This window comes from Sminthopsis crassicaudata, chromosome 5 (genome assembly GCF_048593235.1).
Source record: "Sminthopsis crassicaudata isolate SCR6 chromosome 5, ASM4859323v1, whole genome shotgun sequence".
Lineage (NCBI taxonomy): Eukaryota > Metazoa > Chordata > Mammalia > Dasyuromorphia > Dasyuridae > Sminthopsis > Sminthopsis crassicaudata.
Genome location: NC_133621.1, coordinates 68,538,222 through 68,610,310, shown reverse-complemented (window position 1 = coordinate 68,610,310; position 72,089 = coordinate 68,538,222).

Here is a 72,089-nt window from a genome sequence, read left to right as displayed (position 1 = left end):
CCCCAGATTAGATCCTGCTGCTTCTTTATCCCAGCCACAATTCCTAGTTGATCTATTTAAAGAGTTCTGGAAACATAGATATACTGATCCATTGTTAATAAAGCTGTGAATTTGTCTAATGCTCCTAGCAATCAATTTAGACTTAATAAGAGAGAAATTGCTAGATCATTCATACCCTTTGAGCTTCATTACTGGGCTTATCAAAAAGTCAATATCAGAAAAAAAAAACCCATATGTATCAAAATATCCATAATAATGCTATTGTTGGCAGCAAGAATGATATAAATAAATAAATAAATTACACATCCAATAATAGGGAAATAACTAAACACATTATAATATCTAAATCTAATGGAATATCATTACACTAAAAAGATCTAGAAGCATGAATAATTCAGAAAACTATAGGAAGACACATACAAATTGATATTCAAAGTGAAGAAAACAGAATCCAAAAATCCAAAAATCATAATAAATCCATAATATAAATGAAGACAACCAAATTAAAGGTAAAGCAAATGGACAACATGACTGAAATTAAACTTCAAAAAAAAAAAAACACTGTAAATTGTGAGTAGTGTTGTCTACTGCAATTACAATTAATTGTAACAATACATAATATAATTAATATATTACCTGATCTTAATTTTTTTTAAAGGAAGATCTTATAAGGAAGCTCATGGAGTTACAGCGGATTAAAATCTTTCATAGAGATCTTCTAGTCTGACATGCTTACTTTACAAATTAGAATACTAAAAATAAATCAAGAGAATTAAACCGAAGTCACACAGTCAAGTAACAGAGGCAAGATTTGAACACAGAATGAGGCAATATTTGCCCTCTGATTCCAGACTGAGAGCTCATTTCCATTGAAACATGCTGCTTTTCTGGTAGAAATTAGTGGTTGTATTAAAAACATACCATATCAAAAAAAATGTTAATAGGGAGATGACATTAATTTATATTTTTATTGAGAAAGTCTAAAGTGGAGAAGATTTAAACTACTTTGGCAAAAAGTCCCAGTAGTTAATACTATATTCTCTTATATTGTAAGTACTTTAAATATTTTTGTCCTTTATTGCAAACCATGGCTCATCTAAAACAAAAGCAATTCTACCATACTTATATAATTTTATCATTGGATATAAAATTATCTTAGAAGATTTTTTTTTGGTAGATAGTAGAAAAGGAAGCTGGTGGGGCAGCTAGGTGGCGAAGTGGATAGAGCACCAGCCTTGAGTTCAGGAGGACCCGAGTTCAAATCTGGTCTCAGACACTTAACACTTCCTAGCTGTGTGACCCTGGGCAAGTTACTTGACCCCCGCCTCAGAAAAAAAAGAAAAGAAAAAAGAAAAGGAGGCTAGGAAATGCAGAGAAGTGTAGCTCCAATGTTATGTGATGAAGATTATGAAGTATATTTATAATGGGGATTTTGCTTATATAAATACCTTGCAGGTCACAAAAGTCTAATACCACAAAACCTCCATATGATGTTATTTAAATTTCAAAGTGCTAGGCAATTTCATCAGATTTCTCCCATTCTCTATATCAATTAATACATAGGAAGTTGAGGGGGGTGGGAAAATCAAATTCACTTGGTCAACAATTTTTATTAATTGGCATTTTAGACTCTGTGTCTCTTTGTCATAAGTACAGGTTGTTGTTGTTTTGTCAAAGTAGATAAGTAGCTCTTATTAGGATCACAAATGGCTATCTATGACCAAAGCTTTGTCTATTTGTGTGTGTGTGTGTGTGTGTGTGTGTGTGTGTGTGTGTGTGTGTGTGTTGGAATTGGTCAGTCCAATATATAGCTCCTGTTCAAGGCTATAGGCAAAAAAATAACACAAATGAACTTTCAGAATCACAATATAGCAGAAACACCACCCCCACAATGGTAGAGGAGTAAAAACCTTCCATGAGAATATTAAGTGACTTTGGACGGCTGTCAAGCATGCCAAAGGAGGAAGCTTCATGCTTGTCAATTAAAAGCTCCTGTCCCATAACCAGCATGCAAAATTGGCCTCAAACTAAAGATAAAGCACATAATTGGACCTGAAAAGTGCCAGTTCTAAGAGAAGGATTAGGGGGAAGGAGGGAGGGAATCAGGAGAAAGCATTGCCAGTGAAAATCAAAATTGCCTTGGGCTCTCTGGCCTTTTGGAGGTTCAAAGTCAGGACTAAAGCAGATGTTGTTCTTTGTATTTTCCAGTTACCTCTTCCTTAAAGTAACTAGCTTGGCTAAAACCTCAGTGCTACCTCCAATTAAATCAAAGGGCCCCCATGGAAGAGAAAGGGGGACACACTAACTGGAACAATTATCATGAATGACCGTGGGTTATTATTGCTGTTGTTGGCTTTGTCATTATCATTGTTGTTCCTTTTCCTGTTGCAGTTCCTGTTATTATTACTGCTCTGGAAAGAACATAATTGACTGCCCTGTTGGATCTTTAAGCTATGGCCGACAGAATCCTGTGGAAGGTTGAACCTCATTCAATAGAGATTACTGCTTCAAAGACGGATTTTTTTTAAAGTATCCCAAACGTGATAGCCAACAATAAAAACAATCAAACATACAAGAAGAATTAAGTCTCACACAAGTCTCTTTGCCTTTAGGAAAACAAAACCAAGCAAATTAACAACAAAGAAAAATAAAATGTTTTTACTTTCTATCCTCTGAAGTTCTGTATTTGGATTTGTTTTCTTGGAGAGGAGTATTTAATAGGGTCTTACAAGCCCTAGGGCTTGCAGGGAAATTTCTAGCTCAGAGCAAACATGCAAATCCATCAAAAATCAGTTCTATAAATTGAATAGATCAGTCTTAATAGCAAGCATCCCTGAAAATGGAGTGGGATTAGGTTATAAAGCCCTATTTCTACATTACCCATCATACCTTGACATGAGATCACACAGCAGAGAGAGAGAGAGAGAGAAAAAAAGAGAAACAGAGAGAGAGAGAGAGAGAGAGAGAGAGAGAGAGAGAGAGACAGAGACAGAGACAGAGACAGAGACAGAGACAGAGACAGAGACAGAGACTGAGAGGGAGGGGAGAGAGAGAGAAAAAGAGAAAGAAAGAGAGAGAGAGAGAAAGAGAGAGAGAGACAGAGACAGAGAGAGGATAGAGAGACAGAGAGAGGAGACAGAGACAGGGAGAGACAGAGACAGAGACAGAGAGACAGAGACAGAGAGAGGATAGAGAGACAGAGACAGAGACAGAGAAAGACAGAGACAAAGTCAGAGAGAGAGACAGAGAGAGAGAGAGAGACAGAGAGAGGAGAGACAGAGACAGAGACAGAGGGAGACATAGAGAGACAGAGAGTCAGAGAGAGACAAAGAGAGAGAGACAGAGAGAGACAAAGGCAGAGAGAGACAGAGAGACAGAGAGAGAAAGAGTGAAAACCAGTGCTTGCTGTCTTCCTAACAGAGAAAACAAAGCTGCTTGTGTCATAAACTCCTATGGCAGTACATATGTGTGTGCGAGTATATGTATATGCATATGTACACATACATATACACATGCATACATATATGCATCTGTATAATATGGAATGTTTTGTTTAAATGAATAAAATACATACGATTACAAAAATTATATTGAATACAAAAAAAAAAAATTTAAAAGAGCAGAGACCTCCAGATTAAGAAACTCTAAAATGTCCCTCAGGAAGAAAAAGAGCTGAATGGGACACTACCCTGTCCTTCCTGCTACTTTTAGTCTAATCCCCTCTTACTTATTGTGTGGTACTGTCTAGAGCCTGTTCTTCAGCAGCTCCTAAAGGTTGTGGGCAAAATAATGAAGCTGAAGCATTCTAAGTTCTTTGTTCGATTTGGCCTCCAATATTGGAAGTACTGCCTGCTTTATAAGGGAGAAATTGGATTGAAATCAGGATGATTCAACCCTGTTTACAGAAAGCCATTCTTCCAAGACCTTGTATGATCCAAGTGAGAAAAGGCAACTTCATCATATACACAACACACACACACACACACACACACACACACACACACACACACACAGAGTTTAAATAGCTAGGAGGTAATGAATGAACTGTCAGAGGAAAATTACATTATTGCCAAGTGTATCTGAGAGGACTGGCTGCTAACTATGAGTGTTTGTGTTGTATGTATATATATGTATCCCATATGATCCCAAACAATCTTAACAGTCAATAAAATATAACCAGAGCTTTATCTGCATAATTTAAAGTATCAGGATTTGACATCCAGTAATTCTATTTTCTAGTATGGCTACTAAGTGCAAAACTTAGACATTGCCTCATTAACCCACAGAATAAGAGAGGTGGGCTGAGACTGCGTGTGTTCATATAAGACAGAGACAATTCAAACAGAAGCAAAATCTAAGGGGAAAAGACAGCTTTTGGCTTCTGGGTATGGTGTGATATTATTGTCATCTCTTTCATTTGAATTTACATGGACAATACTTAAGGGACTATTTAGAAAGAAAAATAGGCAGGGGGGGGAAAGAGTAGGGCCTGAAGATGCAACAGGCTTATTAACACCTTGTTAAAAATGAATCAGCTAGGATGGTGCTTGGGAGTTTCTTGGAAAGTGGTATTTCTTTCCCCCTTAAATTCACATAGACTTGATGTATTCACTGCTGTAGGTAATTCTCATGAAGAAACTCCCTTTCCATCAGTACTTGCTCTACTACCAACAGTCTAAGAGAGTTGCCTGGGATACTGGGAACTTAAATAATTAATATTAGGTGAATAAATATTCACCTAGCCAGTACGTGTCAGAGACAAGACGTCAACCTATGCCTTCTTGATCCTGAAAAATCAACACATTTCCTCTAAATCCATATCTTCCCTGAAAAGACTGGGTTTGAGAGACTCTTTTATAAAAACTTCATAAATCTCTGATATAATTCAAAAGCACTGCAACCCACTCTAATAAAAATTATCAGTCCTATAGATGTGTGCAATTCATGGCTAATGTCATGGGGGACATATCACACAAGAAACAGGGCTAAGCCACTTCTGCCCATTGAGAAAATTCTCAGTATCACAAAATGTATAATGGGATCCACTCCTGTAATCCTGTTCCCAGTCCCACAGTCTCAAGGCTTCTTTGTAAAATGTCATTTCCCCAGTTGAGCTATAATTGTTTCATTCTGGTGTGACAGACAGGAGATCAGAGCTGGAATCAGGGAGACCCTGGGTTCAAATTCTCTGAAACATATCTACTATCTAGGGCAAGTCATTTACTCTCTCTATGTCTCAATTTCCCCATTTGTAAAATGGGAAAGGTTTGGATTAGATGACCTCAAAGACATTTTTCCATCCATCCAGGCTAGGATACTGAACAGAAATCATACGTGACAATACCCATCTACCAGGACCTTGAACCCTAAGCTTGATTATAAAATTAGCTTAAAAATGTAGCTGAAAGTTATAGATTTAAAGTACACTGAAAAGCCTCTAAATTTCTCCCCCAATAGCCTTCTAAGACATTATCCATATCTACAATTTAATCTGAAATTTCTATAACTAGTGTCACTCCCTCAGGTTTGAAAGCAAAGGTAGGAACGCTATCATAAAAATTATTGTTAAAATTTTAGTGTTATCTAAAAGTTCAGGAAGATGCTCCCTTCAACACATGGGATAGATTCAAAATTAGCTTTAATTAATTATCAGCTTGGAAAGTACAGAAAACATTTTGAGACATGGCAGCAAGAAATCCTTGGTTGCTTGAGCTGATTCTTGAAGAAAGCTAAGGATTCCTAAAGATGAAAGTGAGAACAGAATTCATTGTAGGGATCAAGTATAATCTCTAGCATGGATATAGGACGGGGAATTAGTAGGGAAACTGCAAGTAATCCAATTTGATTGGAATATAGAGTACACAAAGAGATGAAATGTGTAATAAAGTCTGGAAATGAATCTAGATGTGAAGTGCTTTAAATGCAAAGTAGGAAAATTTGTTTTTTTCCTAGTGGCAATAGGGAGCTACTAGGATTTCTTGAGCTGGATAGTGACACACAGTGCTTTAAGAAAAATCAATTTAGGGGAAGGGATCCACATATGCAAAAATGTTTGTGGCAGCCCTTTTTGTAGTGGCTAGAAACTGGAAACTGAGTGGATGCCCATCAATTGGAGAATGGCTGAATAAATTGTGATATACGAATGATATGGAATATTATTGTTCTGTAAGAAATGACCAACAGGATGATTTCAGAAAGGCCTAGAGAGACTTACATGAACTGATGCTGAGTGAAGTGAACAGAGCCAGATCATATACATCAACTCGGATAGATGTGACTATCTTCAGCAATGAAATGATTCAAACCAGTTCCAGTTGTTCAGTAATGAAGAGAATCAGCTACACCCAGAGAGAGAACTATGGGAAATGAATATGGATCACAACATAGCATTTCCACTCTTTCTGTTATTGTTTGCTTGCATTTTGTTTTCCTTCTCAGGTTTTTTTTCTTTCTTTCTAGATCAATTTTTTTCTTGTGCAGCAAGATAACTATATAAATATGTACACATATATTGGATTTAACATATGCTTTAACAAGTTTAACATGTATAGGACTACCTGCTATCTAAGGGAGGGGGTCGGGGGAAGGAGGGGAAAAGTTGGAACAGAAAGTTTTGTAAGGGTCAGTGTTGAAAAATTACCCATGCATATGTTTTGTAAATTTAAAAAAAAAAGAAAAATCAAATTACTAGCTTAAATCTTTAGTAAAGAAATATGGTACTGCTTAGTAATAATACCCAAAAATGGACTGATATGTCAGTTTCAAGATATAGAATTGCTCACCACCTGAAATAGTTTACATTATTATTTGCATTCTTAAATGGCTTTTGCTGGATAATTGTTGACTTTTTGAAAGCAAGAGCCAACACCCTTCCCAAAGACTTTCTCCAAGAACCATCAATAGAATAATTCTCCTTTAGACATCTGTGACTCCAGCAATACTACCTAACTCAGCAAAGAATATTTCATCAAAATATACAACATTATGAAAAATTGAAGTGTGAGAGATTTGGTTGAGCCTCTCAGCTAGAGTAATGTCATCACATATCTACTCTGTGTGACGTGCTTTCATGGTTCTTATTTTTGGCCAAAAGAACAGCAATTTCAAAGCATCTTAGAACTGTGATTTCTCTCAAGTAAGTACTTTTGATTTTTGTCTGTCATTGTTCCTCTCTCTGATCATGTTACGGGCTCCTACCCTGGATGAGTAGCATCCCTGAGTCTTTTTTTCTTCTGTTTAATGAAACAATTCCAGTTGGAAAAATAAATCTGAAATAATATGCTTCTATATTTATAGGCCTATATGATTATGATATGCTAGAAATGTCATTATAATTGCACAAACAAGTTATTTCAACAATCTTCATAACTGAAGCTATTTATATACCATCAGAATGTATATAGAAAAGGAATTCATTCTGGAGGAGAGCTTGCAAATGTTTGTGCTGTATCTCAATATAGCACCTATAACCACCTCCATGATCTAGGGTATTCTGTGATTAAGTGTGTCCTTCCATTAAAGCATGGACCCCAATGAGTTTTTATTCAAAACAAAGGCCACAGCCATGGTATAAATAAAAGGGTGCATTTGAAGTAATTATGATTTGGCATTTACTGAATTTACTGAGCAAACACTCCCAGGGTGTAAGGTACTTAAAAAAAAAAAAAAAAGAGCTCAGCAGCTATCTTGCCCTCCTTCATGGCTAGAGACTGATTGCCCAGGGGGAGAGACCCTGCAGGCATAGAGGAGGAAAGTGACAGGAGAATAATGTTCAGGTCAGAAAAAAATATCCCTTATCCAAGATCATTTGTAGACCATTAAAACTGGAGGGAAATACAATCCGTTATGATGCTTCATGCTCACTTTTCGCATTTCATCTTGAGCAAGGGAAGAAAGCTGGCTGGGGCTGCTTATTTGTTATTGGTTTTCCGCTTTTTTATTTTTAGTCTCTTTCGTTTTATGGCTTTTATATAGCTTTGCTTAACAAAGCTGTAAATTCAGAGATGAAATAAATTTCACCGTGGTGCTTTAACCTCCATTGCTAGGATGCATTTGCAGAAACTTCAGCTCAGTTCTGGGATTTCAGAGTGGGCGGGGTTCGAAAAGGAAGGCAAGGAATTGGAACCCAAGTAATTCCTATAGAAATCCCAATTTGCTTCCAAATTATCAGTGCTTTCCCGTATTGGTAAATGCAACTTTCTTCTTGGGAGTTGATTATAGTTGACAGAACTGTCACGTGGAGGGCAATAGGTCAATAGCTTAACATCTCATCTGGGGAACATGATACGGCTTCACTCAGTGACAGTAATCCTGGGCAGGAATTGGTAGGTGATAATAATACCATATTTAACTTTCTCTGTTAACAAGAAATACTCATTTTTCTACCCCCCTTTTTGTATGCAGGCTCTGCTCTTGTCAAACCATTAAGCACTTATCCCTGCTGCTTTCTAGAGTGAGCCCAGAACCTGAATTCCCCTATAGTCATGTTTCCAGCATACACCGTTATCTCAGATCTACAGCAGGCACGTCTATGTGGGGAGGGGGAATTAATAGACTGCCATTATGAGGAGAGAGCAGGTCAGGGAATGGTGGCTGCTTGAGTTAATGTAGGGCACGGGGCTGAACAGCTATGACAATCTCTCAAGTGACCAGAAAGCAATCTGCAACCTCACCTCATGGAAGGTACAGAACCAGAGCAAAAAGATGCCTTAAAGGCAGAAGACGGAGATTTACACCCATAAATGGCTGTTTGCTCTCTGTGCTCCATCTGAGAAGCTGAGGAACGCAAACAACAACAACCTCTCCCCTAATTCTCCTCCCCTTAAAAAAAAAATCCAACTCCACTACATGTGTGCTGCAGGGATTACAGCCGTGGTTCCATTTGGAACGGATGAACACGTGTTAATCATTAGAATTTGAAACCAATCCCAGAGTATGTTGCATTATAGCTACATTTGTGAACACTGAAATCTTTGACAATGGGCATCAATGCTGAGATGAAGACAAAGCCACTCCCTGAACATCGCGGAGCCCAGGGATGAGCTTAGGAAGACAAGATGATGTCTCGGGGCGCCTTTAAGGAAAGACAGATGCATTTTCCTCTGAGCCAGCAAGATGCTCCCTGGCACGCAATGAACAGCCTTTGTAAGGCTTGGTGAGGGCTCTCCAGATGGATGCTGAGAATAAGACACCAAGCATAACAACATACTAGTTGGACAGCTACCTGACAAGCATTGGGAGACGCTTATAGAAAGGGCTCCTTCATTAAGCTAATAATACACCAGCTTATGTGGTTAACTGAAGCCAAGGGGCTGAAGATAATTTTACAAAAAGGAGAAATTTTAGCTGCCATGGCAACCTGGACAACTACAGATCTTCTGAATGTGACAAGATTCCAGTCTGAATTATACAAAGTCACCATAAGCCCAGAAAGCAAAGTGGATTTAATTAGTTGGTTAAGTCTGAGAGAGCATAGAATGGATGGCAGTATTGTATCCTTTATTCTCTTTCCAAACTATCAAAGTATCATTATGTTGATCATTTCCAAGGAAGAAAAAAATTTTTTTAGCTAGAGTACTTAATTGTAAAATAGAGGCTGTAATACTAAATGATAAAATTCAAATTTCCTCAAGGCTTAAAACTAGACCTGGGAACTTTGAATGTGTATTACATACACATCTTCTATTTCACTGACCACTTCTTTGTCTGGTTTTTATGTCGTATCCCCTATCCCCCCCCAAAAAAAAAAACCCTGCACTTTCCCAGTTATAAATTATAAGTTTGGCTCTTTTTAATTTTCAGAGACTGTTAAGGTACCCTCTTATAGAGGTACTCTGGTACCAGGCCATAGCAAATAATTTCCTGTTATACAAATTCCCTTCCACCATGTTTATAACCTTGGAGTTATATCATGAGATGACCTCAGCTCCCTGCTTTTCTTGGTAGTACCATTTTTAGTAACTTTTAGTATATTCCTGTGACCTCAGATGCACTATGCTTCAAAATGGGATAATTCACACAATCTCTACTTGTTTGAAAATCCTAATTAATACTTTCTAGATGTTTGAATGGGGAAGGGACAGGAGAAGAGACTGCCTCTCTCCTGTATGCAGGGCCGTTCCCCATTGGGTCACAGGGTTGAATAGATAACTTTCTTTGTTTGAACAGAGGATTTTCATAAAGAGCCATATAGATTAGGCTGAGGGAGGTGGCTTTTGGACCATTTTAAAAAGAGCACAGCGCACCTTCCAAACAGATTATAGTACCAGTAGAGCTTCCAAAGCTATGCTGAATCATGAAATGTAAGTCAGCAGCAGGCCACGGAATCACAGGATATGGTTGACCAGAAAGTAGACAGGACTTTTCCAATTCTGGCCTCTTGATCTCTTTCCCTATACCTTTTTCCTAGAGGACAATAAGAAGAGTCACCTGGTGCTGTCACTGCTGCCTTTCTGTTCCCCTTGAAATAGAACAACAGGTAGCCTCATATTGAGGTTCCTACCTTCCCAGGTATCCTTGAGAAATCTGGAGAGCCCAGTCTTGTTCTTTGTCCTAGAGTTGAACAATGTCAGTACCTTCTTCTCTGGTTTTAATCTCTTATCTCCCTTTTTGGGAAGGCCCCATCTTCTTAGATCCAGACATGCATACCTTGTTAGGCTGGGGAAAACTATTGATCTGTTAATAAATGTACGTATTAAATGTTAATCTAGAATTATTGCTAAAGATTTTATTTTCATTATAGAGAAGTGATTTTTGATAAATTGCTCTATTCCTTAAAGAACTAAGAATGACCCCACAGCTAATATTCTGATGGTTCCTATTAAATACATCTCTCTAGCACAAGATTATGTAATTTCTTCCCTTGGGGTCAAGGTCTGTCTTTTGCCTCTCTTTGTATTGCCAGTACTTAATATAGTGCCTGGCACATAGTAGGCAATTAATACATGTTTATAGATTGGGTTTTTTTGTGCGTGGAGAGATTCCATTTTGATTGATTGGTTGATTATTGATTAATCAATGGATGCATGGGACATAAAGACAAAAGTGAAGTTACTTCTTAAGGAGCTTCTATTCTATTAGGAGGAATAGCGTGTTTTGTATATGTACTATATATAGACATGTATATATGCATATATACACATATATATGGATGTATATATACATATCATATGGTATACACATACTATATAATATACTTTAAAATATACATATACATATGGTTATACTAGATAATCTCCAAAATTTTTCCCAATTCCAAAAGTCTAAAATATAGAAAACTCACCACTCTTCCTTCAGAAACAATCTGCCCTGCTTCCATTGCTCTGGCTCCCAGATACAGAGAAATTGGCTAATAAGCTGTCGGGTGGTAAAGAGATAGACTGTCCCCAGGGATAGCTTTGAGCCTATACTCTCATGAAAAACATCACATGTTCAGAATCTTCCACATCAAAGACTCTGGAGCTGTTATCATCAGACTTTGATCAAGCTTCCCACAGAGTTCATGGCACTAGAGTAGGTGCTATGTAGTTTATAATGATTAGGTTTAGAGGTGGTCCCAGCCCACAGGGACCTAACAAACTAGTGAAGAGGTGACCTAGATAAACACAGATAAAATATCACACGATACAATATTTTGTATATGCACTCTCTATGGATTAAAAATAGACTATCAATAAATATTTATAAACCTGGGGATTAAGTAGATGTTTGGGGATAAATTAAGGGATTTGAAGTAAGGAAGATTTCCTAGAAGAAATAAGTTTCAAGAAGCCTGATTATAATATAATTGGTACCAACTATCCAAAGCATTTTCTATAAATCATCTTACTCTTCACAATATTCTTGTGAATTAGGTACTAATGGAATTATCATTCTCACTATGAAACATAAGAGGTTGACTTATTTGTTTATGGTTGCACGGTATATATTGCTGGCAAGATCTGAATCATATTTCTTCTGATTTTTATTTCTCCTGCATCATGGAGTAGTGAATAGAGGACTGGAATGGGAAAACATGAGTTCAAATTCTGTCATAGGTATTTACTATATGACTCTGGGCAGATCTCTCAGCATCAGTTTCTCACATGAAAAGGAGTTGGATTTGTGGTGTGTAAGGTTCCTCCCACTCTGTATTGATGATCCTACCATGAAATCCTGATCACAGGGATATGACTTGTGATGTCCTTTGGCTAAAAGTGGCCAAATTTAAACTGACTCAGTAACTATTACTATCATTTCCAGTGACACCATTTAGTGATACAAGAAATGCAATCTAAGGACTATATATTAAAGCATAGAAAACTTTATTTTTCTGATCTTTAAAGCCACTGTGTAATGTAGGAGCCAAACATGTCCCAGTTACAAATGTGGTAGGAAAATGAAGGCCAATGATGAGTTTTTACAAACTCCCTTTTTAAAAATATTAAAATTTTGGCTAGTATGTACCTATTATTTTTATTAATTTGTTTCTCAACAATGTCCAGGAAGCACTGTTTTTTTTCTCTTTACCAAACTCACTGCTGACACCCTTCAAAATCCATAAATTAAATAAAATAAAATCCGAAGGACATCTATACAAAAAAGAAATCTACAGGAACACAAATGGAGATTGATTTTAGGTCAGCCATCCCAAACACCTCCTCTCATTAGATCTTTTCAGAAGCTAGTACATATTAAGTATTTGTGGTGTGTGTGTGGGGGGGTGTATGTAGGATAAAATGAGGTCTTTCATGATTTTTTAATAACTTAAAGCTTGAAAAAACCTAGGAGGTCTTCTGATACTATTTCCTTCCCAATACACAAAATATTTCCACCACATCCAAACAGATGATCATCCAATATGCTTGAATACTTCCAATTGAAAAAAAACAAACAAACAAAAAAAAAAAAAAAACTCACTACTTTAAAAAGCAGTCCACTGTTGGGGAACTTTACTTGTTATAATTTTTTAATCTATTCATTCAAATAAAGTCATCCTTATTTGATATAACAAAAGTATCCTTCTATCAAATACATTAAATCATCCTTCATCCTTTTAGCTATTAGTGAACTTGTGTTATCTAATCTTTCCTCTATCATCCTTGCTGAGTGGTTTCCATAGTTTATCTTTGTACAATAAACATTATCTAGTGCATCTGACTTTTATAAAAACTCTTTATCAGACGTGAATTGGTGAAGATTTCAAATAATTTTCCACAAACCTACATTACTCATTCTTCATTGTGCAAAAACATTCCAATGTGTAGATAATTGTGTGCAGAATTACAGAGGTGAACATGGACAAAGAAGCAATGAAAATTGACACATCATTATGCATTTTATGACGCATCCTCTATCTCAAGTGTTATATCCACAAGTTTTGTTTCCAAAGTAAAACCATCTTGATTTCCAGGCTAACTGCATAAAACAGATTGTCTTTGTGGGGAGAATTGTATAAACATTCATTTTATCTTATTATTTCTAATACATATCCTAAACGTTTCTCCATGTGCAATTGAGAAACATAAAATAGAATCAAAGACTTAGACGACCTTTGAGGTCTAGTTCAATCTATTACTGAGTGAAAACCTATCCTGAGAAATCCCTGGAAAAAGTTCATTTATCTTCTGCCTCAAAACTTCTAGTGATAAGAAAAGTTACTACTGCTTAAAGCATCCATTCCTTCCTCTTCTGCCCTTGCACAACTCTACTTATTAGAGATTTTTCCGTGCTTGAAATATGCCTCTTGTAACCCTCACTCATTGCTATCAGTTCCATCCCTCTGGGTCCAAAGAAAATAACTTTAATCTTTCTTCCACAAGACAGGTCTTCAAATACTTAAAACCAGCTGTCATATTCTCCCCAAGTCTCTTGTCCTATAGGCTCCACATCCCCAGGAATTTCAACTCCCTTTCATACAGAATAAACTTCCTCATCATTCTGCTCATCCTCCTTTGGACATGCTCCAATTCATTCATGCTGAAAGAATGAAGTTCCCTATTAAATGTGTTCTAATCAAAATAGAATCCAGTGGAACCACTACCTCCATTACTCTGGAAACCATGCTTTTACTGATTCAACTTAGATTGAATTAGCTTTTTATTATCATGTCATATTGTGAACTCATATTAAGTTTGTGACACTTTTTTGTAAAGGGCTGAAACTCTTGAGTTAATGCACTGAAGTTGGAACAATCCAGTACTTGAGGCTAATTACCGATTAGACAACATTCTATAAGAATATGCTTGGAAAATGGCCCCTTCCCACTATCCTGTGCTGGCCCAATCGTTTGGTGTATACAGAGAATTGTAGGAGGGACTAGGAGGTGGAGTAAGAAGACTAGCCAGAGTCACTTCTGGGTGGGAGAAGAGGTGAGGTCACGGAGACCTTAGCATCCATTCCTTTCACTCCTATTGCTAAAGACCAAGAATAAAGACTAAGTGCTTTTGTTTATCCTAACTCCGGCTAATTCTAAGGTATCCAGGGTGCTAACTCGGTCATCACATTTGGTGCCCAATGCAGGACCAAGGACCCTGAAGAAATCCTCAGGGACCAGGAAATAGGATGAGTATTTTAATAGACAAACAGGGAACTTACTTTGTTAAGAGCTAAACTAGTAACCTTTTCTAGATGAAATGGGGCAGATATTAGAAAAAGATTCTCCCCCAGCCCCAGCCCCACCCCCACCCCAGCCCCAAGGAGGCTCTATAAAAAGCATGTTTAAGATGAAAAAGGGACAAGGCTTAATTATAACTTGGTTGCAGATTTTTTAGACCCTTGGGTACATTAGAATGCATGTCCCCTTGGTTCTTAAAGGAAGAAGAAATAAGGCTAGATAATTGGAATCTGGTAGGAGATCAACTATGTGAATACTACAATGATAAAGGTCCTCATTCAATTTCTAAGGAAACATTTTATATATACAACATAATATAATTGGCCTTAAAGAATCCTGCAAGTTATAGAAAAAAGAAAAATTTTAAGAACAGCCAGATGAGGAAGTGTGAGGAAAAAGAGGAAGACAATGAACAGATTAATAGCAATATCACTAGGGGTCATGTAGAGTTAAGTGGGGATGAAGGGCATGGTGAAGGGCATGGTGATTCTCACTCTGACCAGGCAGCTTCAGCCCGGCCTAAACCAGAACTGGTTCTTGACACACCCCCATCAACTTCTAGGACTAAGAAAGGAGGAGTGGGAGGGGCAGTGATGTCACCAGCACCTCCCCCCCCAGCAATCACCTCCTCCTATGACTAGATTGCAAAAGGCACTAATTGAAGCCATAGAAGGGCAGGATTTAGCTGATATGAAAATAGGAATGTATCCTGAGATTCAACAGTTTAACTCTTCAGGTCAAGAAAGGAGAAGATACACTCCTTTTGATATAGACATTCTCAAAGACCTGAAAAAGGCCTGCATTCTTTATGGGGTTACATCAGCTTATGTTAAGATGTTATTACAGAATTTGGCTTATGAATCTTAACCTTTAGGGACTGGAAATCTAAAGCAAGGACATGCTTAGAACCTGGACAAAACTCGTTGTGGCTTTCTGAATATAATGAGCTCTGTAGGATACAAGCCTAACAAAACAGTTATAGTGGAGTTAATCCTCTAATCACTTATCACCAACTAACAGATGTAGGTTCTTATGCAGACATTTCAGTACAGAATAATTACCCCTTAGCAGCATATGAGCAAATTGCTGCTGCTGCTGCTATCAAAGCATGGGGTTTTCTCCCCAGTAAAAACAACAAGGGTGAGGCCTTCACAAAAATTGCACAAGGGCCAAATAAACTCTTTGCTGATTTTGTGGAATGTTTGCACACAGCTGTCATATGGACTAATGGTGAAAATACAGTAAGAGAAATTATGATAAGGCAACTTGCTAAACAAAATGCTAATGAGATTTGTAGAAAGATTATACTAGGACAGGACAACACAAGGATGTTCCTTTAGAGGAGGTCATAAGATGCTGTGCCACAGTGTGGCACAAATACCTTTTATAGTCAGGCTATGATGCAGACTTCCCACGATCCCATCATGGGAAGACAGGATCCCTTTTAGCAAGGAAATTCCAGAGAAATCCATCAATGCTTTCAATGTGGTAAAGTAGGGCATTAGAAAACTCAATGTTGGCATAGAGACAGAGTGAGAAAACAGGGTGGGAGAATAAGACCCAAAACCCCATGTCCAAAATGCAACAGAGGCTTTCATTGGGCATCAGAAGGCAGAGTGATTCAGGGAAACAGGAGGAGGGGCCCAGCCCCAGGGCCTAAGGCAAAAAAAAAAAAAAAAAAAAAAAAAAAAAAAAACCTTGGGGCATAATGGCAGCTGATGTTACACCCAGAGAGTGCCTAGAAGTTCAGTACCCAGACATGACCAATCAGCCAGGAAGCCATCTGATAGGAGAAAGGGATTACACAATCAATCAACCAGGAACCAATCTGATGGGAGAAAGAGATTACAATTGGGGAGGATAGAGTTGTATGCATCTGGAACAATTGATATACCCCCTGGTGAAATCTGTTCCTCTCCAGTTTATGGATCCCTTGCCTCCAAGCACAGTAGCCTTGACAATTTCACCTCCTGAGAGTACTTACAAAACAGTGTCCATCCATACACTGATGTGGGAAACTGGGGAATGTGTAGATAATATCCCAGTCACTAACACAGATAGACAATGTGTGACTTATCAGCCAGGAGAGGTAGGAGCATCAGGTTTATTGATACAGACCCCTAATAAGCAACCTGGTGATAGTCGCCCAGATTCTGACTCCAAGCATCAAAATCCAGGAATATACTGGACAGCAGCCATGACAGCTGACCAACCTATGCTCACCATCTATATAAATGGCAAGCAGCTCACCATGTATATAAATTAGAAGGATTGGTAGACACTGGTACAGATAGCACAGTCATTAGAGGTGCCAACTAGCCCAGTCGCTGGCCAAAGATTAAGCCAGACACCTACATGTCTGGCGTAGGAGGACCAATAGCAGCTGAAATAAGTGCTGCCCCTTTGAGATGGAAATTTGAAGGTGAACCACCAATTTTTACTTCTTTCATAATTGAAAAAATCCCCATCAATCTATGGGGAAGAGACATTTTACAACAATTAGGATTAAAAATAAGCACACCACTGACATATCTTTTAATCCTCAAGGACAGGTAATAGTAGAGAGGAGAAACAGAGGCATTACGATACTCCTCCAAAAATAAAAGAAAGGGGGAGCCACAAATAACCCTAGAGAACTTCTAAATTTAGCTCTTTATACTATTAACTTCTTGATTTTTGACAAAGATGCACTGGCTCCAGCAGACACCTGGAGGGGCAGTGTCCAGTGCAAGCAGCTCAATTATCTTTAGATAATCACCAGGTGATATAGAGAGACCCAGAAAATGATGAATGGAAGGGACCAGATAGATTAACTGCTTGGGGGAGAGGGTTTGCTTGTATCTCCACAGATGGAGAAGGAATCAGATAAGTGCCAAAGAGTAGTATTCACCTTGTCTGTCAGAGAGAAATGGAGCAGACCCTTGAAATGAAAGAGAAGATCCAAGAAACATCGGGTGGTTCCATTGCTGACTGTACCCACCAATGAAAAAGCCTGGCAGTTATGGCGATTGACTTATGGACATCAAAAAAATGTTGGACTTCAAAATCCTCAGGAATCACTGGAATCCCTGAGACATGAAAAGATTGTTATAGGACTTCAAAGCGCTGCAGAATCATTGGATTCTCTGAGACATGATAAGATTGTTGCATGTCTTGAAAACCCTCAGGAAGAATTGGATTCTCTGAGACATGATAAGATTGTTATAGGACTTGAAAATCCTAAAGAATCATTGGATTCTCTGAGACATGATAAGATTTTTTGTAGAGATTGAAAACCCTCAAGAATGATTGGAATCCCTGAGATATGAAAAGATTGTTGTAGGACTTGAAAACCCTCAGGAATCATTGGATTCTGTGAGCCATGATAAGATTGTTGTGGGGTTTGAAAACCCTCAAGAATGATTGGAATCCCTGAGACATAATAAGATAGTTGTAGGACTTCAACACCTTCAGGAAACATTGGATTCTCTGAGACATGATAAGGTTGGTTAGGACTTGAAAACCCTCAGGAATCATTGGAATTCCTGAGATATGATAAGATTGTTGTAGGACTTGAAAACTCTCAAGAATTATTGGATTCTCTGAGACATGATAAGATTTTTGTAGAGCTTGAAAACCCTCAGGAATCATTGGAATCCCTGAGATATGAAAAGATTTTTTGTAGGACTTGAAAACCCTCAGGAATCATTGGAGTCTGTGAGCCATGATGAGATTGTTGTAGGAATTCAAAACCCTCAGGAATCATTGGATTCTGTGAAACATGATAAGATTGTTGCATGACTTGAAAACCCTCAGGAACAATTGGATTCTCTGAGACATGATAAGATTGTTGTAGGACTTGAAAACCCTCAGGAAACATTGGATTCTCTGAGACATGATAAGATTGGTTAGGACTTGAAAACCCTTAGGAATCATTGGATTCTCTGAGACAGGATAAGACTGTTGTAGGACTTAGAAAACCCTCAAGAATCAATGGAATCCCTGAGATATGAAAAGATTGTTGTAGGACTTGACAATCCTCAGGAATCATTGGATTCTCTGAGACATGATAAAATTTGTGTAGAGCTTGAAAACCCTCAAGAATCATTGGATTCTGTGAGCCATGATGAGATTGTTGTAGGAATTCAAAACCCTCAGGAATCATTGGAATCCCTGAGATATGAAAAGATTGTTGTAGGACTTGAAAACCCTCAGGAATCATTGGATTCTCTGAGACATGATAAGATTGTTGTAGGACTTGAAGACCCTCAGGGAATCATTGGATTCTCTGAGACATGATAAGACTGTTGTAGGACTTGAAAACCTTCAGGAATCATTGGATTTTCTGAGAAATGATAAAACTGTTGCAGGATTTCAAAATCTGCAGGAATCATTGGATTCCCTAATGCATAAAACAATAGACAATAGATTGGTTTTGGACTATCTTTTGTCTGCTGAAGAAGTCCTTCTAAGACTTCTGGAAATCTTTTACAAGACCAGGTTGATTTTATATTGTTTGTTATATCACTACTTGCATGTACAATTCATGTTTATTGCACCACATTGAGCCTGCACTGGCTGTGGGGAGAGTCATCACTAATAGCCTGAGCATTATTGCTATGTGCTTGTGTAATACCTTCATGCTGATAGGTTTGTACATATCTGTTTCTAAAAAGACCCTTCAGCCCAAAAACCTTCCAGCAATCCCTACTTCCCTTTGGTGCTTTTCATCTCCCTTCCTGAAATGTTAGGGAGGGTGTGATCATCTCCTTTTTAGTGCTTTTACCTCCCTTCCTGAGAAGTCAGGGAGGGTGTGATCACCTCTTTTTTAGGGTTCTCACCTCCCTGAAAAGTCAGGGATGGAATGACCACCTGTGTTCTAAAACAAAAGAAAGTAGGAGATGTAAAGGGCTGAAACTCTTGAGTTAATGCACTAAAGTCAGAACAATGGAGCACTTGAGGCTAATTACTGATTGGCCAATACTATATAAAAATATGCTAGGAAAATGGCCCTTCCCACTATCCTGTGTTGGCCCAATCATTTGATGTATACAGAGAATTGTAGGAGGGGTTAGGAGGTGGAGTAAGACTAGCCAGAGTCACTTCTGGGTGGGAGATGAAGAGGTGAGGTCGAGTAGATCCTACACAGCCATTCCCTTCACTTCTATTGCTAAAGACCAAAAATAAAGACTAAGCACTTTTGCTTATCCTGACTCCAGCTGATTCTAAGGTATCCAGGGTGCTAATATGGTCATCACACTTTTTCACACTAATTATTTTTGGCTTCTGATTATCTCATTCAATTACTTGCTATCTCTCCCAACTTCATATAATCTCAAAAGTTGTTAAGCCATCTAGGATTTTATCCAATCATTTAAGAAAAAAACATTCAGTACAAAAGTTCCAAGGAGATATCTTTGTAGTATTTCACTAGCTACTTTCTATCAACATGACATATTGAACTATTCATTATTGATCCACTAATCCACATCGAGACCATTCTTTGGGTCTCATCATCCAACTATTTCTACCTCATTAGGTAGCCATTCAGCCTGCAGTCCTTCATACTATCTTAATACAATATCATGAAAGACTTTCTCAAATGGCTTGCTTTCTAATAACACAAATCAAAAAAAAAAAAAAAAAAAAGAAAAAAAGAAAGAAAGAAAGTTAAAGAAGTGAGACCCATGTTTTGATGAATCCATGCTAACCATAATATTTACTTTCCTTTCAGAGTAATCACAATTTTTTTAGTAATAGATCCTTTTAATAATATATTCTTTTAAAATATGAATCTTGCCAGGAATTAAAGTCAAGCAGACAAGCATATTGCTGGAAAAATTCTTCTTCCCTCTTTATAAAATCAAGATATTCACCTGACACCAATCATTTAGCACCTCTTATGGTTTATATGATTTTTCAAAATCACCAGCAATGGCTCAGTAATCATACCTATAATTTTTTACACTATATTTTTATTGAGAGGAAATCAAGGTCCAATGATTTCAACTCAGTGAAGAAAATTGGATACTCTCTTATCATCTTTTCATTTTTCTGGGTTTGGGTTTCTTCTTAACCATTCTCTTCACTACTCCCTGCAATATTCTAAAATTAAGATCATTTTTCTTGTTTAAAAACAAAAGCAAAACTAAATAGAAATTGGGAATTGAATACTTGTGTCTTTTTTTCTTTCATTGTCTGATTTTTAAGTCTCATCCCTTCTCTGATCTTTCCCCTAATATATTTTTAATCTTTTTTGTTATCCTTAATATCTATAGATCATACTCTTAAATATGGAAGATATTCCTATTGCTTCATTTCACAGTTAAGAAAACAGATGACAAGAGAAGTTAAACTGCACACATTAGCTTATTCTGGACATTTTCACTTCCAACTTTCTTACAGATTGTGCCAGGGCTATGTTTTCAGCCTAGGTACATGCACATACTTCTATTTCCTTTTACAGAAACAAATGTGGTTTCTTGTGCACAAGAAGTGCAGTCTCTATGCTTTGCTTTCTTATAGGATGGTGATGATGATGATGATGATAATGATGATGATGATAATGATGATGATGATGATGATGATGATGATGATGATGATGATGATGATGATGATATAGCACTCACTATTTTTCAGGAACTATGCTAGTTACTTTACAAATATTATCTCATTTCATTCTCACAACAAACTTGAGAAGTAGATGCTATTATTATCCCCACTTTACAGATGAGAAAATTGAGGCAAGTAAAAGTCAAAGATCATAATTGTGTCATCAGAATTTTAAGATAGTATCTGCCATTTACACAGAATTTTCTTATAGAATCTTAGACTTATCCTTTCTCTGACTCTTTAAAATCTGTTCTCCCAAAGTCTAGTTGTATATGTCATACTATGAGTTAAAAATAAGCTGGGAAAATGAGCAAATAACAGGAAAAGATTCTGACCATAGAAAGTTACTATGATGACAGAAAAAAATCAAAACACATACTCAAAAAGTAATAAAGTTAAAGATTCTACATCCAAAGCCTCCAAGAAAAATATGAATTTGTCTCAGGACATAGAAGAGAGAGTTCAAAAAAGATTTTGAAAATCAAGGAAGAGAAGTAAAGGAAAAATTGGAAAGAGAAATGAGAGTATTGAAAGAAAATCTTGAAAAAAAGTCAACAGTTTGGTGAAGGAGACACTTGTAAAAAAAAAATGCTAAAGAAAACACCACTGTAAAAAACAGATTAGGTCAAATATACAGGAGGCACAAAAATAACGAGGAGAAGAATAACTTAAAAGGCAGAATTGGCCAAATGGAAAGAAAAGCACAAAAATTCACTGAAGAAAAATCTCCTTAATAAGTAGAATTAGCCAAATGGGAAAATTCATTGTAAAAAGTATAATTGGACACAAGGAAAGGGGGGTTAAAAACTCACTGAAGAAAATCATTTCTTAGAAATCAGAAATGAGAAAATGGCAGCTAAGAGATTTATGAGACATCAAGAAACAATAAAACAAAGTCAAAAGAATGAAAAAATAGAAGGAAATGTAAAATATTTCATTGTAAAAAAAATAACTGACCTGGAAAATAGGTCCAGGAAAGATAATTTTAAGCTATCTGGACTATCTGAAAGCTGTGGTCAAAAAAAATCCTAGACATCATCTTTCAAGGAATTATCAAGAAAAACTTCCCTGAGATTCTAAAAGTAGAGGGTAAAATAGAAATTGAAAGAATCTGCTAAATACCTCCTGAAAGAGATCCCAAAATGAAAAGTCTCAAGAATATTATAGCCAAATTCCAGAGCACCCAGGTCAAAGAGAATATATTGCAAGCAGCCTTAAAAAAAAAAAGTCAAGTATTATGGAGTCAGTCAGGATAACACAATATTTAGCAGCTTTTACATTTAAGGATCAAAAGGCTTGGTATACAATATTCCAGAAGACAAATGAGCTAGGATTAAAACCAGAATCACCTACCAAGTAAAACTGAGTATTATTCTTCAGGGGAAGATATGGATATTCAATGATATAAAGGACTTTCTTGATGAAAAGAACAGAGTTGAATAGAAAATTTGACTTTCAAATGCCAGACTCTAGAGAAGCATAGAAAGGTAAATAAGAAAGGAAAATCATAAGAGACTTAATGAAATTAGACTGTTTGCATTCCTATTTGTAACTAATGAGAACTAATATTATAAGTTAGTGTAGTAATATAAGTAGTATAAGTTGGTGTAGTTGTTAGTTGAATATGAAGCAATAATATCTAAAAAAGGTAAGATTAAGGAATGATGGAATGTAGTAGGAGAGAGAGAAAGGAAAGGTAGAATGGGGTAAATTATCACGATTACAAGAAAAACCTTTTAAAGTGGAAGGGAAAGGAGGGACGGGGAAATGAGTGAATCTTTTATCAGAATTGGCTCAAAGGAGGAATAAAATGCACACTCAGTTGGATATAGATACCTATGCTTTCCTTTGGGGAAAAAAGGAGGGAATGTGGAGGAGGCAATAAAAGGGAGGGCAAATGGAGGAGGGGAGAGTCAGAAGCAAAACACTTTTGAGAAGGGACAGAGTGAAAGGACAGAGAGAATAGAATAAACAGTTAGCAAGGACAATTGTGAAAAAAAATTAAAACAAGTTTTTCTGATAAAGACCTCATTTCTCAAATATATAGTGAACTGGTTCAAAATTATAAAAATAAGAGTCATTCCCTAGTAGATCAATGATCAAGAAATAAGAACAGCTTTCAAATAAAGTAATCATAACTACACCATATAAAAATGCTCTAACACACTATTGATTGGAGAAGTGTAAATTAAAACAATTCTGAAGTACTACCTTATACCTATTAGAGTGGCTAAGAAGACAGAAAATGAAAATGACAAATGGTAGAGATGACTTGTGAAAAATAAGATAATAATGCACTGTTGGTGGAGTTGTGAACTGATTCAACCATCTGTACAGAAATGTGGAACTGCATAAAGGGCTATAAAACCATTCATACCCTTTGACCTAGCAAAACCACTACTACATCTGTCTCCCAAAAAAGATAAAAACAAAAAAAAAAAAGAAAGAAAAGTACTGTATATACAAAAAAAAATACAACAGCTCTTTTTTGGGGGCAAAGGATTGGAAATTGAGGAGAAGTCTACCAATTGGAGAATAGCTAAATAATTGTGGTGGAATGCTATTGTGCTATAATAAATGATGAGCAGGATGTTCTCAAAAGAACTTGGAAAGACCTCCATGAGCAGCATGCTGCAAAGTGAATTGTACTGTGTACAATATTGTGAGATGACCAGCTATGAATGATTCTCATTGATACAATGATCCCAGGAACTCTGAAGGACTTGATGAAAAATGCCATTTATACCCAAAGAAAGATCTGATGGTATCTGAATACATACTGAAGCATACTTCTCTTTGTTTTTCTTTGAAAGTTGTTTTACTTCTAGGTTTTCTATCCCAATAAGACTATTATGGAATTTTTTTTGGTGACTACACATATATAACATATCAAATTGTTTGCATTCTCAAATGGGATGAGGAGGAGAAGGGGAAAGAATCTGAAACTCTTGAAAATTTAAAAAATGAATATTAAAAATTGTTTTTACATGTAAGTGGAAGGGAAATACTAAAATTTTTAAAATGTAAACTATCTATCCCTAATGAATTATTCCAGGTCTATTGTAGTAAGCCACCTCCCCACACTCAAATAAGAAATGTGTGCATACTAATTCCTAAATTGTGACCAAAATTTTGGTACACACCCCTTTTATTCATTCATTTACTCTTCATACTGTACATCGACTCTTCATATCTCTCCTCAAGTTCTCAGTGCTTTCTATTCCCACCCCCATCACTGATCATCGTTGCTGCTGAATTATCATTATCATAACAAATTGAGAAGATTAAACATAACAGAACCAGACTCCTTTAATTTCTTTCTGTCCTGACGTATCCCCATTTGCTTTTGATCAATTTACCTGAGTTCATTTCTCTAGTCATGTTTCTTCTTCCGTACCTCTTCTGAACCACAAGATTTGTGTTTCCATTTGCATCATCAAAAATATTTATTAGAAATACTTGAGAATATAAATCACACAGATCTTGTCATTATGGAACATATAATGTGATTAACAGACAACATAAATTCAATAAGATATAATGGATCTTTTTTCCCCAATTGAAGAAGAAAGAAAAGTTAAGAGGGAAACATAACAAGACAAAATAAGACTCTCACAAGCTATGTGACCCTGGAGAAGTAGACTACTCAGCCTTTCTGGGTTTCAGTTTATTCATTTGGAAAGGGGAAAAGTTGGACTAGTCTCCCACCAGTTCTACATTTCTGTAGACCCCTAGGGAAATTACCATGATTATCCTTATTTCCTGACTTCCTGTTTAAAATAGAATTCAGTAACATTCAGATCACCATTCCTCATAGCTTCATGGGCTGAAAGCCTTCCCCAACCCCACTTAATTCTAGTGTCTTTCTTCTGCTAATTATTACTTTTTTTATCCTGTACATAGCTTGCTTGCTTTGTATGTTTGTTCAAATGTTGTCTATATTGTAACTTCTTTAAGAACATGGAATGTCTTTTTTTTTTTTAATCCGCAGTGCTTAACACAGTTCCTGGCACATAGTAGGTACTTAATAAATGTTTATTGATGGATTATAGGGTCACAGATAAATGCCCTATTGTTCAGCAAGAGCTACCAATCTCAGTCTCATTTATTATCTATAAATATCTTTTCTCAGGAAAAGGAAGAAGAATGACATTTCCAGCTTCTTTAACTCTTCATTAACCCTGTTTGGAGAGGTGAGGTTATCCTATTTAGAATAGTCTGGCATCCAGGAATTAATCATCTGAAATGCCATTCTTGAATTTTGAATCACACTCCATTGTCCATAAGTGGCTCCTCCAGTTGGTTTATAACTTCCAAGTATGTGGCTGCAAACATAATCTTGTTAATAAATAACCCCAGCAAGCATTTAGCTGAAAAGCTATTTAGCATCAGCCGGGGTAAGTGACAGAGCAAATTATGATGGAGAACCTCTAATAAAGAACATGAACGATGACTGAGAAGCCAAACTTATCCATAATGAATGTGGTGCAATTAGCCGTGTACTGGGATTGTTGTGTTCTCACAATAGGTGCACATGACCAAAAGGCAACATCAGGACAACTTTGCCTTTCCTTGAGTCTGTATGTGTCTTGGTTAGCATCTTAAGCACGTGCTGTATATTTGGCTCACTGCATTATTGATTTTTAAAATGCACCTATCACTGGGCCTCTAGGTCCATGTCCAAAGAACAATATACCGTTTAAGTAACACTTATTTTCTATAGGTTGTAATTATAGTTATAAACCTGCCAGTACTCCCATGGCATTAGAAAAATGCCTGCCCTATACTCCAGCAGCCTCAGGTCCTGATGAGAGAAGAAGAGTCTGTATGTAAGAAGGGCCTATAAGTGCTCAATAAATCCTGTTGATGATGGAGAAATGTAGATCTCAAAGGCCAAACCAAATGTCCTTTTCCCAGAATTCAATCCCAAGGAGTCTGGCGTCATGCTGCTGCTAATCCCAGTTGCATAAGTAATGAGGTAACCAACCAGAAAAGTGCAGTCTGGAGGACTTTATCGATCAGATTTAGAGCATGCTACTGGGTCTGGAAGAAGGCAGAAGGGAAACTTTACTATAGAATTTGCGTGTTATTTTCTGTGAGTGCTGAGAGAGAATTAGACAAAGAATACCTGACTAATAGGCAGAAGATCTAAATTTCAGATCCAGCTTTGTCCCTAAATGGAGGTTTAGAGAGACTAACTTGTTTGACATCACCCTTGAGGTTACAAATTATATGAGGAATCTCATCTTTCTTGTTGCCCAATGGCCAACCTTTTTATTAAAGCTTTTTTATTTTCAAAACATATGCATAGATCATTTTCAGCATTCACCCTAGCAAAATCACATGCTCCAAATTTTTTCTCCCTCCCTTCCCCCATCTACTCCCCTAGATGGCAAGTAACTCAATATATGTTAAACATAAGCAATTCTTCTATGTATATATTTCCACAATTACCATGCTGCACAAGAAAAATAAGCTTAAAAAATAATGAGAAAGAAAACACAATGCAAGCAAACAACAACAAAAGAGTGAAAATGCTACATTGTGATCCACTCATTTCCCTCAGACCTCTTTCTGTGTGCAGATGGCTCTCTCCATCACAAGTCTATTGGAATTGTTGAAAAGAGCCGTGTCCATCAGAATTGATCAGTGAGTATCTGTATTGTTGCTGTGTACAATGATATTAATCTTTTGGGGATATAAGCCCAGTAAAGAACTGCTGGATCAAAGGGTATGCACAGCTTGATAGCCCTTTGGGCATAGTTCCAAATTGCTCTTCAGAACAACTAAATCAGTTCCACAACTCCACCAATAATGTATCAGTATCCCAGTTTTCCCACATCTCCTACATTCATCATGATCTTTTCCTGTCATCTTAGCCAATCTGAGAGGTTTGTAGTGGTACCTCAGAGTTGTCTTAATTTGCATTTCTCTGATCACAAGTGATTTAGAGCACTTTTTCATATGTCTAGAAATGGTTGCAATTTCTTCATCTGAAAGTCTGTTCATATCCTTTGATCATTTATCAATTGGAGAATGGCAAATTTGAGTCAATTCTCTATACATTTTAGAAATGAGGCCTTTATCAGAACTCTTGAATGTAATTTTTCCCCCACTGACCAGTCTTTTCCTTGATGTTAACTAACATTTCCCTACAATTCTGTTGGCTGAATAGCCAATAGTTTAGATCTTCTCTGATTGGTTTAACACATTTTTCTCATTATTAATTAAAAGTTGAATTAAATAATCATTGTTTCCTTTCACTCTAAAAACATTGATTCCAAGTCAAGAAAAGCCCAAAGTATAACAGATGAGTCTGGAAAGATAACTGGATGAAATAAGCATCTTTGCTGACTCCCCTCATCCCATTAATTGTTAGATTCTTTCAAGTCAGACAAAAAGCTCTTTGTAAGGTTGTTTTGAAGATGATGCATTGTGTTTATCACCTAACCTAATTTCTGACTGGTATTCTTGTATGGGTCCATAAAGGATTTTCCATGTCTTTCTTATCATCAAAAATTCTTATCCAAGTAGGCTGTAGTTATGACTATTGGGGGAATAATGTGAGAGCAATGGCATATATATATATATATATATATATATATATATATATATATATATATATATATATATATATATATATATATATATATATATATATATATATATAAGGTGAGAGGAAGAAAGGAGGAATGGAATAAGAAGGGCCAGTGATTTTATTAAGATATATGGAGAGATGGCTGAAGCTACCTTTTTTCTCTGCTTTCCCCCTATTTCCTGCTATTTCTGATATACCTTCATTGGTTTGGTCTCCTTTCTTCTTATCTTTTCACTTCTCTCTGCCTTCTCTTCTTTTCTTACCAAAGTAATGAAGAAAAGAAAAATATGAGGAAATAGAATAGGAGATTGGGAAGAGGAGGAAATAAAATCAAGAGGCTTTCAAAATGTTTTCAACATTTAAAAAAAATCCCTTTTTCAAAATAAACCTTTAGAAATTTATGAGATTATTTTCTTCATTTGATATACTCGCTATAGGATGGAGAGACATTATAAGGAATAAGAAAACTACATTAATAAATACTTGGTCATAGATACCACCTTACTAATAAAATAATAAGTGTGGACTTTACCTCAGAGCTAAAAATTCCTTTCCTGTTATTTGAGGGATGGGAAAATGAAGCAATTAAGTGACTTGACCAGGGTCACACAGCTAGCAAATGTTAAATATCTGAGCCCGAATTTATACTCAGGTCCTCTTGACTCTAGGGCTGATGCTCTATTTACCATGCCATTTAACTGCACCTTGTTATTTTTTAAACCAAACCTCACCAGTCATTTCCCCCAAAATGTTAAAATCTAGTTAAGAATATACCTATCTAATGAATCTAGAATAAGGGGAAAGGTAAATTGGAGTAGGGGGCAGGGGGATCTTTGTATTCTATATCTGTGATAAGGATTTGGTATCTAAGATTTGTAAGCAATTAACAGCTAACACCACACTGATGACTTATGTTAAACTTAAATCTTCACTAAAATCTTCAGATTTTTTTCAGAACAAAACTTATCTCTAACCATATCTTACCTATCATGATGATCAAGATGATCTTTTTTTTAACCTTAATATGTCTTCATATTTACTCCATATAAGTTTCATCTTATCTGAGTCAGCCCAGTGACCCTAACAATATCCTTTGGGATGCTGACTGTCATACACTATTAGCTACCCATTCCAGCTTTGTGCCATCTGAAAATCTGATAAGCATGCAATCAACAATTTATCTAAGTTATTAATAAAAATAATAAATAGAGGGTGATTTGAAGTCAAGTAGGGCAGCTACATGTAGAAGTTTTAGGATAAATATTAGACCCTTTACATAATTAGGTCCCATTTCATCTTCTTTAGATTTTTTTCATTAATTTTTTTGATATTCTTGACTTTTTTCTAGCTCAATAAAATGTTTGATAGTTTAATTGTAATGGCAGTGAATAAGTAGATTAGTTTAGGTGGAATTGTCTTTTTATTATATTGGCTCACCTATGAGCAATTAATATTTCTCAAATTATTTAAATCTAACTTTGTATAAAATATTTTATAATTACATCCATATAGTTCTTGCTTTGTCACAGCAAAACTCCCAGGTATTTTATGTTATCTAAAAGTGCTTTAAATGAAATATCTCTTGACTATCTCTTTTTTTGCAGGGCTTTATTAGTGATATATAGAAATGCTGATGATTTATATGGATTTATTTTATATCCTGCTACTTTGCTAAAATTATTGATTACTTTGATTGATTTTTACTTGAATTTCCTAATTTTAGTTGCTTTTCCAAGCAAACCATCATACCATTTCAAAAAAAGAGATAGTTTTATTTCCTCAATTTCCATTCTGATTCTGAATTTTTTTTCCTTTTTTATTGTTAATGCTAGCATTTCTAGTACAATATTTAATAACACTGGTGATGGTGGACATCCTTGTTTCATTTATGATCTTTTTGGGAAGGCTTCTAGCTTATCCCTGTTAGAGATAATGTTTGTTAAAGATAATTTTAAGGAAAGACCCTTTTGTATCCTTGCTTTCAAGTGTTTTTAATAAGAATTAGTGCTTTATCTTGCCAAAATATTTTTCTCCATCTATTGATATAATCAATTTTGGCTGCTTTTGTTAGATAATCAATTATGTTAATAGTTTTTCTCATATTGAACCAGCCTCATGTTCCTGGTATAAACTGTACTCAGTTATAATGTATAACTTCATGATATATTGCTATGGGCTCCTAGCTAGTATTTTATTTAGGATTTTGGCATCAATACTCACTAGTAAAATTGGTCTATAATTTTCTTTCTCTGTTTTTGCTCTTCCTGGTTTAGTTTTCAGCACAATATTTTTCTTATAAAATAGGGTTTGTTAGGACTCCTTTGCCTGTTATTCCAAACAATTTATCTAATATTGAAATTACTTGACATTTAAATGTTTGGTAGAATTTACTTGTAAATCCATCTGGTACTGATGCTTTTTCTTAGGAACCTCATTTATGATCTGTTCAATTTCTTTTTCTTTTTCTAAAATGGGTTTATTAGAAATTCTATTTCTCTTCTGTTAATCCGGGCAGTTTTATAAACATTATAAGCATTTATAAGCATTATATTCTTATAAGCACTATAAGCAGAATTGGGCAAAATAACTCATAATAATTGCTTTAATTTCATCTTCATTAGTGGTATATTTATCCTTTCCATTTTTATATAAATGATGTTGTTTTTCTTCTCTCTCTTTTAAAAATCATATTAACCATTAGCTTATCTATTTTGTTGGGGTTTTTTTCATAAAATCATATACTGGTGTTATTTATTAATTTAATTATTTTCTTCAAGTCAATTTTATTAATCCTGTCTTTATTTTATTTATTCCAATTTGGTTATTCAGGAGAGATTCTCTATTGGACATTCTTGTTGCTGAATATCTTCTTGACTCACTGTTTCAACTCCTACTGACATGGGCAGGCTGGTTACCCCAAAGGGCAGTTGATTACTTCTTCTAACAGGATTCTAGGAAGGGGGATAACTCATAGTAGTTGGGGATTCTAAATGACTTAGAAGCCCCCATCTGGTGTACCCCCCTCAATATAGAGCTACAAATTAGCAGCAAAGGATATTTATTGAAAAGGTATAGCAAGGACAAAAGTCATGAAAACACACACACACACACACACACACACACCAATCAAACTAAGGCACAATATCTTATCTGTATAGACTCAGTGCCTACGGAGAGTGGGCTCAAACTTCATGAAAGTTGAAAAAGAAAACCCATTAACCTGAAGGGAGGCAGAAATACATACATACATACATATATATATATATATATATATATATATATATATATATATATATATATATATATGTATATATATATATATATGTATGTGTGTGTGTGTGTGTGTGTAATAAACACACACACACACACACACACACACACACACACACACACAAGCCCAGCATCATGAATTCATGGATACATGGTAGTCATTGAAGGGAAGAGATCTCAAAGTCTTACATATCAAGTCCTTCTCACTTGAAATGAGTCAGGGAGGAAGACAAGAGACCATTTGCTCAAATGTTTTACATGTACTCTTAGTTCACACCTTAGCCAACTAAAAGTCTATCACCACATTGCCAATCCCTTAAATCCCTCATATCTAGAAATGGACTTATTAAGTCTCCATGTTTTGAATTGGAAGCAAACAGGGAACACTGAGCATGCTAAATATAACCTAGCAAGATGTACACATCTCCTATGCACTATGTAGTAAATCTTCATCAGTTAGATCCCCACTACAAATATAAAAGTCATTCTTTGAAGAGAAAACAATTAAGACTTTACCTTCTCTCTGATGTCAGTTTTCATCATGCCATTTGTCCCAAGTAAAGGTCCAATGCCTTCAATCCTCCTGGTTTTTTTTTTCAATATAACTTTAAAACTTTTGTTGTTTTTGTTCTTAACTTCCTGTGTGAGGCTCTGATCATTTTGATGTTCACTATTTCTGACACTATTTTTATAGGAACATGCCATAGTCTTATATTCATCTTCTGCTACGTGGTCTTGCTTTCATATTATATATATATATATATATATATATATATATATATATATATATATACACACACATATATATACATATATATTTTTTTAATATTCAGATTATTCGGTGACTTCCTTATGCATTCACATCAGTCTCATCAGCCAGATTCCCCTTTTTCCTCCTCACTTTGAGGAAGACATTCTTTATGTCTTCATAGCTTCATTATTGAACATCCCCCATCCTTCCTACTCTGGCAAACTTTTCTATTTTTCCTCTGAATCTTTGAAATAAGCTTTTCCAAAATCTGTGATTTGTGTCAGACTATGCCACATCTCCCCTGCTCCACCATAAACTATAGAAAGGAGTAGTCAACTCCCCACCCCCAAAGTTCCCACCACTTCACTCCAGAAATCACTTCCTCCCTATTATTAAGAATCGGTTTCAAATTTCCCCTTCTTGGTTTCTCTACCTTTTGAAGGATGAAATCCTTATAAGGCAGAACAAGGAGGTATAAGCTAATCAGATTTTGGCAGAAAGGGAACTCCAATAATAGTTTGAAATTTTTTAAGTTTCCCATTACTACTATGTTATGTTTCCATACCAAGAATATGATTTGTTTCTCTTCCTCTTCATGTATTCTCTCTTTCTGTCCAATGGCAAAATTTGAACTTCATCTAAGTATTTCACTGAGGTTCCTGCATTTTCTCACATGAATATACCTTCTTAATATACATTACTAAACCTCTGTGAGATAGTTTCCCTTTATTCTTTTGATCTCCTTTTTCCTTTCCCTTGACTTTCTTCCTTCTATTCATTCATCTATAACTATCTTTCTATCCATCAACTACATTTACAATCTATATCAATCTTTTTCATCTATCATGTTTTTTCTGAATTATCTTTTTTTAGGGTCATTCTGTGACTTATGAAGAGAAGGGTCATATCCTGCCATATTGTGTATTTGTTTAGAATGTTTTAAGATTGTTATTAAAAAATTCTTAGAGCATAAAGATTACCAGTCCTAAGCCAAAATCTAATACAATTATGTTGTTGTGAAGATATTTTAGAAACAACAAATGGTGAAGCATATGGTAAAGGTATAGCTGCTGCTATTATATCTCTCCTTATAGTCTATAGTCAAAAACATCAGAATTATTCTGAAAAGAAAGATCAATGGATTCTTTATGTGTCTTCGCTTCAGTAGGGGGTGGGGTAGAACTGCTCCTGTGAGGTCCTTCTTTAAGGCTTTCCACAGTTTCAGAGTTGGATTGTGGTCTAGGCAATCAGCTATCTCATATAATTCCAACTATTCAACCCAGGGCCAGCTGAGGCAATCAATCATGGATATAGACTTCCCACCAAACAAAATCGACTTCTGTTGTATAAGAAACTACTCCAATTTGCTGATTCCTTGTAGAGTTTTGTTTTTGGAGTAATACAGTATTCCTGATGTTGAATTGTTATAATTGACTAAATAAAGTCAAGTCTAATCTTTGTTGGGGGAAGAGGGATTTGTATCTAAAACTATCTTTTGTAAAGCTTTTTGGAAACAGCTTTTTCACTAAGTTTCATCTAGGTATTCACAAGTGATGGAAGATTTATAAATCAGTTCATCTTTGCTAGTCTCCTGAATTGGTACACACTATGACAAATATTAGTTGTGTGAACATAGGCATTTAATTTAGCCTGTTTGGTCCCCTAGGCAATTTTTGTGAATATAAATTACAGAGAAATTGCCGATCTCCTTCAGTGGAAGCAATTCTTAGATTCGTACCACTAAAATCATAGGTCTGCAATATACATATGCATGCATAATTACACACATTATCTAGTACTTAGTAGGATTACCCATTTCTCCCCTTTTAGATTTAACCTTAAATTTTAAAATTGATACTAAAATATTGTGTTATTTTTTTCGTAGTTAATATTGTATTACTGCTAGTCAAGGAGCAGTGTGGGTAAATATAAATCATCATCATAAAGATGTCCACAAACTATAAATTTATGGTCACAGTGTTCCATGAAATATATAAAAACCAAACAAATTTGTACTGCTGGGTTTTTTTGAGGATGACACAGCAGAAAATAGGACAGAGGGTACTAAAAATCATATTATTCTCAGACTGTCAACAAACAGAAATTATTAGCACTCTTAATGAGTAATCTTTGTCAAATGGCCAACAAAACTGATGCACATCAGAAGGAACTGAATTAAACCCGTCATTCCAGTTAGGAACCCCAAGAAAAGGCAGGTAGCAGCATAGGGAAAGAAATGCACTCTGAAGATCAGCACAAATTCCAAGACCAACCCATCCCCTAGCCAGCTACACAGCCTAGAGCCACCTTCTTCTACCTCCTGAATTCAACCTACTCCTCACACCCCACACAGATTTGGCTCTTGCCCTCTCTTTCTCCTTTTTCTCCCTTTCTTTTCCCTCTCCTTCTCTTTCTCCCTTTTCTCTCCTTCTCCCTCTTTTTCTTTCCCTCTGCCTCTCTTTCTTTCCTTCTTTTTCTCTCTTTCATACATACACACATTCTGTGTGTGTCTATTTCATTCACTAAAAAATCTCTTCTTATTCTATCACAAAACATCACCACCTAATGACTGGAAGGTGTTGCCATGCCAAATCTATACTTTCCTGATGTTCTGGAACAGCCTGTAGTGATAGACAGCTGTGAGCATGGTGTCTGCTCTGAACAGCTGTCTGTCTTCACCTGAGATCCTCCACCATAACATCTATATTAACATTTTTTACCTAAATGATGCCAGAAATACTTGCAGATAAATGGAAGAAATATTCATAAGTCCTCCACAGAGGTTGATAGGATTCTTTTCATTGTATATGCAAAAGCTATAAGAAAGATCTTTTTCATGGGAGCCTCCCTCATCTTTCCTTGCATCAAGAGTGAGCTAACCAAGTGCCAGGAAAACAATTAATTGCAGGCCAGCAAGATTTTAAATTGAAGAAATATAGTAATTTTGTTAGGCACTTCACAAAGTTCTCTAAATTAAGTCAACCTGGACTTTAATGTGAAGGCTTTCATAAAACAAGGCAAGAAAAATACATAAATTGAGAGAGAATTAGAATAAAAAATGAAGGAATTAAAAAGCAATTTTAGCATTTACCATGTACTGGGTGCGTAGACACACAAAAATAACGCTCACCAAAAAAGACACACAAATGATTTCAAAGAGTTCATATTCCAATAGAGGTAGGGTATATGGGAAATTTCAGTTACAAGTCAGATGAAAAGTCCCCATGGTTCTTCAGGCACAGCAACAAAATGGATGGTAATTAATCTCCTTTCATGTTATTTATGTTGATGAATCCATATCTACATCTGATGCTGAATTCATTAACAGTGCCAAAATTTCCACTTTGGTGGAAAGAATTTTTTTTAGGATCTTTAGTGGCTGTAAATTGAGGAGCTGTGATACCCAATGAAGCAATTAGCAGGTGGAATCTCCACAAGAACTGATCCCTTGGATAATGGATTAGACAAGGACTGGATGCAGGGGGCCAGAGGGATCAGGACAGTACTACTATTCCAAGAGCTTCATGGTAAATAAGAGAGCAGTTAGCAATTGGCGTTGGTTAGGGCAAGGATAGAGGAGGAATTCTATATAGGATTAATCTCCTTTATAAAGGCTATGGGAGCTAGGCTGGAAGCAAAGCCAGTGGCTAATATAATGTTATTTTATATAACGTTATTATTATATACATATATATATAATAACATAATTATTATAATAATATTATAACAATGTATAACAACAAAATAACATTTTATTGTATTATAACATTATGATATGTTATTCAGTCTGACAGGAGGGGATAGGTTGAAGTAGAAGATAGTAGCAACAGTTTTTACTCATCCAGCAGCGACCATGTTTTGTTTCTCCTTCAGAGATCCCTGTGGTCAAAAGCTCATCAGAAATCTGACCCCTTTACGCCATGAATACTTTAAAGAAAGAAGCAAATAGATTTGGTCATCAGGAACATTGAACCTCACAAAAAGACAGAGAGATAGAGGCAGAAACAAAAAGAAACCGGCAGAGAGAAGTACACTACATCTTCTCAGAAAGGAAAAATGATTATTATTGTATATTTTCATATTATCTCCTTTTAGAATGAGCTTTTGAAAAGTAACATTTTTAATTCATGAGGATAGGGGTGAAAACCAATGGCAAATTACAAAGAATGATAAAGATGAGAAGACAATATCTGTAATACAATTTGTTTAAATAAGCTGTCAGTGTTTTTAAAATGCTAAATGACCAAAGGTAAAGGACATTGAAATTGATTATTCCTTTTTCTTAGTGACATTTGACTAATGCAAAAAGGTTGTCATAAGGATGATGTTGATTTTTTAAAAATGGTCTTAGCTTAAAGCAATCAGTAATTGTTGAAAAAATGTTCTATCACTATTGATTAGAAAAATGCAATTTAAAACATTTCTGAGGTATCTCCTTATATCTATCAAATTACTTAATATGACAGAAAAGGAAAATGATAAACATTAGAAGAAATGTGAGAAAATTGGAAGACTAATGCATTGTTGCTGGAGTTACGAACTGATCCAACCATTCTAGAAAGCAGTTTAAAGCGGTACCCAAAGGGTTAAGACAACTTCAAGGCTGGCGTTCCATCCACTCTACCACCTAGCTTCCCCCCAATACTTCTTTAGATTTGCTAGCATTTTAGCCAAAATGATAGCAAAATTACTACTAATATACTAGTTATTACTTTAAAAATTTAATGTTTGTTTAAATGTTTGTAAAGTAGCATCATTATTATAAGTCTATTGCCTCACAAAACATGGAAAAGCAAATGACGGTAAAATGAGTCATTAGAAAATTTGCTATGAGATCCATAAATGTTATAAAACCTTGAGATATTTGTAGAGGAAACAGGGAGAACAACAAATCAACATGAAATGGGACAGATCTGCTGGCATTTCTAGTCTATCAACAATGAAGGAACTAGTAACAAAATGGAGAAGAAAACCAGGATCCAAAAAGATCTTAATAAACTAGACTACTAGATTGAATCCAATTAGATGAAATTCTATAATGAAAAATGTAAAAGTCTTGTGCTTGAGTATAAAAAAGAAATCAACTTCACAAGTTAAAGATTGAACAGGTTTGCCTTCAAAATTAGATTTTAATTATTCTTTTAAAAAATGTTTATGAGTTTTAGTGTGCTATCAGCTCAATGTGAGTCAAGAGTATGATGTGGCTGCCAGTTTTACTGTTGGTCAATCATTTTTAATCACTTTCAATCCTTTGTGACTTCACTTGGAGTTTTCTTGTCAGAATGGTTGGCCATTTCCTTCTCCAGCTCATTTACAGATGAAAAACTGAGCCAAAGGGGGTTGAGTGACTTGCCTAGAATCACACAGCTAATAAGTATCTGAGACTGGATTTGAAATCAGGAAAATGATTCTTCCTAACTTCAGAACTAGAACTCTAATCCATTACACCATCTCACTGCCCTGCTGCTAAGTAAGGAAATGCAATCTTGGGCTGCAGGGGCACAAGTGGGCAGAACTAGGGAGGTGATGTATGCTGCCCTCATCAGACCTCACCTAGAGTCTTGTCTGTAGTTCTAAGTACCAATTTAAAGTATTAAGAAGCTAGAGAATATAGGGATGAAGGCCCTTGTGTTTATGTCATTTAAAAATCAGCTGAAAGAACTTGGGACTTTAGAACTTGGGACTTTGTTTGGACAATCCGTTCATTGCCAGAGTTAGGAAATAAAAAGAATGTTTCACAAAAGAATTCAAAAGAATTTTTAAAATGGAGCTATTTCCTTAATCAACAGTGGTTCCAAAAGCAAAAAAAACAAAGCAAACCATAGATGATGAAGGAAAAGAAAAGCAAGATCTGAAGCCAACTTACTAATCCTTCTGGGACTTTTTAAGGAGTTACCTCTCAGTAATTGGAAATTACCAAGAGATGAAATATTTCTTTCCTTTTAAATCCACATATGCTGCCCAGAAGACCCTCAGGCTTCCTGTAATTTTTATTAAGAATTCCAGATATTCAGGCAATAATTTTCAGATACCATGACTCCTGTTAACACCATGAGGTCTGGAATTTGTACTCCAGATGATTGATCCTGAATTCACTTTTTATAGACATAGCACTCCTTAAATTTTGAACAACAAATTATATCTAGAATAAACGAAATTGATAGACATAAGATAGCAACTAAAAATTAATTGAAATTAAATTTCAGAGTCACTGACTTGAAATGGAAAATAAGCAGTTATATTAATGAGGAGATGTTCTTTTGCTTTTATAATTTTAAGACATAAAATTTTCACTTTTAGGAGATTGGTTGAATTTGCCTGAAAAAATTATTTAATGTTTACCCCGGGGGGGGGGTAAAATGTTAAACTAGATGCTCTTTAAACTCTTCTAGCTCTAAATCCTATGATGTCCTGATTACCAAGCTATATTCTGAATTAACAAGATGTGGTATAGCCCACTGGTTTGGGATAAGTAAGTGGCACAGGGAATAATGCACTGGATTTGGTGTTAAGAACTTGAGATCAAATCTGGCCTCATATTCTTACTAACTCTGTGACCCTGAGCAAGTAATTTACCTCTGTATGTCTCAATTTCCTTCTGTAAAATGAGGACAAAAATAGCGCCTATGCCCCAGGTTATTCTGAGAATCAATGAAATAATATTTGTAAAGTGCTTATTAGAATGTCTGGTCCACAAAAGTCAATTAGTTAATACTTGTTTTAATTTTTTAAAAAGGTTATTATTGGGGTCAATAAGATCTGAATGGTTTCCACCCTGATGCCAGCTGTGTTCCTAATGGCACGTCACTTTAAGGATATAACTTCTCAGGGCTCCCTTTTCCTTATTGTTCAGTCATTTCAGCCCTGTCTGACTCTTTTGTGAGGTTGTAAGGTTTTCTTGGCAGATACTGGAGTACTTTGCCATTTCCTTCTCCAGCTCATTTTACAGATGAGGAAACTGAGATAAAGTTAAGTGACTTGCCCAGGGTCACACAGTTAGGAAGTGTCTGAGGTTGGATATGAACTCAGGAAGATTTATCTTCCTGACTTTAGGCCTATCTACTGAGCCATCTAGCTGCCCTCAGTGCCTCCAAGCAACTATAAATTGCATACTACAAATATAAATATGTGTGTGTGTATATAGTATTTATGTTATAATGTAGGTATATGTAAATAGGTATAGAATATAATATACAGACAAGTTGCCATCATGCCTCAGTGTAAAGAATTTCCACAATGGAAGTTCAGTAAGGCTGATAAAAAATCTACAGATCAGACCACAAAACAAATAGACAATTCTACACCACCACTCTCTCTTTGCAATTCTGACATATACTTCCCAGAATAGACTAAAAAGATCATGTTGCTTTAACAGTAACCTTTAAATCATTCTAAACTTCCCAATGAGCAATAAAAATCTAATGTTAAATGCAGGTCAAAATCAATCTGCTACCTCTGAGGAAAGCACATGGTCTTTTATCGTACTGTCAATCGTCATTTTGGCCTCAGAAATAGATTTTATTTTACAGAGATCTTTGTTGTACTGAACTTCAAACAGTAATAATAAACATGTGATAGTGTTAATTTGGAAATAAAAATATGAAGCTATATGGTTAAGGGGATTCTGATACAATGCAGTAATCATAAAGTACTGCCTTCTACACCAAGTCCTTCCTGGTCACCCAGTTAATCTTCTCATTTCCCCCAACATAATATACTATTATTTTGTATTTACTTCTCTGTGTAAATGTTGTTGCTCCATAGTAGAAAGTAAGCTTCTTGAGGGTAGAAATTATTTCATTTTTGTCATTGTATACTTAGCACATAATAAGGTCATCTGTTGTATTTGAGTTTTTTTTTTCAGTCATGTCTGACTCTTTGTGACCCCATATGGGGAAATTCTTGGCAAAGATACTGCAATTGTCATTTCCTTCTCCAATTAATTTTATAGATGAAGCAAACAAGGTGGAGGAACTTCTCCAGGAATTGTCTCAAGCCAAATTTGAACTCAAGAAGATGTCTTTCTGAGTCCAAAGCACTCCATGCAGAATGGCACCTCCTCATTGCCCTTAGTAAGGGACATAATCACTCAATAAATGCTTCTTGAATTGAATTGATGCAAATCAAATAAGAATTTTGGATATGCAACTGAATATTTTTGGCATGCACAATTATTTCCTACCTAGTCCATTAAGGTGTTTCCCTGTTTATCTATTCCTATCCCCCCCCCAAAAAAAAAACTTTTTTTAGAACACACCTTAATTGAAAAGATATTATTTATTTTTTATTGGCATATCAAACTATGGCTATTTTCATAAGCATATGCTGAAATCAGCTACTGCTGAGAAATGCAGTCATTCATTCCATTTCTGCTCCTGAGTTGTGTGAATTCATGGTTACATAGAAGGAGCGAGATTGCTCAGTGGATAAAACAGTTAGCCTACAGTCAAGGAGGCCTACGTTCAGTTCTTACCTCAGGCACTTAGAAAACTATGAATTTGAGCAAGTCAATTGATGTCTGTTTGCCTCCATTTCCTCAACTGTGAGGAATGAGATCATAGCACCCATCTCCTAGAGTTGTTGTGAAGATCAGATGAGATAAACTTTGAAAACACTTAGCACAGTGCCTAGCACATAATAGGTGCTATATAAATACTTGTTATCTTTGACTAGGACCCACCGGTCTCCTACTGAGCTGACATAGCTATCCACCATGATTTTTACATCCATTTTTCCTTCACATCTAGTTTTACCATGTACATAAACATATTCTCTGCTTATTTAGGTCACATCTGGGTGAAGACAAATGATCAAAAACCAAAACATTAAATTAAATAGTTTAACTTGGTTCTACACACAAGATATATCAGTTTAAATGACTTTTACACTAAATAAACTGGCTGTTCCATCATGTAGTAAACACAGTTGGGCATTTTAAGGATTACTCTGTAGTTAAAATGTTTATAAAGTGATATCTTGAAAAATTTTTGATTAGAAGAAAGAAGGGAGATTTTCAACCAGCCAACAAGTCAACAAACATCTCTACTTACAAATAGCTTGCATTCTTATAGGAGATAAATATATCATAAATAAATATTAAAAGAAAAAATACTACATGGCTAAAAAAAGGTAGTTTCAGGAGACCATTAGCAACTGAGGGGACTTTATGAGTCTTTAAAAAGACTTTATGAAGAAGATAGAGTTTAAGCTGTATATTGAAGAAAGAGGTATTTCTTTCCAGTGGATCAGAGAAATGCATTGTGCTGTGTGTGTGTGTGTGTGTGTGTGTGTGTGTGTGTGTGTGTGTGTGTTTGTATGTGGGGGGTGTCAGAAGACAAATCTAATCTTCTAACCTCAAAATGATACATAAAGGAACACAGAAACACCCCCAAAAGAAACACCCAAAAACACTCTAGAAAGAAACAGCTACCCCACAAAGAAATACACAGGGACACCTCACAAACACAAACACACAGAGACATCCCAAAAAAGAAACATAAAGAAACCTTCCCTGAAGCACATTTCTAGCTTCAACTCTAGAGAAATCTCCCAGAAAATTATTATAGAATGTAGAATTCCCTTCCAAGCTCCCCAGATGCTGACATAGAAGTTTCTAGACTCTTACTTCCTCTGCTGTCATCTATCAAATTTTGTTTAGAAGCTGGGGGTGAGATACAGGGAAAAGATAGAACCTCAAAGTTGGAAGGAACCTCAACCACCAACTCGTCCAACTCACTAAAGAACCTGTGTAACCCTCTTGATAAGACATCATCTGCTTCTTCATGGAGATCTAGAAAGAGGAAAATCCATTGGACTTCCTAAGGACACCCCTTCTACTTTTGGATAGGTCTACTTGACAGAATGCAGAAAAGGGATCTGAAAATGTGGCTTTGCCAGCTGGATCAACTGTCAGCAAAATTATGTGTTTGTTGTCTAATTCCTCTGGGAACATGAAATCTGTTTTGCCACAGCGTAGTGACTAGAGTGGGGGACCCAGAGGCTACTGGAGCTGCCAGCCACAAGTCTCTCCCCAATCCAGGCCATGCCCTACTAAGCTGCCAGAGTGACCTTCCTAAAGCTCAGATCTGACCATGTCAGACAACCCACTCTCATTACCTCTTCCCAACACACTTATACTCTCAATAAACTCCAGTGGCTCCCTGTCACCTTCAATATCAAATATTTAACCTTCTACTTGACATTCAAAAATCCTTCCTAACCTATTCCCAATATTTTTCAGTCTTCTTACAAGTGACACCCCCACTCCCATCTTTCACATAGTCTTTGATCCAGAGACACGGCCTTCTTACTGTGCCTTGAATGAGCTCCATCTTCAAACCCAAATCATTTTCATTTATTGTACCCTCCGAGCCCCTACTCAGTGCTTTCCTTCCTCAACTCTCCTTCCAGATTTCCCAGCTTCCTTCAAGTCTCAGATAAAATTCCACCTTCTACAGAAAGACCTTCCTGGTCCCTCTTAATTCTAATGTCTTTTTGCTGTTGATCATTTCCAAATTAAACTGTATTTAGCTTATTTATACTGATTACTTCATGTCATCTCCATTAGACTGGAAGTTCCTGGAAAGCAGTGAGTATCTTTTGCCTTTCTTTCTGTCCATGGAGCTTAGCACAGTACCTGGCGAATAGTAAGTATTTAATAAACATTCATTTACTGATTGACTGACAAAGATCTGGGTTCAAATTATGTTTTTGTAACTTGATAATTGTGTTTCCCTGGGCAAGACACAATCTCTCGGATTCTTCGTTTCCTTCTCTGTAAGATAAGAAGATTAGAATAAGTGGCCTCTAAGATTCCTTCTGACACTAACTCATACCCTTCTCTGCATCTTGGTATCCTCATATTATCTTCCCTCCATTGTTTCCCTCCCAAAACCTTTTTGCTATTGTTCAGATTTGCCATGACCCTGTTTAAAGTGTTCCTTGGCAAAGGTCCTGGAGGGGCTTGCCATTTCCTTCTCCAGTTCATTTTACAATTGAGGAAACTGAGTCAAACAGGGTTAAGTGACTTTTCCAGAGTCATACAATTGTTAAGTATCTAAGGTGAGATTTGAACTCAGGAAACTTGGTCTTCCTGACTTCAGACCTGGCCCTCTAACCACTGTACTATATACCTGCCCCCAAATCTCCTATTCAATAAATCAGACTGAAAGCCAATTGATTGATAATTGCTTATCCCCTACCCCACAAAGATTTTTGCATTTTAAGAGGTATTAGACACTTAAGCTAAAAGAATGATCTATGCAAATTCAGATACCCATTAATAGGAAATGAATTTATTTATTTTCTCATGGTACTCTTCTAGGAGTCTTAGAACAATAGCACTAATTGGCTCTCATTTCTAAGGACCCATATTACTTTAAGCAACAATTCTTTGAATGAAATACTATATATAAAATATCATATAAGATTATGAATCAACGGAATGTGGAAAGATTGCTTACCATTCTAATTTCAAACATCTTTCTGGACTTTCTAAAGTCACATGGATTTTATTCTTCTTTCCTTTCCCTCTCTTTTCTCCATAGAGATGGCAAAAGCTTTAATAATCCCAGAGGAGGGGAGCCATAATGTTTAAACAATAGGCATAATTTTTTAATATGCCTTTTCTCTGAATGTCACATGTGTTTACCATTGTTCATCTAGTGAAACTAAAACCCCCTTCTGAGTCTTATACACAACATGTGAAAACTTAGCCTACTTAAAAAAAATGTTAACAAAAGCAGATTCACTTCTGCAGAGGAAAAAGGAACAATTCCCCTGCCAGTGTGCCAACTGGAGAGTTGTTCTGGGGTCAGCACCAATCCATGGGTTTACATTTTTAGGGAGTATCCACCCAGCAGCTGTGTTTCAATCATCTTTAAAGCAATACTGCCTCCCACCCCCTCCACCCTAAGTTCCTGAATTGTAATCAAAAGAACACAAAATTGAATATGCAATGAAATATACATTATGCTCCATTGTGGAAATGCCTAATTACTGTACTATACATGCTAGGCCGGAGATTGACTGAAGGCAAGAGAATGAGACAGAGTTGAGGCTATTTCTGGGCTAAATCCAGCCAGCCAGTGAATGGTACAGACCTTATCTTGTGCCAAGGACAAGACTATGGAATACAGAAATGCATAAGGGCACAGAAAAGATGGATTAAGGTTTATTTTGAAAGAGATAGCCTTCCAACTGCGTTTCTGACCCTCTGGCCTTTGCCATCATTGACTCAGTTATCTTCTTATCCTGGAATTTCCCTCTTCATCTGAGAATTTCTCATCCTGGAACAACTTTCTACTATACTAATCCAGTTTTGAAGTGATCTTCTCTTTATTTGTTATCCTCTCCCTTTAGAAATGGAAGCTACCTGAGGGCAGGAAGTTTTCCTTCTTTTGGCTACACGTATGCTATTTTCTCCCTTTGGAGTGGAAGCTCCCGGGGGACAGCCTTTTTTTGGCTAGATAGTTATTTGTATCCCCAGTGTTTAGTACAGTGTCTGGCATATAGTAAGTGCTTCTTACTATAAATGTTTATTCTTTTGCCTTAACTTCATATGTTAAGTACTTTTCAGGAGAGATTAATTAGGAGATCAAGCTAGTTTCAGGGAGGGGCAATTCTAGGATATAATAAAGGAAATACTTAACACTCTTTTCTCCTAATATATAAAAGCTGTCTACAAAGAACTCAAAGATTATTTGTTAGAAGGTGCTAAATACACTAACTGCAAATTAGGTCTATTATGTATCTTATAAAAATAGTTTAAGTACTCTGAGGGATACACCTAATCTAATGCATATTCTCCATCTTCTAGGAACATGGAATCCCAAAAGTCACAGAATTTCTGAGCTGGGAAAAAAATGTCAGTCCAACCTATACCTGAATGAACCCTCCATATGATATATCCTACAAGTGGTCATTCAGCATTTGCTTTAGATCCAACAATGAGATCCCTACCTCCCAAGGTACCTCATTCTTTTGGACAGCACTAATTGTTAGGAAGTTTCTTCTGTCGGTTATCATTGCTCTTCAGTCATTTCAATTATACCCAGCTCTTTGTGATCCCATTTGAGGGTTTTCTTAGTTGGGGTTTTCTTGGCAGAGATACTAAAGTGATTTACCATTTCTTTCTCCACTCATTTTATGAGCAAGGTATTTAAGCTGAATAGGATTGAGTGCCTTGCTCAGGGTTACACAGCTAATAAGTGTCTGAAACCAGATGAGTTTTCCTGACTCCTAGCCCAGTGCTTTATCCACTCTGCCACCTAGCTGCCCAAGTGTTTCCTATGTTTGCCTAGATGAGGCAGCTAGGTGGTACAATGGATAGAGCACTTGGCTTAGAGTCAAGAAAAACTTGAATTCAGATCTGGCCCCAGATACTTACTAGCTGTGTGACTCCTGGACAAATCACTTAACCTCTATTTACCTCAATCTCTTCAAGTGTCAAAAGAGAATCATTCTAACATCTTGTTATGAGATCAGATGAGACTATTTTTAAGCACTTAGCCCAGTAGGTGATATAAGGTAGGAACTTAACAAATGCTTATTTTCTTCTTTCTTCCTTTTTCCAAATAATATTTGATAATATTAATTTGTGACCTTATTTACAAGGTACTTAGCAAAGTATCTACCACATAGTATGTGTTTATTCCTGTTCCTCTTCCATCCTTTCTTAGTATAAATGATACTTCCTTTGGAACCAAGCAGAGCTGACTAGACAACTAGGTGGTAAAGTGAATAGAGTGCCAGCCCTGGAGTCAGAAAAACTCATCTTTAGGGATTCAAATATGGCCTTAGAAACTTAATAGCTGTGTGATCCTGGACAAGTAACTTAGCATTGTTTGCCTCAGTTTTGTCAGCTATAAAATGAGTTAGAGAAGAAAATGGCAAACCAGGCTAGCATCTTTGTAAAAAAAAAATCCCAAATGAAGTCAAACACAACTTAAAAATGATTCAACAAGAACTAGATTAACTCTTCTTAAGTGTGAGCTCTTCAGATATTTACAGACTGACATTATATCTCCACTAAATCTCTCCTTCTTAAGATTTATCATCCCCCTTTCCTCCAATATATCTTTTTTCTTGAGACTCTTTACTATCCTAGTGGCCTTCTTCTATGGGCATTCTAGCTTAGCAGTGTTCTTCCTAAAATATAGTACCCAGAACTGAGACCAATATTCTAAATTTGGTTTTAAAAGGATTCATGCAACAGAATCATCTTGCTATTTTTCTAAATGTTACACACCTCATGATGGAGCCTGAGCTACCATCTTCAATTTATGTTGATCTTACTGTCCACCAAACCACCAGCTGTTTTCAAATGAATTGCTACTAGTCATATTTCCCTCATTTTATGCTCAGAAATTTTAATTGATGAGATAATGGAGCCATAGATTTGAAGTCAGAAGATGTTCATCCAATCACTAATTTTTTTAGGATCCAGACAGTTTTGAGTGGCTTATTGGCCCATTGTTGCCATTCTGGTGGAACTTCTTTACCTTTGCTATGGGAATGAAAGAGGTGGGAAGCTATTGTGTTAGGAAGCTAAGGTTTGTGATCATAACTACATGGGTTATAGCTGCCCATAGTCAGGAGGTAGAGGATTGTAGGTGTGTTCAAAGTAGGGAGGTGTGAGTTGATACCTATATTCCCATAGTACCTATTGGACCTATTATGAGCCAGGACATTGTGGGTCAGACATGGGGTGATCTAAATTGCCTTTGATCTTGGGACCTAACTGTGGGCTCTTTGATAGGAAGTATGAAATATTAGGACCTTGGTGAGGTGGTCTTGAGATCTGATAGAATTTCCTTGCTGACTTTTTAAAAATTCTCCTTACTAATACTTACTGCTGTCTGTTTTTGTTTGGCCAGTTATGCCTATGTCTTGCTCCTAGACTCCAATGACTGGAGGAGAGAGGGGATGACTCTGCACAGCTCTGCCTCACTTAAATCTAATTATTTGCAAGTCAAGACATCACCCTCCTAATGTCATCTGATCTCTTGAAGAACAAAAGATGAACAATCTGTTTTTAATTCTCTCCTGCCTGGCCTTTTTATCACCTAGGGAATTGATATTGACCTTGAGGTTGTTGGACATGCATTTATCTAAAGAATTATTTGGATCAGCCCTTAAGCTCTGAGTAATCCATTCAATCAGTCAATCAATAAATATTTATTAAGCAGTGTCTACTATGTGCCAGGCACTATGCTAAGTGCCAGGGATACAAAAAAGAGGCAAAAGACAATCCCTCTATTCAAATTGCTTACTATCTAATAGGAGAAACATGTAAATATGTACAAGCAAATTATATACAGGAAAAATAGGAAATGAGAGAGAAGGCACTAGAATTAAGAGGGAATGGAGGAAACTTTCCTGTAGAAGATGGAAATTTCCTAAGGAGGCCTCTAGGTAAGTGAGGAAGGGAGAGCATTCTAAGCAAAGACATTTAGAGAGGATACTTGGAGCAGTAAGATGTAGTGTTTTGTTCATGGAATACCCAGGAGGTCAGGGTCACTGAATTGAAGAGTGTGTGTTAGGAATAAAGATGGAAGAAGATTGGAAAAATAGAAGGGGCTAGGTTATGAAAGACTTTGAGTGCAAAGCAGGAATTTTGTATTTGTTCCTGAAGGCGATCGGATCCAGTAACTACTGGAATTTTTAAAATGTGTGTGGAGGAATGGTGCTGGTGGTGAGACATATGCTTAAGGAAAATCAGTTGATGATGGAATAGATAATGGATTGTAGTAGGCAGATTTAAGGCAGCCAGACCCACATCAGCAGTTATTTCACTATTCCAAGCATGAGAAGAAGGGAGGGTCTTTACTAGAGGGATAGTTGTATCAGAAGAGAGAAGGGGGAATATACAAGAGATTGCAAAAGTGCAACTTAGACTCATGACTGACATAGGTAGCGAAGCCATGATTTAAATCCAGATCCTCTTTATATCCAGTGCCAATTTCCGTACAGCATATACCTCCCATAATATGACATCAACACATGGAAAATTAATTGCTGGAAACATTGCTGAGAGACATTATAATCTCCAGGTCAAGATGTGATCTTCCTGGATATTGTGGAAGTGAGAAAGTCCTCTTTTTATACAATCTACTTTAGTGGGTTAATCTAAAAGCATTTTGTTTAGTCTTTATTCTTCCCATCTTATTTTTTGCCCTTTCCTCTAGAAATATGTGAAATGTGTGTCACGCACAATAAGGAGTGTGAGCCCAGAAATGGGAGTAGGCTGAAGTGTTTGGAGAGAGATTCACAGGGGAGAATTAAATTGATCCACATTCTAGAATAATAGGCAGACTTGGGCTATAGGAAAACACAAAAAGTAGGAGCAAGAAGAACAAGAGGCAGGAATATATATGTTCTTTATAAAACATTGAGTAGACCAATCTGACTAGAGCTATGGGTAAGAATAAGAACGTCTTGAAACAATTGGAAAGATCATCAGATTTAGGGGATCTTAATAACTAGTTAAATAGTTTAATCATTAGCCTTTTAGTAATGGATACCTTTGAAGACTTTGTAACAAGCAACATTGGTTTGGGGATTTTGTTATGTTGTTGTTTTATTTTTGCCACAATGAACTACATCTTTAGAATATCATTTTGAACAGTGAAATACTTGTGCCTTTGATTTAAGAGTACAGAACTTTAGCTTTATGCTTTTAAATTTTATTTCATTAGGCTTATCCCATCATTTTATTCTGTTGAAACCTCTTTTTTATTCTGACATTATAGCCCAATATGTGAGCTATTCCTATTAGTTTTGCTTAATATACAAATTTGATAAGCATGCTGTCTATTCCCATACCCAGTTAACTCAGCTACTGCCAGTAATCCTCTCCTTACCTACAGCCCCAGCAGCTCACAGAAGAGTGATCTTGTTTATAGAGGGGAGCTGATACATGAGCAGAAACCAAAGACAGGACTTGTACAGAATGTTTGGATATACTCTTGTCCTGTCTGGGTCAATAAAGCATTGTTCCTCTTGACAGTGATGCAAAAATAACAACAACAACAATAATTCTACTTCAGTACTTTAATGGATCTAGAGTTACATAAATGTTCATGGATAGAACAGCTCAGCTATCGTTCAGTCGTCTCCTTTTCCTTCACAATCCATGAAGCACACCACAAGATCACATGGAATAAAAATACCTTTTGCTCCAGTTACTAGTACTGAGATTAATAGATAGATGTTACAAAGAAACAAATTTCATCATGATGTCTTATGTGATGACCACGTTAGGACCCTGGATACCTTAGAATCAGCCGGAGTCAGGAAAAACAAAAGTCTTTATTTTTAGTCTTTAGCAGTAGAAGTCAAGAGGATAGACGCAGAATCTCCACAATCTCACCTCTTCATCTCCCCCCAGAAGTGACTCTGGCTTGTCTCACTCCACCCCCTAGTCCCTCCCACAATTTTCTGTATACACCAAATGATTGGGCCAGCACAGGATAGTGGGAAGGGCCATTTTCCAAGCATATTCTTATATAGAGAGTATTGTCCAATCAGTAATTAGCCTTTAGTGCTCGATTGTTCCAACCTCAGTGCATTGACTCAAGAGTTTCAGCCCTTTATATCTCCTGCTTTCTTTTGTTTTAGAACCCAGGTGGTCACAGCATCCCTGACTTCTCAGGGAGGGGAGAACCCCAAAGAGGAGATGATCATGCCCTCCCTGACTTCTCAGGAAAGGAGGTGAAGACACTAAAAAGGAGGTGATCACGCCCTCACTGACTTTACAGGAAAGCAGGTGAAGACACTAAAAAGGAGGTGATCACACCCTCCCTGACTTCTCAGGAAGGGAGATGAAAAGCACCAAAGGGAAGTGGGCATTGCTAGCGGGTTTCTGGGCTGAAGGGTCTTATTCGAGACAGGTATGCACAAACCCATCAGCATGGGAGGTATTACACAAGCACATAGCAATAACGCAGAAGCTATCAATGATGACTCTCCCCACAGTCAGTGCAGGCTCGATGTGGTGTAACAAACATGAATTGTACATGCAAGTAGTGATATAACAAACAATATAAATCTATATAGTCTTGTAAAAGACTTCCAGAAGTCCTAGAAGGATAGTATGTAAACAATAGTCATGCATACGCCTCCTTCAGCAGCCAAGAGATAGTCCAAAACCAATGTATTGTCCATTGCTTCACGTGTCAGGGAATCCAATGATCCCCGCAAGATTTTGAAATCCTGAAACAGTCTTTTCCTGCAGATTTTGAAATCCTACAAGTTTTATCATTTCTCAGAAAATTCAATAATTCCTGAGGATTTTCAAGTCCTACAACAGTCTTATCATGTCTCAGAGAATCCAATGATTGCTGAAGGTTTTCAAGTCCTACAATTTTTGATGTCCATGAGTCAAATGCCATAAGTGTTATGCTCTTTCAGTGATAAGCACAGTCACCAATGGAATCATCCAATGTTTCTTGGGTCTTCTCCTTCATTTCCAGGGTCTGCTCTGTCTCCGATGGACAAGGCGAATACGGCTCATTGGCACCCATCTGATTCCATCTCCATCTGTGGAGATACAAGCAAACCCTCTCTCCAAAGCAGTTAACCTATCTAGTCCCTTCCATTCACCACTTTCTGGGTCTCTCCACATTACCTGGCAATTATCTAAAGATAATGGAGCTGCTCACACTGGATACTGCCCTTATGGTGGGTTATAAACCTTGTCTGCTAGAGCCAGTACATCTTTATCAAAAATCAAGACACTGATAGTATAAAGAACTAAATTTAGAAGTTTTCTAGGGTTACCTGTGGCTCCCCTTTTCTTTTGTTTTTGGAGGAGTGTCTTAATGTCTCTGTTTCTCCTCTCTTCTATTGCCTGTCCTTGAAGATTAAAAGTTATGCCAGTGGTGTGTAAAATCTTATACTGTGCACAAAAGTGTGCAAAATATTTAGAAGTATATGCAGGTCCATTGTCTGTTTTTATTGCTTGTGGCACACCCATAATTGCAAATGCTTAATTGCAAATGCTTGTATAAGGAATTCAGTGGCCACTCGGGTTGTCTCTTTTGCTGCTGGTATTGCAAAAGTGAATCCTGAAAAAATGTCTACCACAACAACATGGATAAAAGACAGACAACCAAAAGATTTATAATGGGTCACATCAATTTGCCAAATTTCATTAGGTCTCAAACCATGAGTTTTCTTCCCTGGAGGGAGTGTAGGAGCATGGAAAGGAATGCAATCTGTAAAAGCCTGTACAGCCTATGTTCCTAGCTTATTCTCTTGTTATTTCAGATTGTAAAAGTAAAGTTCAAACAGCCTGATGATATTTAGAATGAGATTCTTGGGCTTTTTGAAATAAAGGAGTATTGGCCAACATGGTTAGAAGACTATCAGCCTTTGAATTACCATAAAAAATAGGACCTGGAAGTCCACTATGAGAGTGGACATGCAAAATATACATCTTACCTGGATGCTTTCTCAATTACTCTTGAAGTGCCTTAAAGAGCTGATATATATTAGAGGCTACAAATTTTATTTGGGCTGTGGCAATTCTTTGTACCACACCTACTGAATAGGCCAAATCAGATATTATATTTATAATTCCTGGATAATAAGTAAGAGTATAATGATTGCATACAATTCATTCTGCTGAGTGGACTGAAAAGGAGTTCTGACTACTCTCTTTATACTTAAGTCATTAGAGTGTACAGCACAAATATTATGTTTGGATGCATCTGTAAAGATAGTTGGTCCTTTAAGAGGAACTTTAGAAACTTTTTCTTCAAGAAACCATCGCCAATCATGTAATAGTCTGGTTATCTTTAATGGAGACCCGTGTGTAAAATTTGGAGCCATGGCTAATAAAATTTGCCACTCTGGGATGGTTTCACAGCACACATTAATTTGTACATTAGTATAAAAGGTGTATATCTTGTCAGGTCTTATCCCAGGTAATTGTACTGCTTGCTTGATGGCCTTTAATAAAATTCTAGCCACAAGCACTAGGTAAGGAGTAAGGTTTTGTTCTGGTTGTGCTGGGAGGTTCACCCACTCTATCACACTGTCTTCCTGATGAAGGACTGCTGTGGGTGCCTCTTGTGTAGCAAAAACTGATATTTCTAAGGGTTTTTGAGTGACTCTTTCAACCACATTGCATAAAGCCAGTTCAACTTCTCTCAAAGCCTCTTGAGTTTTTTTGTAAGCTGGCGTGGTGAATTTAAAGCACTGTCTCCCCTTAAAATGTCATATAATGGTTGCAATTGATAGGTAGTCAAACCTAACATTGGACACATCCTTTGGATTTCTCCTATCAATTTCTGAAAATCATTTAAGGTGTTTAGCTTCTCTGTTCTTAAGGAAAGTTTTTGTATTGTAAGCACCTTAGTGTATATGTCATATCCTAAATATTGAAAAGGAGTATGTCTTTGAATTTTTTTTCTGCAGCTATGTGCAATTTATAATTCCTCAGTGTTTCCATGGTCTTTTGTAGACATGCTTCTAACATTTGTTCCTCAGGTGCACATCCCAATATATCATCCATGTAATGTAATAACATTATTTTTGGAAATGCTTTTCTTACTGGAGTAAGAGCAGCAGCAACATATATTTGACACGTAGTAGGGCTGTTTTTCATTCTCTTATGGCAAAACTATCCATTCATATCTTTTATAAAGCTCAGCTAATTTAACCCTGGGTACTGAAAAGGCATATCTTTTCATATCCTCCTTATCTAGAGGGATAGAATAGAAACAATCCTTAATGTCTATAAGCCAAAGAGGCCATTCTCTAGGCAACTGAATAGGATATGGAAGTCCAGGCTGAAAAGTTCCATAGTTTCCATCTGTTCATTTACCTTTCTTAAATCAATCAACATCCTCCATTTTCCAGATTTCTTTCTTACAACAAATATTGGGGAATTCCAAGGACTTAGAGAAGGTTTTAAGTGTCCTTGGTCAAATTGCTCCTGTACTATAGCTAATAAGGCCTGAATTTTATTGCTACCTAAAGGCCACTGTTCTATCCACACTGGTATATCAGTTTTCCATTGGATAGGAACAGGTGAAAGTGTTGGCAGGCCTTCAATAGCAACCCTGCCTAAAAAACCAAAGTGCTTAATTATAATCCTCACTGTTGTAAAATGTCTCTTCCCCATAGATTGATGGAGATTTTTTCAACTATAAAAGGAGTAAAAACTCCTGTTTCACCTTCAAATATCCATCTCAAAGGGGTAGCACTAAATTTAGCTGCTATTGATCCTCCTGTGCCAGACATGTAGATGTCTGCCTTAATCTTTGGCCAGTGACTGGGCCAGTTGGCACCTCTAATGACTGTGCTATCTGTACCACTGTCTACCAGACCTAATTGTATGCCATTTATATAGATAGTGAGCATAGGTCAGTCAACTGTCACAGCTGCTATCTAATATATTCCTGGATTTTGTTGCTTGGAGTCATAATCTGGGCGACTATCACCAGATTGCTTATTAGGGATCTGTATTAATAAACCTGATGCTACTACTTCTCCTGGTTGATAAGTCATACATTGTCCACCTGTATTAGTGACTGGGATATTATCTACACATTCCCCAGTTTCCCACCTCAGTGTATGGATGGACACTGTTTTGTAAGTACTCTCAGAAGGTGAAATGGTCAAGCCTACTGTGCCTGGAGACAAGGGATCCATAGGCTGGAGAGGAACAGATGTCATCTCTCCAAGAGTATCTCAGTTGTCCCAGCTACATACAACTCTATTCTCCCCAATTGTAATTCCTTTCTCCCATCAGGTTGCTTCCTGGCTGATTTGTTGTGTAATCCATTTCTCCCATCAGATGGCTTCCTGGCTGATTGGTCATGTCTGGGTACTGAACTTCTAGGCACTTTCTGGGTGTAGCATGGGCTGCCATCATGACCCAATTATTTTTTACCTTGGGCCCTGGGGCTGGGCCTCTCATCCTGTTTCCTTGAATCAGTCTGAATTCTGATGCCCAATAGAAAGAAGCCTCTGTTGCATTTTGGACATGGGGTTGTGGGTCTTATTTTCCCACCCTGTTTTCTCACTCTGTATCTATGCCAACATTGAGCTTTCAGATGCCTTACGTTCCCACACTGAAAGCATTAACGAGTCTCTCTAGAAGTCCCTTGCCAAAATCCGAGGACCTCACTAAACCATCCAATTGGTAGTAGCCACGGGCAGGGTGTACAAAGGGCAGGGACTTAATCAACACAAGCTTATGACCCGCACTTACTGGGAATTCCTCGTTCATGGGGAATAATTGCAATCCCTGATCCCCATCACGAATGGGGTTCAACGGGTTACCAGCGCCTGCCGGCATAGGTTAGGCACACGCTGAGCCAGTCAGTGTAGTGTGTGTGCAGCCATGTTGGGATCTTGGTCTGCATCATAGCCTGGCTATAAAAGGCATTTGTGCCCACTGTGGCACAGCATCTTATGATCTCTTCTAAAGGAACATCCTTGTGTAGTCCTAGTAGAATCCTTCTACAAACCTCATTGGCCTATTCTTTAGCAAGTTGCCTTATCATAATGTCTGTTTACTGTATTTTGACAATTAGTTCATATGACAGCTGTCTGCAAACATCCCACAAAATCAGCAAAGGGTTCATTTGGCCCTTGTGCAATTTTTGTGAAGGCCTCACCCTTGTCATTTTTATTGGGGAGAGAAGCCCATGCTTTGATAGCAGCAGCAGCAAATTTGCTCACATGCTGCTAAGGGGTAATTAATCTGTACTGAAATGTCTACATAAGAGCCTACACCAGTTAGTTGGTCATAGGTGATTGGAGGATTAACTCCACTATAACTATTTTGTTAGGCTTGTATCCTACAGAGCTCATTATATTCAGAAAGCCACAACAAATTTTGCCCAGGTTCTAAGCACACCTTTGCTATAAATTTCCAGTCCCTAGAGATTAAGACTTCATAAGCCAAATTCTGTAATAACATCTTAACATAAAATGATGTAGCCCCATAAAGAGTGCAAGCCTTTTTCGGGTCTTTGAGGATTTCTATATCAAAAGGAGTGTATCTTCTCCTTTCTTGACCTGAAGAGTTAAACTATTGAATCTCAGGATACATTCCTATTTTCAAATCAGCTATAGCCTGCCCTTCTTCTATGGCTTTAAGTACTGCTTTTTGCAATCTAGTCAAAGAAGGGGGTGATTGCTGGGGGGGAGGTGCTGGTGATATCACTGTCCCTACCACTACTCCTCCTCCCTCCATCCCGGTAGGTGAAGTTGATGGGGGTTCCAGTTTAGGGGAGGTTGAAGCTGCCTGGTCTGAGTGAGAATCACCAAGCCCTTCACCACGCCCTTCATCATGCCTTTCATCCTCACTTAACTCCACATGCCCTCTAGTGATATTGCTATTAATCTGTTCATTGTCTCCCTCTTTTTCCTCACACTTTCTCATCTGGCTGTTCTTAATTTTTTTTTCTTTTTCTATAACTTGCAGGATTGTTTAAGGCTGATGGTATTATGTTGTATATATAGAAAGTTTCTTTAGAAATTGAATCAGAACCATTATCATTATAATATTCACATAGATGATCTCCTACTAGTTTCCAATTATCTGCCTCTATATCTTCTTCATTCCTATCCACAAATTTATCAATCTGCTCCCAAATCATAATTAAATCCTGTCTCTTTATCAGTCTGAATATGCTTCCTGTAGATCACCTTTGGGGTGGGGGTGGGGGAGAATCTTTTTCTAATATCTGCCCCATTTCAACTAGAAAAGATTACTAGTTTAGCCCTTAACAAAGTAAGTTCCCTGTTTGTCTATTAAAATACTCACCCCCCCAACCAAATATTAAACTTGAAATACAAAAATTAAAAGGACAAATCAATAATATTGAAAGTAAAAAAACTATTGAATTAATAAATAAAACCAAGAGTTGGTTTTATGAAAAAGCCAATAAAATAGATAAACCTTTGGTAAATCTGATCAGAAAAAAGAAAGAGGAAAATCAAATTGTTAGTCTTACAAATGAAAAGGGGATCTTTCCACCAATGAAGAGGAAATTAGAGAAATAATAAGCAGTTACTTTGCCCAACTTTATGCCAATAAATTTGATAACTTAAGTGAAATGGATGACTTCCTCCAAAAATATAGGCTCCCTAGATTAATAGAGGAGGAAATAAATTGCTTAAATAGTCCCATTTCAGAAAAAGAAATAGAACAAGCTATTAATCAACTCCCCAGAAAAAATCCCCAGGACCAGATGGATTCACATGTGAATTCTACCAAACATTTAAAGAACAATTAGCCCCAATGTTATATAAATTATTTGAAAAAATAGGGGACGAAGGAGTCCTACCAAACTCCTTTTATGACACAGACATGGTACTGATACCTAAACCAGGTAGAGCGAAAACTGAGAAAGAAAATTATAGACCAATCTCCTTAATGAATATTGATGCTAAAATCTTAAATAAGATATTAGCAAAAAGACTTCAGAAAATCATCTCCAGGATAATACACTATGATCAAGTAGGATTTATTCCAGGAATGCAGGGCTGGTTTAATATTAGGAAAACTATTAATATAATTGACCATATTAATAATCAAATTAATAAGAACCATATGATCATCTCAATAGATGCAGAAAAAGCATTTGACAAAATCCAACATCCATTCCTACTAAAAACTCTTGAGAGTATAGGAATAAATGGGCTATTCCTTAGAATAATCAGGAGCATATATTTAAGACCATCAGTAAGCATAATATGCAATAGAAATAAACTACAACCTTTCCCAGTAAGATCAGGAGTGAAACAAGGTTGCCCACTATCACCATTACTATTCAATATAGTACTAGAAACGCTAGCCTCGGCAATAAGAGCCGAGAAAGAGATTCAAGGAATTAGAGTAGGAAATGAGGAAATTAAACTATCACTTTTTGCAGATGACATGATGGTATACTTAGAGAACCCCAAAGACTCTGCTAAAAAGCTACTAGAAATAATTCAAAATTTCAGCAAAGTGGCAGGATACAAAATAAATCCACATAAATCCTCAGCATTTTTATATATCACCAACAAAATGCAACAGCAAGAGATACAAAGAGAAATTCCATTCCAAACAAATGTTGAGAGTATAAAGTATTTGGGAATCCATCTACCAAAGAAAAGTCAGGAATTATATGAGAAAAATTACAAAACACTTGCCACAAAAATAAAATCAGATTTAAATAATTGGAAAGACATTCAGTGCTCTTGGATAGGCCGAGCGAATATAATAAAGATGACAATACTCCCCAAACTAATCTATTTATTTAGTGCTATACCAATCAGACTCCCAAGAAACTATTTCAATGACCTAGAAAAAATAACAACAAAATTCATATGGAAGAATAAAAGGTCGAGAATTGCAAGGGAACTAATGAAAAAAAACTCAGAGGAAGGTGGTCTAAGTGTACCTGATTTAAAGCTATATTATATAGCAGCAGTCACCAAAACCATTTGGTATTGGCTAAGAAATAGACCAGTAGATCAGTGGAACAGATTAGATACAAAGGACAAAAAAGGGTACATCTATAGCAACCTAATCTTTGACAAACCCAAAGATACCAACATTAGGGATAAAAATTCATTATTTGGAAAAAACTGTTGGGAAAACTGGAAATTAATATGGCAGAAATTAGATATGGATCCACACTTAACACCATATACCAAGATAAGATCAAAATGGGTCCATGATTTAGGCATAAAGAGGAAGATAATAAATAGATTAGAGGAACAGAGGATAGTCTACCTCTCAGACCTGTGGAGGAGGAAGGAGTTTATGACCAGAGGAGAACTAGAGATCATTATTGATCACAAAATAGAAGATTTCGATTACATCAAACTAAAAAGTTTCTGTACAAATAATACTAATGCAAACAAGATTAGAAGGGAAGTAACAAACTGGGAAAATATTTTTAAAAGCAAAGGTTCTGACAAAGGTCTCATTTCCAAAATATATAGAGAACTGACCCTAATTTATAAGAAACTGAACCATTCTCCAATTGATAAATGGTCAAAGGATATGAACAGACAATTCTCAGAGGAAGAAATTGAAACTATATCCACTCACATGAAAGAGTGTTCCAAATCACTACTGATTAGAGAAATGCAAATTAAGACAACTCTGAGATACCACTACACACCTGTCAGATTGGCTAAGATGACAGGAACAAATAATGATGAATGTTGGAGAGGATGTGGGGAAACTGGGACACTAATACATTGCTGGTGGAGTGGTGAAAGAATCCAGCCATTCTGGAGAGCAATCTGGAATTATGCACAAAAAGTTATCAAACTGTGCATACCCTTTGACCCAGCAGCGCTACTACTGGGCTTATATCCCAAAGAAATACTAAAGAGCGGAAAGAGACATATATGTGCCAAAATGTTTGTGGCAGCTCTTTTTGTTGTAGCTAGAAACTGGAAGATGAATGGATGTCCATCAGTTGGAGAATGGTTGGGTAAATTATGGTATATGAAGGTTATGGAATATTATTGCTCTGTAAGAAATGACCAGCAGGAGGAATACAGAGAGGCCTGGAGAGACTTAAATCAACTGATGCTGAGTGAAATGAGCAGAACCAGAAGATCATTGTACACTTCAACAACAATACTGTATGAGGATGTATTCTGATGGAGGTGGAAATCTTCAACATAAAGAAGATCCAACTCACTCCCAGTTGATCAATGATGGACAGAGGTAGCTACACCCAGAGAAGAAACACTGGGAAGTGAATGTAAATTGTTAGCACTAATATCTGTCTGCCCAGGTTGCATGTACCTTCGGATTCTAATGTTTATTGGCAACAAGAAAATGATATTCACACACATGTATTGTACCTAGACTATATTGTAACACATGTAAAATGTATGGGATTGCCTGTCATCGGGGGGAGGGAATAGAGGGAGGGGGGGATAATTTGGAAAAATGAATACAAGGGATAATATTATAAAAAATATATATAATAAAAAATTATTTAAAAAAATAAATAAAATAAAATACTCACCCTATTTCCTGGTCCCTGCGGAAGCCCTCAGGTGAATTAGGGTCTTTGGTCCCACATTGGGCACCAAATGTAATGACCCGGTGAGCCTCCTGGATACCTCAGAATCAGCCAGAATCAGAATAAGTAAAAGTCCTTGGTCTTTATTATTTGTCTTTAGTGGTAGAAGTCAAGGGGATGGACACAGGATCTTTGCGACCTCACTTCTTTATCTCCCGCCCAGAAGTGACTGGCTAGTCTTACTCCACCTACTCATCCCTCCTACAATTCTCTGTATGCACCAAATGATTGGGCCAGAGCAGCATAATGAGAAAGGCCATTTTTCAAGCATATTACAGAGTATTGTCCAATCATTAATAAATGCTTTAGTGCTCAATTGTTCTGATCTCAATGCATTAACTCAAGATTTTTACAATTTTATCCTATGTTTTTTTTTTTTTAATCTATGTCTATCTGGAAGTTTTCCATGAGAGTTTTCCTACCTGACATATTAAAAGTCTTCCCTTAGGGTTTTTTTGTTTTTTTTTTTTGTTTTTTTTTTTTTTTTACTATTACATGGGCAGCCTTGCAGCAGCATACAAGGTATTTCTGTGTTATTCCTAATTCTTGCCATTGGACCAGCCTAGCTCCTTTTCTAAACATATATCTCTTGAATGATGAATTATTCCTTTCTGAACACAAGTTATTATTGGTAAAAATCCTGCAGCCTCCTGAAACATTCCATGTGTTCTTTTGATGTCCTCAGGGTGGCCTTCAATTATTATTCTGTGGAAATATACTAATCTAGTATTTGCAGCCATGAAATTTTTCCAGAAGAAAAGTAGTGCTAAAAAGATGAACCTTTGAATCAGGTAGAAACTTGGAAGACAAAATTTCTAGATGCTATCCAGGTCAATCTTTTCCTAATGGTCACTTCTAGACCCAACTCATTCCCATCCAATATGTCCAAAATATGGGTAGAGATGAACCAGTTCAAGAGGATGTTCAATAAACCACCTATCAGTCAAGAGAGGACAGGTATCTCTTGCCAATGTGATTTGATGAGTCTTATACTCTTATTTAGGAAGTTATGAAATGCACCAAGACTTTAGATAATCAGTACAAGTTCACTCATAAGCAAACACATTTGGAAGACTTCATTATCTATTAGGAATTCTTCTCTCATTTGGACTCTTTCCAGAATGTCTTCTACAACAACAAACACCTTCTTCCCTTCTGTATGTTTTATATTTTGTTCACTATTAATAACCAAATATTTGGAAACAGTTACTTTGATTTTATTTATAAGACTCTTGAATTAGATTGAGCATGAATATCTTTTTGTCATTGTTGTTATTCAATCGTTTCTAATTTTCCACAACCCCATTTAAGGTTTTCATAGCAAAGTATTGAAATAATTTGCCATCTCCTTCTCCAGACCTTTTAACAAATGAGAATGTGAGATAAACAGGCTTAAGTGACTTGTCCAAGGCTACATCTATTAAGTGTCTGAAGCCAAATTCAAACTCAGGAAATGAGTCTTCCTGGTTTGAAGCCCTGTGCTCTCTCCACTACAGCCTCTAGCTACCATGAAATGTTTCTTTAAAGGACTATCTGTTCCATTCAATTGTGTGTTCTATAAGATTCAATATTTGTTAGTAATCAACAAATGAAAAACACAATGGATTCTTATACTCTCCGTATTTTTAATGTGTGAAATTATGTGTATTATATGATATTTAACTTGGGGACTAAAAAGATGTGGCACACAGTAATGGAATGCTGTTTACAAAAAACTGTTTGTTCCCTTCTGATATTTACATAAGTATACCCTGAAAGTTCATGTCAATTGTTCTTATATAGACTTTGAGGAGATGAGAAGGTAGGCACATAGATCAATAATTACTGATACCTTCTCAATCCAGCAACTAAAGAAAGATGTAAGTCAAAAATACAACACAGAGAAAGAACAAGCTTAGGTCAACTTTAGCTGTCTCTTCCAATTAATATGCCAAATATGTTCAACATGCACCCTAGTCAGTCAATAAACACTTATCAAGCTCCTACTATGTACTAAGCAGTGCATTAAAAACTGGGGATACAAAAAGAGATAAAAAACTGCTTTCAAATGTTTCACAATCTAATGGAGGAAACAATAAACAAATATGTACAAACAATCTATATATAGGAAATATTTTTAAAAGATGGGCACTAGAATTAGGAGAAGTTAGACAAGGCTTCCTATAAAAGATAGGATTTCAGTTGGAACATGATGGAAATCAGGAGGTAGAGATGAGAAGGGAGAGAATTCCGGGCATGATAAACAATTAAAGAAAATGCCCAGAGCTCAGAGTTGGAATAGCTGGGAAGCAAGATCAAGTTCTCCAAAATGGTGTGGAAAAATAGAAATGGAAAGCTGTCTAGTTCCTTCAGTTAAGTATTTGTTCACAGTGTAATTTCACTGTTTTGTTTAAAGAATTCTGAATTCCCGGAACTCAATCATAGGGCTGATTTGCATTAATGTTTAATATCCTACTTATAGACAACTACAAATTACAGCTATAGGCATTATTCTGGATTAGAGTAGTTTCACTTTTTTCTGCACCTTGTTGGATCCCAAGGCAATGAGTTCCCCTCACTTTCAATAACAAGAAGACAAGATTGGCAAGAAAATTCCCCAGGTTATTATTGTTCTCACTATTGTTTCCTCCATTACTAGAAACTACTTGTATTTTAAGCATGAAAAAGAGAACCAAGTTAAATAGAAAATTAAAAGCTTATGTCCCTTAATGGCTATCTGACATATAGCTATAGATATATAGATACTTCTAGGATTTATAGTTTTGTCCCTGTGGACACTACCCAGAAGCTCTTCAGAAGTTTCCAAGACCAAAAAGCACATCCATTCCTTGGCAGCCAGCCTAGTGATTTTGATGATAAGCATCTCTAAATTCAACTAAATGGACCTTTGGATAATACATATGAAGTTCATTACTGGGCCCATACTCAAACTTTGCCAGCATGATACAAGCCACCAAATCATAGACTTCACTGGCAAAGTCTTTAAGAACCCAAATCACGATGAATGGAGAACAAAAATGCTTTTTTGGTTTTTGGTATCTACTTATCAAATATGCGTCTTCCTATGTTTGTAAAGGGAAAAACTGAATGAATAGTTTGGTCACACTTTTCACTCTATGCCTGTATTATTCCAGTAATAGGGAAATATGATGGGAAAAATGCAGGACTAGAATCCTGGGTTCTAGACCCACCTCTGCTATTTAGTAGCTGAGTGCCCTTGGGCAAGCCCATCACTTAACAAGTTCCTTATATCCCAGGTTCCTTATAATAAAGTAAGTATAAAAGGACTACATTGTTTCTAAGATCTCTTTTACCTCCATTCTATGATTCTAAGTAATTGGCATTCACTCCAATGCATTTTTCATAGCTTTAAAATTAACTTCTACAACAATTTCATCATGATTTTTTCCATGCTCAAAAACCTTAAGCAAGCTCTATTTTTCACAGGAAAAAATCCAAACCCCTCAGCCTAATGATATTTAAGGCCCTCCACAATCTGATCCTACCCGCTTTTCCAACTTTATCTACCTACCCTACAAGAATATTCTGCTTCCTGCCCCTGAATATGCCATTCTGCCCCCATTTCCTTGCTCATCTCTTTCCTCATTGCCATTTTTTTCTGTTTATAACATCTGTCCCATTTATCTAATTTCCCATGGCCCAGTTTAAGGCTATTTCCTTTGAGAAACATTCTCTGATCATTCTTGACCCCCATCATAACTCCTTATTCTTAATCCTCATAGCACTCATTAAGTTCTTAACTATATGGGATCAGGAAATAAATCCTACTTTCAATTCCATTGAATAAACATTTATTAAGTATCTAGTCTATTCCAGGCCTTATACTAGATTCTAGGAAACCCAAGGGGAAAAAAAATTGTCTCTGTCCTTAGGAAACCTCCATTCTACTACTGATGTCAAGTTCTATCACTAACTATATTGCTTTCTTTTTGTTTGTTTTGTTTTGTTTTGGGGGGCAATTGGGTTATGACTTGCCCAGATTCAGAAAGTTAGTAAGCCTGGGTCTGTATTTGAACTCAGGTCCTCTTAACTCCAGGGCTGGTACTTAATCCATAGCTGGTCGCCCCAACTGCATTAATTTCTAAGAATCTCAGTTTTTTATGAATAAATTGAATGTATTGGACTAGAGGCCCTTTCCACTATTGCCCACTATTATTACTTATCTTTTAGAGCATACATGTCTTGACATCAATAAGAACGTAAATCTCTTGAGGGTAGGGACTATCATTTTTCATCTCTGTATCCTCAGCATTTACTATGCCAAAAGATGGTAAATACTGAATTGGCACTCGTTGATTTGAACTGTAAGATCGTTTAATACAGGTAATTTCTTTTTAATCCTTCACAGTGCCTTATACATAGTAAGTATAAAATAGATTTGTTTTTCAGCTAGTTCTAAAATTCTTTCCACTGACTGGGCTTTTAAAATAGGATAGATTATCATCCGCCTGGGACACTTTCAGAAAAAAGACAAGTTTTCTTCCAGGCCTATGATTTGAAATAGGAAAAAAATAGAAAAAAAAATTCATCATAGTACAATCTGATATTTCCCAGTTGTAGGATACTAGCTTTTATATCACTATTGACAACTGCTAAAAATAAATAAATAAAATAAAATGAACTTTTAGGGGTTATCTAACTGATTTATTATTTAAAATTAAATTCATCCTTCAGCTATCCAAGAATTTATTCAGAGGTTATGAAACAATACATAGATCTGGAGGGGGCATTTTTTTCCTCTAAATATGAAAAACATAAGTACATTTTAGGATATATGTGTTGTCTGCATATTCTTATATCATAGGGATAAAAAAACAAGTAAGCAAAAGATAGTTTCAAACAATTTTCAGCAATAGAAACACATCAAAAATTATAACTGGATTGAGAGCAAGAATTTTTAGATGTCTTTCTCAATTGTCCAAACAGTATTAAAATGATGATGTTTTTTCCACCAAACAATGGAAATTTGGGTTGAAGAAAATCTAGACATAAGATCAAACTGAAAAAAAGTTTCATTGCTTTGCAGACACTTTTTTTGTTAAAGTTATTTAGAAAGTTCTTAAAATACCATTTAAAAGAAAAAAGGAAAAGGCTTGTGGATGATGAAATTGACAATACATGATAAATATATAATATGGGGGAATTTTTTTTTACTTTAAAAGAGCATATAAAACATGTGAAACCATTGAACAATCCTTTTTACAAGTGAAATATGGTTGATATTACAGTCATGGGAGTATCTATAGCTAAAAATAGAGACAAGAGTTAGAGTTGTAATTTCATTTATTAGGGAACTCCCAGGCTAGGAAACTCCCTTTGTGTAAGCAGACAGATATATTCTCTGCAATTTATAATCTTAGATTATGTTTAGAGCACTGAGAGATCATAGATTTGCCCAGGGCTATATGACCATATAGGCAGCTAGGTAGTTCAATAGATAGAACACTGGACCTGGATTCAGCAAGACTCATCTTCATGAGTTCAAATCTGACCTCAAACATTTACTAATTGTGTGATCCTGGGTGTGTCATTTAACCCTGTTTTCCTTAGTTTTCTCTGTAAGTTTTCTCTTTTACATTTCTGTAAAATGAGCTAGAGAAGGAAAAAGAAAACCACTTCTGTATCTCTGCCAAGAAGATCTCAAAATGAGGTCATAAAAAAAATCATGCATGACAGCAACAAAAACAGCTGAATGTGTGTATGTATGCGCATGTATGTCAGAATCAGGATTTGATTCCAGTTCTTCCTGTCTTTCAGGATAGCTGGCTACTATACCATATTTCCTATCTATAAATACCCTGTATAAATTGAATCTAGATAGTTTGAGACTTACTAACAATGCAATACTTATCAATATCTCCTAAGATGTTCCCCTGATTCTAGCTAATCCTTTGTCTTCAGGAACCTTAATTTTGATATCTTTTACATAATATTCCAGTTTTCCCCCAGTCCTACTATAGAAGCTGTTTTGCTGCCAAACTATCTATCCCAGCTCTTTAGAATCTGTACTTCTCATTTGCCTATGGGATATACAGTAATAGTGGGGAAGGTGCTTAGGGCTTTATTACCCAGAATTCCAGGCTTATGCCTTAAGATCCTGGGAATCTAGATTTTGATTCCGAAAAAGTTCAGGCTATTATTCAATAATATTATGTTTCCAATAGGCTTTTTGGTTGGCCTCAGGGCCTAAAATTTATGACAGCATTTGGGTGGCCAATTACATTATAAGTTACTACAACCATTTTTTTTTTTTAAAGATTGGTCAGGATTTTATTTAAAAACAGTATTCCATATATTTGCTTTAAAATTCTGTGCGATATTCAGACCAGGTATTCTCTACACCATTATAGTTCACAATTTTCCCAAGACTGAGTAAATTATTTTCTTTTTTTTTTAATAGTTTTTATTTACCAGATATATGCATGGGTAATTTTACAACATTGACAATTGCCAAACCTTTTCTTCCAATTTTTCCCCTCCTTCCCCCCCCCCCCAGATGGCAGGTTGATCAATCCATGTTCGATATGTTAAAGTATAAATTAAATGCAATATATTTATACATGTCCAAACAGTTATTTTGCTGTACAAAAAGAATCGGACTTTGAAATAGTGTACAATTAGCCTATGAAGGAAGTCAAAAATGCTGCCGGACAAAAATAGAGGGATTGGGAAGTCTATGTAGTGGTTCATACTCATCTCCCAGTTCTTTCACTGGGTGTAGCTGGTTCAGTTCCTTACTGCTCTTTTGGAACTGATTTGGTTCATCTCATTGTTGAAGAGGGCCACATCCATCAGAATTGATCATCATATAGTATTGTTCTGACAACCATTTTATAAGCACACTTTTGGAACATACCTTTAAGAATTGAAAGCCTATCCATCTCCCCAAATAAATTCACCAAAAACTAAAATTATGGAATTTAATATTCCTCTGAAAAAGGAAGAGGAACTAGCACTCATCTTTGTTTTTGTTTTGTTTTGTTTTGTTTTGTTTTTTTCTTTTTTGAGGCTGGGGTTAAGTGACTTGCCCAGGTCACACAGCTAGGAAGTGTTAAGTGTCTGAGACCACATTTGAACTCGGATCCTCCTGAATTCAAAGCTGGTGCTCTATCCACTGCGCCACTTAGCTGCCCCCGCACTCATCTTTGTTAAAAACAAAAACAAAAACAAAAACAAAAACAAAAACAAAAACAAAAACAAAAACAAAAACAAAAACAAAAACAAAAACAAAAAACAAAAAACAAAAAACAAAAACAAAACAAACAAACAAACAAAAAAAAAAAAAGCCCATACTTGTTGGGGTCATGAATTTAAGTTTATAAAAATGATTTTCATTCTGGATCATTTAAGTTCAAAAGTTTTGAGGTACAGTAAGACTAAAGCTAATCAGGTGTTTGTGTCTACTATGAAGAACCCTTGGAATGGAAGGATGTCAGAGTGCCTCAGGAAAAGACAAACTGGCCCATATCAGGAAAATGCAACAAGTTTCACCTTCCATAGTGATCAGCATTGGAATAAGGTCCTTCAGTGCATTTATGGCCTCAGCAAGATAGGGACAACTAGTTTCAAAAAAAAAAAAAAAAAAAAGTTGAAGGGCTAACTTTGCAATGAGGAAATGAGTAAGTGAAACTACTGATTTAATTAATTAAACTTTAATCAATTTATTAAAAATTGGGGTTCACAGAAATACAATTTTTGCATTTGCAATTTTCTCTGAGATTCAGCTTAAAAATTGAAATCGTCAAGATTTTCTCTTTCCCTTTTCTTTTAAGAGTAAGCTCTAAAAACCTTGGGGGGGGGTGGTCGGAACACAACAAAGATACAACCAGAGGATAAACCACTTGGATTAAAAAGGGACACATTAAAGGTTGGGAATGGTTATGTAGTGTGCAAATCACATCAAGGCAGCATCAAGAGGATTTAGAATGAACCTATGTCCATGGAACTTAAACACAGTCCAGACCATTCCCATTCATTTACTGGCCCCCCCTTGGAGTCTCTTCCCTTTACTCCCTCAACTCTGAGTAGCCATTAGTGATGGAAATTACCTGGTTGGGAGATTAAGAAAGACAATAGGTCAAACAGCAGCCAGGGCACCAAGGTGGCTCTGACAAATTACTACAGAGCCCTCTATTTTAGGACAGCGGGATTTCACTCTGGGGGATTTTTCCATCAGCCAAAGTATACTTACCTGGATCTTTGTAGATGTGACCTTCAATTAAGGCAATGATTTCCTCATTACCCATTTTCCACAGACTTATTTTACAGAGATCCACCCAGGGAGCATGAAATGGGAAAATTCTGAGGCAGCAACAATCAAAAAAAAATATTTTTGTTGTTGTTGGTTAGTTGTTGTTTTTAAAAAGTAGGCAGTCTTTGTAGCCTAGAAAACATGGAACTGTTGGGAGTCTTTATACAGCTGACCTGTTTTTTCCAAGGACAGTTTTTTACTAAGTGCCATGGATGGAACAACTGTAGCAAAGATATAAAGATGCATTTTTGTCGAAAATTCAGGGGTGAGTGGAGAAACTATATAGCTAAGGGAACAATAGCTCTTATCCTTATCCTTCTTTATCCTTTGGGACCCAGACCTAGGCTAACTATTCTAAAACTCACCATGTCATCAGCACAAAATAGCATTTTGAATCCCCTAAGGTGAGGATTTGTCATGTGTCCATAAAAGTAACCAGTCATGGTGAGCCCTTTATATAGGTAAATAATTAAAATAATTCCAGCAGGAACTTTCTTTGTTCTAAATATTATGCTCTAGCCCTGAGAAAATATTTAGTATGTTTATCAATGACTTGGACAAAGGTATGTATGCTTATCAAATTTGCAGATGACACAAAGCTGGGAAGGATCACTAACACCCTGCATGACAGAGTCATCCAAAGTCATCCAAAAATATCCTAACAGAAGGGAGCTTTGGGCTGAATCAAATTAGATGAAACGCAATGGGATAAATATAAAGTCTTACCCTTGGGTTGCAAAAATCTACTTCACACATATAGGATGGTAGTAGTTTCTATGAAAAGATCTGAGAGCTTAGTGGTCTGAGAGCTCAGTGTATGTCCAAAGTATGACAGGGCCGTGAAGGAAGAAGAAAAGCCAAATGGAATCTTGGATTGCAAGACAGTCATTGCTTCCAGAAAAAAATAAAGTGATTGTCCTTCTGTACTCTGCTCTTGTCAGTTCATGTCTCAAAAATGGTGTTCAGATTTAAGAACTACAGGAAGTATGTTATTAAGCTGGAAAGTCCAGAGGAAAGCATCTAAGATAGAGAAGATCCTTCAGTCTATATTAGAAGAAGATGGTTGAAGGACCCATGGTCTTCTTAAGGAAAGGAGAAGGATCTTTGTTCCAAAAGGAACAAAGAGCAGGTTGTATAAGCTGGAAAAGAGTAAAGTCAGGGAGAAATGATAGCTCCCTTCAAGCATCTAAAGGGCAGTTGTATGTTACTAGAATTGATATATTTAGTCCAAAGGGCAGAACCAGGAGCAATGGATGGAGGTTACAAAGAAATAAATTTAAGCTTGTTATCAGGAAAAATTTCCTAACAAGAAAAAGTGCTCAAGAAACAGTGGGCTGCTTCAGGAGGTAGTAAGCTTCCTCTCTCCTTGAAAATGCTTGAGCTAAAACTGAATGGACCTTATATATGCTCAAAGATTAAGAGTTAGATATATCTTAGAGGTCCTAAAATCCAATCTTCTTACTTTACCATGGCTTGCCCAAGAGGTAGTAAATAGAGCTGGCTTTTGAACCTAGATCCTTTGACTCCAAACACCATGACCTTTCTACCATACCATGCTGCTTTTCAATGTCAGATATATTAGAGTGGCTTTCCTTTTGGGTATGAGTTTGACCAGATGGCCAGAGAGGTTCCTTCCAACAATCAAATTCCGAAATTCTTTTCAATCCATTCATCTACCATGAGCAAATCAGAATGAGGATGAAGCTGAAAAATTAAGTCAATTATTAAGTCTGAAGAATTGTAGAAAATACCAAGAGGGAGTGAAGATTTGCCACAGGGTGCAAAGAGCAGGAAACTAAATCAAAAGTCATTCATAAACACAGACCACTCATTATTTGCCTTTGACCTGACCTAGAACTGGTAGCATTCCAATGACTACTCTCTCATTAAAACCGGAAAAGGGAAAACAGAAATTCAGTTTGCTGGTGTGCTATTACCATTAATCGGAGCACCCTGGGTGGTGCTGTTTTTTTTAATGGGGTTGTTACAACCTATCCAAAGGAGCTACCTGATGTTTTACTAATCAAAAACAAGGAAAATGCCTTTTCTCCCATGGAGCCCTTCCTTGATTATGTAGCCCAGCTACCTTACAAAAATGTTCAGAATCTTCCTATATTGGCTCCATCCTCCCCACTCCCAGATGAATAAAAGCACTCACTTGGCCTTTACTTAACAAAAAACAGGCATAGAATTTTTTTGTCTCATCTCCTGACATTCCCTAGATAGTGTTTTCTTTATTATTATCATTGGTTATTGAGTGCTGACAGTATGCTCTGCACAAGAGACATAGAAGACACAGTTCCTGACCCCAAAGGCTGATGGTCCAAGTCAGGCAAGCAACTCAAGCAGTTAAAAAAAATACCAGCTGAGAAGGTGGTCATACCTCAGAGATGCAAAAAGGTTGTGTAAGTTGAATTTGGTTCACAAGATGCCTGGCACAGCACTCTATGAACATAGACCCTTAATAGATATTTGACAGTGATAAATCCTCTGCAATGTTTTAATAATTTATCAGCCAAGACAGTATGATCTGAGATTCATGGAATGTAAAAGCTGGAAAGGATCTAGGAGTTCAACTACTCTAACCCTTATGTTCTAAACTTGTTGTCTTGGCAGGGAAATTTGAGAAATAAAAGTGACTTCCACAATGTAATACAGACAGTAAAAGAAGAATCAATATAGAATAGAGGCAACCTATAAATTAATAAACAAACATTTATAAAGTGCCTGCTGTGTGCTCTGAGGATATAAAAATAATGAAATGATCAACATTTTCAAGGAACTTATATTCAATTGGGGGAGACAACTTCTACATGTAGAAGTGTATAGAAAATCCAAGATAATGTAGTGAGTGGGAGGAGAAGGCAGTAGCCTAATGTAGAGAGTGATCTTGAGCTAAGTTTTGAAAAAAAACACAGGGGATTCTAAGAAGTAGATTCTAGATACTGGGGACAACCTGTGCAAAGTCACAATGATAGGAAACAGGCTTCTACTAGAACCTGACTAGGAGTCTAATGTGTTTCGTTACATTCTATCATATTTCAGACATTATCTTTTTTATATAATAATAGCTTTTTATTTTTCAAAACACATGCAAAGATAGTGTTCAATATTTATCCCTGTAAAACTTTATACATAGGTTAAATATGCACAATTCTTCTAAAGATATTTCCACATTTGCATTCAAACATTATCTTAAGAATACATTTTAAGGGGCAGGTAGGTGATGTACTGAATAGAGCACTGGCCTTGGAGTCAAGAGGCCCTAAATTTAAATCCAACTTCAGATACTTACCACCTATGTGATCCTGGGCAAGTCACTTAATCCCAACTGTCTCTCCCTGTCAAAAAATACATTTTAATACTCCACCTCAAAAAATAATACTTACTCCCAAACCTGGACTAGTGCCAGGTACTACTCTGTACCTAAAACATTTCAATATATTCTGGCAAATCCTTTGGTCTATGAATTCCTTCTAAAGTCAAACTTTGTAGATAAAGCAAATCCCTGTCTAATTTCCCATTTTGATTGTTCTAAACATCTTCCTTTTTCCTCAGATCTGTGGATTCTAACAAGGTTTCAGATATAGTCTAGCTATTTCATCTGCAGTCAGAGATAAATGAGCAAAGAGGCTTGCTGCTGACCCACTGGCCACTAGAGGATGACTTACTTGGCTATGGCAATGCATTAAACAAAGAAAAATTTTAAACTGAGCTATACAGTCTCATTTCATTACCAGAGTAATTGTGTCATAGTTTAAACCCTTTATAGTCCATATCATCCCCATCAGGGGATACGATATTTCAGTGGTATATTCTGTATGCTATATTGTTTTCTAGTACTATATTTATTCTCTCTTTCGCAGCCAAACTCCAAGAAAAAGTGATCTATACCTTGCTGTCTCCACTTTGTCATCTCTCATTCACATCTCAATGAGACCTTGTTTCATGTCCTACCACTTGGACTAAAATTTCTCTCTTCAAGATCATGAACAATATGTGATGTTTTCTCAAACTGCATTTGCTGCATTTGCCACTATCGACCACGCTCATCTTCTTTCTCCTCTCTTAGTTTTCTTGATTGGGAGCTGTTGTTGTTGTCTTCCTGGCTGATGCTTCTAAGCCTTCTTTAGGATCATCATTTATGTCCCATTTCCTATATCGGATACAGTCCAGATCTCTGTCCTGGATCCTGTCCTCTCTGTATACTTTCTCTTTCTCAGCAATCTCATCTGCACACAGGTATTCCTATGAAGATGATGCTATAATCTATATCTATAACACTTATATTTATCCAAAGTTTTAGGCCTGCCTCTCCAACTGCCTACTGGGTATCTCCTTCTTGATTTCCATTAGGCTTCTCAAACTCAACATATCTGAGCTGAGCTCCCTCAACTTGCCCATCCCGCCAGTCATCCCATTTCTACTGGGGGCAATGCTATTCTTTCATTTACCTAGATTTGCCACCTCAAAGTCATACTTCACTCTTTCCTCTCGTTTATCCTCCCTCTTCATTCAGTTATCAAGTCCTATAAATTCTATCTCTCAAAATCTCTCCCATTCCCATATCTCAAAGAGATCATAAAGGAGGGAAAGTGACCTATATTTACAAAAACATTTATGACAGCCCTTTTTGCAGTGGCAAGACACTAGAAATTGAGTGGATGCCCATCAGTTGGAGAATGGCTGAATAAGTTATAATATATGAATGTTATGGAATATTATTGTTCTAGAAGAAATAATCAGCGAAACAATTTCAGAGAGGCCTGGAGAGACTTACATGAACTGATGCTGAGTGAAATGAATAGAATCAGGAGATCATTGTACATGGCATTAGCAAGATTATATGATGATCAGTTCTGATGGACATGGCTCTTTGCAACAATGAGATAATTCAGGCCAGTTCTAATGGTCTTGTGATGGAGAGAACTATCTGCATCCAGAGAGAGGACTAT